At 35.7% G+C, this 72,089-nt stretch overlaps 1 protein-coding gene across 1 annotated transcript; it reads right to left on the reverse strand.

Moving 5' to 3' along the window:
• Positions 1–26,404: 26,404 nt before the first annotated feature.
• LOC128641874 (hemoglobin subunit beta-2-like) lies at positions 26,405–27,706 on the reverse strand. The gene is made up of 3 exons (XM_053694439.1): positions 27,551–27,706; positions 27,150–27,372; positions 26,405–26,595 (listed from the first exon to the last, which is right to left on the reverse strand). Exons 1-3 carry the CDS (start codon positions 27,640–27,642, stop codon positions 26,467–26,469), a joined length of 444 nt encoding a protein of 147 aa, XP_053550414.1. The 5' UTR covers positions 27,643–27,706; the 3' UTR covers positions 26,405–26,466.
• Positions 27,707–72,089: the final 44,383 nt, after the last annotated feature.

A 72,089-nucleotide genomic window follows, 5' to 3' on the forward strand; every position in this document is an offset into this window, starting at 1 on the left:
CTATGAACATGTTGATACTTAAATATTTGTAATAATTAGAATATGAGTCAATATTATATGCGTTAAAACAAAAACTATTTAAAATATGCTATGCAAAGCTCATGCAAATTTACTTTAAGAACCAGCCTTTCATTCAGAGCTGCATTTAAAATATTTCAATGAGACCTAAAATAGCAGCTACAAACATTCAGCAATATGACTTACAGTTTAATTTTACCCTGTTAATATAATGAGGTTCCAAAATCTTTAACAGCTCAATACCCCAGCAACACAATTCTAACAGTGTTAATTTAAACAATAGAACAATCTATACTTCTATTAAAACATCAGAAATTGTATATATTATTTATGTAAAAACCCAATTCTGAGTTATCACTCTATAGTTGTATAGATAAAACAATTTAGCATCAAGGATATGTATTCAACAATATACAGACTGAATATCAACTACAATATGAAACTGCTCCCTTTAAGTTTTTCCACTATACTTTAAACTACAGCTATTATGCATATATCTGTGTTAAAATAATAATTGCAAATCTCTTTCTTTTTATATATATACGTTACCGCAATTACCAAAATTGATAGTTCAGTCACCAAGGATTCCTGGTTTCATCTCAGAAAATATATAAGTACATTTTTGCAATCACTGAGAAAAAGGTAGATCAGCTTGCTCAGAATTAATGTATTTTAGACGCCCAGCAGTATATCATTCAAGTCAGCAAAATCTCTCCTTTCCTCTTTCCTGCATTCACTTAAATACGTTTTTCACTCATTTATGAAACCATGGGAGTGACCCTACAAGATCTGACCATCCCATTGGTTAAGTGGGATGTCTATTTGGATTCACCCTCGGTCACCACGGAAACATATCCCTTTTTTTTTTTTGAACAGCTAAATCCTTTAACTGCTATACCGGTATCGGCCCTTCGGTGGCAGCAGACATACAACATAGCAATGCATTTAAACACATCTCTGAACATTTTAAAAAAAAAATGTAAAATGTGTAATAACTGCCATAATTCCCTCATATTAATAAGTTCGCAATACCAATCACAGACTGGTAAGATCACATTACCTCTCTGGTCATTTTGATATGAAACATGTGTCTAACATTATTTATATTGAATAATTTATATTGCTAACTATTCAATTTTTCGTATTAAACATATTATATTTTACTGCATTAGTAAATTTCTTTTGTTAACATATATATTTTATTTAGCCTAACAGAAAATTTATATTTCAATACCAGATGTCAATATTTCATAGTCATATCACATCAAAGTAACTTCCATATATCCATCTCATCCATGACTTATTTCATCCCATGTATCGTCCTGCATGTGTCATCTTTTAGTTCCATCTGGAAAACAGGAAAGCATGTTATATATATGCACTTCAAATATGGGATTATTAAAATGGTTATTTAATCTATACTAATTCTGAATTTATTTCCTATATAAATATCCCATGCAGCAATTATCTATTTAATATAATGTGTTTAATTTCAACATATATATACATATATGGGTTATTTGAATAATTTTAAACATACATGGAAAACTGGCATTGTTCCCTTTGCAAAATGTATTTAATTTTATTTGAGTCACCTTCCCCCCAGCCGTATGTCTGCAATACGTCTTCCTTTGAAATCACAAAGATTTAGGTGACAAATTCCAGAGGGCCCTTGAACACATTCCTTTCTCTCATCACCAAATGTCTTTGAGTTATAGTTCCTTTAGGAAAAAAGTGTTTGTGTGCTTTACACAGCAGGAGGGTGTGCTTCAAAGCTTTGCTAACTTTCAATCATAATAAATGTGCATCCAGCTAACATTATTTGGCAAAGGTTTTTTTTTAATAGTAAATAGAATTGTTGTTATCCAAAACTTATGAGACACAAAATACAGATGGTTTTAGGGTAGGTATAGGGGTCAGGGATCATCTGATAGAGATTTTAAGTTCACACCTCAGTGGGACATCTCTAGGGAACAGTCTTTGTTCTCAGATGTGGAATACGTAGAGTGTAATGAATGAGAAAGTTCAGACTCACTATTTGATAGATTTCATAATTATTATCTTATAATATATATATATATATATATATATATATGTATATTTTTTTTTTTCCACTGACATTTACAGATGCCCAGACAGGAGCAAACCTAAAAGTGCCCTCTTTTTTTCCCTCAAAGACATCTGAGGCCACTTTTGGACCCCAATAGATTCAATTTGCTAATCAGAGGATTTTTGAGTAATACAGCCCCAGTCAAGGCCTACACATTCGGGCTCCTTCATATGTCTGCTAGGACCATGAGTAGGTCCGGAAAACTAGTAGTAAAATTGAAGGAGATAGTAAACTTAAACATAGCAACATTAAATATGCACATACTAAACATTATATCAGAGAAATAGAGCTGCAAAAACTGCTTCATCAATAAATCTGAATGATAATAGGTAGAGGAATACAACCAATCACAGACAAGTTCAGTTACGTTAACCCCTTTAACTCTTAAGCATCCTACCAGTAAATCCATTGCATACATTAAATATATACATGAGCTAATATCTATACAGAGATTGTAGGGATAGACAGTTTGCAGTCTTTGGAACACAGAAAATATGCTAAGCACATCTGCTTCAAGTTTACAAAGAGGGAAATGTAATGAATGGCAGGGTCCATTAGCTACAAGGTAAAGAATATATAATGCTTAAGTTAGAGCAGAGACTATCTAACTCTGCTTTGAGTTGCGGAGGATTTTAGTTATCCCTAACCGCAATATTTCCAAGTATGGGGGGGGGGAGTACCAAGCAGGCAAACCCTATAATTTCTGCTGGTTAACTTACCCAACAATTGAATATACACTAGTATTGATGAGAGAATAATAAAGAGGTTGCAGATATAACCAGCTCCCCAGGGCTCACATGATGAATGATATTCTATACGCGCTGCATATTGATAGGTGTAGATTTTGAACATAACTTTATAAAAAGAAAAACTAAATGAAAATATTAACTTATTATCTGGGATAGGGCACCATAGTGAGGGTAATGTCTTCTGTTTTTACTACTAGGGACACAAGAATAAAACAATAACAATACTTGGCATGAGTACATCTGCAATCCTGAGGAGCAGCCTACTATTTGAATCAGAGTAAACAATATCAGCTTAAATTCTTGCCCATCCACCTTTAAGCACCAGCAGTTGTATTTACAGTTTTGAAAAGGAATGACACAGACTAATACACCCATACATGGAGAGAGCTGGCCACACTCTCTATAGGATATATGACAAGAGAGCTGAGTGCAGAAAGCTTACTATACATTCACGTGAAAAGGGTAGCGTTGCACTTATAAAGTAGAGATCCAGTCAACCCTAGAAAAACATCATGCAAACCAATATGTACATCATAATGGCGTTTGTACAATTATGTATTGCCAAGGACTAGCTTAAAAGAATAAAACATCCATTCACATCCCAGCCAGTGAAAATACACTCAAACTTCAACAAATACAAGTGAGAAGCAGCATATGAATGAAAAGTAAATAACTTCCTACAGCAAGTGACATAATAAAGGGTAGGAACAATCAGCAGTATGGTAGAGGATATTGTAGAGCATTAATAAAGGCAGCCAATATGTTTAGATAACTTAACATTTACAGCTATTGCTAAAAAAAATCCCCATTAGGTCTACAGCAGAAGGGTTCAGATACAAATCTACATGTTCTCAGACAGTGGTCTTCATGAATGCAGGTTCCTCAGTTACAACTATAATGAGATTATTTAAAGAATCCAGTAAAGTATCTTAGCTGCGGGAGCCTCTGCTAATGCAGGTCTGTCCCTATGAGATCATGCGACCATCTCTGTTGCTGGGCAGCTCCGCCCCCCTACTCTTGTTATTTTGTTTTATATATATATATATATATATATATATATATATATATATATATATATATATATATACACACACACACACATAAATACATACACACTCATATCTACTACTGCCTTTCTGAGCAGCCGCAGTGTACATTAAAAAGTATTTATTACTTATCTGAGAGCCTATATATATATATATATATATATATATATATATATATATATATATATATATATATATACACACACACACCATGAGGCCTATGTATCAAAGGTCTTGTGGACCTGATCCGACAGGGCGGATCAGGTCTGCAAGACCTCGCTGAATGCAGAGAGCAATACGCTCTCCGTATTCAGCATTCGATTGGGTTGAATTGTGGCGATCACTGCCGCCGTTGCCTTGACCCCACACACTCACTCATACAACATGTGAAAACGATGCAAAACCCCGGCCAGGCTTTGCGCATTCTGCCCTCGCCTTCCCTAGACCCCTGCCCTCACTCAGTCAGACCCCTGCCCACCCTGCGGCCCTCCTACCTCTTCACTAGACTTCAGTATGACTTCAGGGTGTGAATCTTACGTGGCTGAGCTCATTTCAGTGACAGTCAGTCGCGCAGTACCAGTCATTCACAGACCACACAATTTCCCTCTCAGACTCCCCACTGCACTGTGCACAGTCTCAGATAGGCGGCTTAACCTCACAGCACGCCCACATAGCAATGTAGGAGGAAGTTGCACCTGCTCTAGGCGCCCCCTGCTGCTTGCACACAAGCGCCTGCCCTGAACAGGCTAACATATTTTTTTAAAGCCTGGATAGTGGTCACATATTCAGTGCAGCGGCAAAGTGTCGCCTCCCAAAATCTGTCGCTCTAGGCACCGGACATGTTGGCCTATGCATTAATATGCCCCTGCCTGAGTATATCGAGCTCCTTCTATCTATACGTGAACTGCAAACAGTACCAACTAGGCTCATGACTGTGCCAGTAAAAGTCTAAAAGGAAATTACATCTCAGAAAAAAAAGAATTTCATGGGACATTAATATAATGTAACTAAGATCATTTATAAGTTACTCTAAGGTCTTTCTTTCAAGGCAGCCCCTCTGTCTGTGCCCCCCCCCCTCCAGCTGTATATGTGCACATCTGTTACACTAAAGGTTAGCAGTGTGTAGTAAGGTAAGGGGAAGCCATGAAATGTGATATATAATACCAGGGAGGGTAGAATCTGTATTAGTGCTAGCAGGTATGTGTGCTCATCTGTTACACTGAGGGTTAGCAGTGTGTAGTCAGGTGTCAGGTAAGGTGAAGCCATGAGATGTGATATATAATACCAGGGAGGGTATAATCTGTATTAGTGCTAGCAGGTATGTGTGCTCATCTGTTACACTGAGGGTTAGCAGTGTGTAGTCAGGTGTCAGGTAAGGTGAAGCCATGAGATGTGATATATAATACCAGGGAGGGTAGAATCTGTATTAGTGCTAGCAGGTATGTGTGCTTATCTGTTACACTGAGGGTTAGCAGTGTGTAGTCAGGTGTCAGGTAAGGTGAAGCCATGAGATGTGATATATAATACCAGGGAGGGTAGAATCTGTATAAGTGCTAGCAGGTATGTGTGCTCATCTGTTACACTGAAGGTTAGCAGTGTGTAGTCAGGTGTCAGGTATAGGGAAGTCATGGAATGTGATATATAATACCAGGGAAGGTAGAATCTGTATAAGTGCTAGCAGGTATGTGTGCTCATCTGTTACACTGAAGGTTAGCAGTGTGTAGTCAAGTAAGGGGCAGCCATGAGATGTGATATATAATACCAGGGAGGGTTGAATCTGTATAAGTGCTAGCAGGTATGTGTGCTCATCTGTTACACTGAAGGTTAGCAGTGTGTAGTCAGGTGTCAGGTATAGGGAAGTCATGAGATGTGATATATAATACCAGGGAAGGTAGAATCTGTATAAGTGCTAGCAGGTATATGTGCTCATCCGTTACACTGAAGGTTAGCAGTGTGTAGTCAGGTGTCAGGTATAGGGAAGTCATGAGATGTGATATATAATACCAGGGAAGGTAGAATCTGTATAAGTGCTAGCAGGTATATGTGCTCATCTGTTACACTGAAGGTTAGCAGTTTGTAGTAAGGTAAGGGGAAGCCATGAGATGTGATATATAATACCAGGGAGGGTTGAATCTGTATAAGTGCTAGCAGGTATGTGTGCTCATCTGTTACACTGAAGGTTAGCAGTGTGTAGTCAGGTAAGGGGCAGCCATGAGATGTGATATATAATACCAGGGAGGGTTGAATCTGTATAAGTGCTAGCAGGTATGTGTGCTCATCTGTTACACTGAAGGTTAGCAGTGTGTAGTCAGGTGTCAGGTATAGGGAAGTCATGAGATGTGATATATAATACCAGGGAAGGTAGAATCTGTATAAGTGCTAGCAGGTATATGTGCGCATCTGTTACACTGAAGGTTAGCAGTGTGTAGTCAGGTGTCAGGTATAGGGAAGTCATGAGATGTGATATATAATACCAGGGAAGGTAGAATCTGTATAAGTGCTAGCAGGTATATGTGCTCATCTGTTACACTGAAGGTTAGCAGTGTGTAGTAAGGTAAGGGGAAGCCATGAGATGTGATATATAATACCAGGGAAGGTAGAATCTGTATACGTGCTAGCAGGTATGTGTGCTCATCTGTTACACTGAAGGTTAGCAGTGTGTAGTCAGGTGTCAGGTATAGAGAAGTCATGAGATGTGATATATAATACCAGGGAAGGTAGAATCAGTATAAGTGCTAGCAGGTATGGTTGCTCATCTGTTACACTGAAGGTTAGCAGTGTGTAGTCAGGTGTCAGGTAAGGGGAAGCCATGGGATGTGATATATAATACCAGGGAGGGTAGAATCTGTATAAGTGCTAGCAGGTATGTGTGCTCATCTGTTACACTGAAGGTTAGCAGTGTGTAGCCAGGTGTCAGGTATAGGGAAGTCATGAGATGTGATATATAATACCAAGGAAGGTAGAATCTGTATAAGTGCTAGCAGGTATGTGTGCTCATCTGTTACACTGAAGGTTAGAAGTGTGTAGTCAGGTGTCAGGCAAGGGGAAGCCATGAGATGTGATATATTATACCAGGGAGGGTAGAATCTGTATAAGTGCTAGCAGGTATGTGTGCGCATCTGTTACACTGAAGGTTAGCAGTGTGTAGTAAGGTAAGGGGAAGCCATGAGATGTGATATATTATACCAGGGAGGGTAGAATCTGTATAAGTGCTAGCAGGTATGTGTGCTCATCTGTTACACTGAAGGTTAGCAGTGTGTAGTCAGGTGTCAGGTATAGGGAAGTCATGAGATGTGATATATAATACCAGGGAAGGTAGAATCTGTATAAGTGCTAGCTGGTATGTGTGCTCATCTGTTACACTGAAGGTTAGCAGTGTGTAGTAAGGTAAGGGGAAGCCATGAGATGTGATATATAATACCAGGGGAGGTAGAATCTGTATAAGTGCTAGCAGGTATGTGTGCTCATCTGTTACACTGAAGGTTAGCAGTGTGTAGTCAGGTGTCAGGTATAGGGAAGTCATGAGATGTGATATATAATACCAGGGAAGGAAGAATCTATATAAGTGCTAGCAGGTATGTGTGCTCATCTGTTACACTGAAGGTTAGCAGTGTGTAGTCAGGTGTCAGGTAAGGGGAAGTCATGAGATGTGATATATAATACCAGGGAAGGTAGAATCTGTATAAGTGCTAGCAGGTATGTGTGCTCATCTGTTACACTGAAGGTTAGCAGTGTGTAGTCAGGTGTCAGGTAAGGGGAAGTCATGAGATGTGATATATAATACCAGGGAGGGTAGAATCTGTATTAGTGCTAGCAGGTATGTGTGCTCATCTGTTACACTGAAGGTTAGCAGTGTGTAGTCAGGTAAGGGGAAGCCATGAGATGTGATATATAATACCAGGGAGGGTAGAATCTGTATTAGTGCTAGCAGGTATGTGTGCTCATCTGTTACACTGAAGGTTAGCAGTGTGTAGTCAGGTAAGGGGAAGCCATGAGATGTCATATATAATACCAGGGAGGGTATAATCTGTATTAGTGCTAGCAGGTATGTGTGCTCATCTGTTACACTGAAGGTTAGCAGTGTGTAGTCAGGTAAGGGGAAGCCATGAGATGTGATATATAATACCAGGGAGGGTAGAATCTGTATCAGTGCTAGCAGGTATGTGTGCTTATCGGTTACACTGAAGGTTAGCAGTGTATAGTCAGGTGTCAGGTAAGGGGAAGCCATGAGATGTGATATATAATACCAGGGAGGGTAGAATCTGTATTAGTGCTAGCAGGTATATGTGCTCATCTGTTACACTGAGGGTTAGCAGTGTGTAGTCAGGTGTCAGGTAAGGGGAAGCCATGAGATGTGATATATAATACCAGGGAGGGTAGAATCTGTATTAGTGCTAGCAGGTATGTGTGCTTATCTGTTACACTGAAGGTTATCAGTGTGTAGTCAGGTGTCAGGTAAGGGGAAGCCATGAGATGTGATATATAATACCAGGGAGGGTATAATCTAAATTAGTGCTAGCAGGTATGTGTGCTCATCTGTTACACTGAAGGATAGCAGTGTGTAGTCAGGTGTCAGGTAAGGGGCAGTCATGAGATGTGATATATAATACCAGGGAAGGAAGAATCTATATAAGTGCTAGCAGGTATGTGTGCTTATCTGTTACACTAAAGGTTAGCAGTGTGTAGTCAGGTAAGGAGAAGCCATGAGATGTGATATATAATACCAGGGAGGGTAGAATCTGTATTAGTGCTAGCTGGTATGTGTGCTCATCTGTTACACTGAAGGTTAGCAGTGTGTAGTCAGGTGTCAGGTAAGAGGAAGCCATGAGATGTGATATATAATACCAGGGAAGGTATAATCTGTATTAGTACTAGCAGGTATGTGTGCTCATCTGTTACACTGAAGGTTAGCAGTGTGTAGTCAGGTAAGGGGAAGCCATGAGATGTGATATATAATACCAGGGAGGGTATAATCTGTATTAGTGCTAGCAGGTATGTGTGCTCATCTGTTACACTGAAGGTTAGCAGTGTGTAGTCAGGTAAGGGGAAGCCATGAGATGTGATATATAATACCAGGGAGGGTATAATCTGTATTAGTGCTAGCAGGTATGTGTGCTCATCTGTTACACTGAAGGTTAGCAGTGTGTAGTCAGGTAAGGGGAAGCCATGAGATGTGATATATAATACCAGGGAGGGTATAATATGTGTTAGTGCTAACAGGTATGTGTGCTCATCTGTTACACTGTAGGTTAGCAGTGTGTAGTCAGGTGTCAGGTAAGGGGAAGCCATGAGATGTGATATATAATACCAGGGAGGGTAGAATCTGTATTAGTGCTAGCAGGTATGTGTGCTCATCTGTTACACTGAAGGTTAGCAGTGTGTAGTAAGGTAAGAGGAAGACATGAGATGTGATATATAATACCAGGGAGGGTAGAATCTGTATTAGTGCTAGCAGGTATGTGTGCTCATCTGTTACACTGAAGGTTAGCAGTGTGTAGTCAGGTGTCAGGTATAGGGAAGTCATGAGATGTGATATATAATACCAGGGAGGGTAGAATCTGTATTAGTACTATAAGGTATGTGTGCTCATCTGTTACACTGAATGTTAGCAGTGTGTAGTCAGGTGTCAGCTAAGGGGAAGCCATGAGATGTGATATATAATACCAGGGAGGGTAGAATATGCATTAGTGCTAGCAGGTATGTGTGCTCATCTGTTACACTGAAGGTTAGCAGTGTATAGTCAGGTGTCAGGTAAGGGGAAGCCATGAGATGTGATATATAATACCAGGGAGGGTAGAATCTGTAATAGTGCTAGCAGGTATGTGTGCTCATCTGTTACACTGAAGGTTAGCAGTGTGTAGTCAGGTGTCAGGTAAGGGGAAGCCATGAGATGTGATATATAATACCAGGGAGGGTATAATCTGTATTAGTACTAGCAGATATTGTGTGCTAATCTGTTACACTGAAGGTTAGCAGTGTGTAGTCAGGTAAGGGGAAGCCATGAGATGTGATATATAATACCAGGGAGGGTAGAATCTGTATTAGTGCTAGCAGGTATGTGTGCTCATCTGTTACACTGAAGGTTAGCAGTGTGTAGTCAGGTAAGGGGAAGCAATGAGATGTGATATATAATACCAGGGAGGGTAGAATCTGTATTAGTGCTAGCAGGTATGTGTGCTCATCTGTTACACTGAAGGTTAGCAGTGTGTAGTAAGGTAAGAGGAAGACATGAGATATGATATATAATACCAGGGAGGGTATAATCTGTATTAGTGCTAGCAGGTATGTGTGCTTATCTGTTACACTAAAGGTTAGCAGTGTGTAGTCAGGTAAGGGGAAGCCATGAGATGTGATATATAATACCAGGGAGGGTAGAATCTGTATTAGTACTAGCAGGTATTGTGTGCTCATCTGTTACACTGAAGGTTAGCAGTGTGTAGTCAGGTGTCAGGTAAGGGGAAGCCATGAGATGTGATATATAATACCAGGGAGGGTATAATCTGTATTAGTGCTAGCAGGTATGTGTGCTTATCTGTTACACTGAAGGTTAGCAGTGTGTAGTCAGGTAAGGGGAAGCCATGAGATGTGATATATAATACCAGGGAGCGTAGAATCTGTATTAGTGCTAGCAGGTATGTGTGCTCATCTGTTACACTGAAGGTTAGCAGTGTGTAGTCAGGTAAGGGGAAGTCATGAGATATGATATATAATACCAGGGAGGGTATAATCTGTATTAGTGCTAGCAGGTATGTGTGCTTATCTGTTACACTAAAGGTTAGCAGTGTGTAGTCAGGTGTCAGGTAAGGGGAAGCCATGAGATGTGATATATAATACCAGGGAGGGTATAATCTGTATTAGTACTAGCAGGTATGTGTGCTCATCTGTTACACTGAAGGTTAGCAGTGTGTAGTCAGGTAAGGGGAAGCCATGAGATGTGATATATAATACCAGGGAGCGTAGAATCTGTATTAGTGCTAGCAGGTATGTGTGCTCATCTTTTACACTGAAGGTTAGCAGGGTGTAGTCATGTAAGGGGAAGTCATGAGATATGATATATAATACAAGGGAGGGTATAATCTGTATTAGTGCTAGCAGGTATGTGTGCTTATCTGTTACACTAAAGGTTAGCAGTGTGTAGTCAGGTAAGGGGAAGCCATGAGATGTGATATATAATACCAGGGAGGGTAGAATCTGTATTAGTACTAGCAGGTATGTATGCTCATCTGTTACACTGAAGGTTAGCAGTGTGTAGTCAGGTGTCAGGTAAGTGGAAGCCATGAGATGTGATATATAATACCAGGGAGGGTAGAATCTGTATTAGTGCTAGCAGGTATTGTGTGCTCATCTGTTACACTGAAGGTTAGCAGTGTGTAGTCAGGTGTCAGGTAAGTGGAAGCCATGAGATGTGATATATAATACCAGGGAGGGTATAATCTGTATTAGTACTAGCAGGTATGTGTGCTCATCTGTTACACTGAAGGTTAGCAGTGTGTAGTCAGGTAAGGGGAAGCCATGAGATGTGATATATAATACCAGGGAGCGTAGAATCTGTATTAGTGCTAGCAGGTATGTGTGCTCATCTGTTACACTGAAGGTTAGCAGTGTGTAGTCAGGTAAGGGGAAGCCATGAGATGTGATATATAATACCAGGGAGGGTATAATATGTGTTAGTGCTAACAGGTATGTGTGCTCATCTGTTACACTGAAGGTTAGCAGTGTGTAGTCAGGTGTCAGGTAAGGGGCAGCCATGAGATGTGATATATAATACCAGGGAGGCTAGGATCTGTATAAGTGCTAGCAGGTATGTGTGCTCATCTGTTACACTGAAGGTTAGCAGTGTGTAGTCAGGTGTCAGGTAAGGGGAAGCCATGAGATGTGATATATAATACCAGGGAGGCTAGGATCTGTATAAGTGCTAGCAGGTATGTGTGCTCATCTGTTACACTGAAGGTTAGCAGTGTGTAGTCAGGTGTCAGGTAAGGGGAAGCCATGAGATGTGATATATAATACCAGGGAGGGTAGAATCTCTATAAGTGCTAGCAGGTATGTGTGCTCATCTGTTACACTGAAGGTTAGCAGTGTGTAGTAAGGTAAGAGGAAGACATGAGATGTGATATATAATACCAGGGAGGGTAGAATCTGTATTAGTGCTAGCAGGTATGTGTGCTCATCTGTTACACTGAAGGTTAGCAGTGTGTAGTCAGGTAAGAGGAAGCCATGAGATGTGATATATAATACCAGGGAGGGTATAATCTGTATTAGTACTAGCAGATATTGTGTGCTAATCTGTTACACTGAAGGTTAGCAGTGTGTAGTCAGGTAAGAGGAAGCCATGAGATATGATATATAATACCAGGGAGGGTATAATCTGTATTAGTGCTAGCAGGTATGTGTGCTTATCTGTTACACTGAAGGTTAGCAGTGTGTAGTCAGGTAAGGGGAAGCCATGAGATGTGATATATAATACCAGGGAGGGTAGAATCTGTATTAGTAATAGCAAGTATGTGTGCTCATCTGTTACACTGAAGGTTAGCAGTGTGTAGTCAGGTGTCAGGTAAGGGGAAGTCATGAGATGTGATATATAATACCAGGGAGGGTATAATCTGTATTAGTGCTAGCAGGTATTGTGTGCTAATCTGTTACACTGAAGGTTAGCAGTGTGTATTAAGGTAAGAGGAAGACATGAGATGTGATATATAAATAATACCAGGGAGGGTATAATCTGTATTAGTGCTAGCAGGTATGTGTGCTCATCTGTTACACTGAAGGTTAGCAGTGTGTAGTCAGGTAAGGAGAAGCCATGAGATGTGATATATAATACCAGGGAGAGTATAATCTGTATTAGTGCTAGCAGGTATGTGTGCTCATCTGTTACACTGAAGGTTAGCAGTGTGTAGTAAGGTAAGAGGAAGACATGAGATGTGATATATAATACCAGGGAGGGTAGAATCTGTATTAGTGCTAGCAGGTATGTGTGCTCATCTGTTACACTGAAGGTTAGCAGTGTGTAGTCAGGTGTCAGGTAAGGGGAATCCATAAAATGTGATATATAATACCAGGGAGGGTATAATCTGTATTAGTACTAGCAGGTATTGTGTGCTAATCTATTACACTGAAGGTTAGCAGTGTGTAGTCAGTTCTCAGGTAAGGGGAAGCCAGGGGATATGCTATATAATACCAGTGAGGGTGGAATCTGTATTAGTGATAGCAGGTATGTGTGCTTATCTGTTACACTGAATGATAGCTAAGTTTAGTCAGGTGTGACATATTATTAGATTATATGTTAATATCAGGCTGTGTAACATCTATATAAACTAGTGTGCATTGTAGTGTCCTGCTGTACAGATGCTAAAGGGTTAATAATATAACATTATTAGATTATATATTAATATCAGGCTGTGTAACATCTATATAAACTAGTGTGCATTGTAGTGTCCTGCTGTACAGATGCTAAAGGGTTAATAATATAACATTATTAGATTATATATTAATATCAGGCTGTGTAACATCTATATAAACTAGTGTGCATTGTAGTGTCCTGCTGTACAGATGCTAAAGGGTTAATAATATAACATTATTAGATTATATATTAATATCCGGCTGTGTAACATCTATATAAACTAGTGTGCATTGTAGTGTCCTGCTGTACAGATGCTAAAGGGTTAATAATATAACATTATTAGATTATATATTAATATCAGGCTGTGTAACATCTATATAAACTAGTGTGCATTGTAGTGTCCTGCTGTACAGATGCTAAAGGGTTAATAATATAACATTGTTAGATTATATATTAATATCAGGCTGTCTGTTTAAGTATTATAGTTAGCTAACCAAGGTAGTTAGGCAAACAAGGTTTTGGGGTAACCAAGGGGAAATATATTTTATACTTTTAAGTTAAACCTTTTATTAAGAATGTGTGAGAATCTCATTCAGTGTACAGCTTGCCACATGTTTGCATCACTGGAGCAGCCGCTTCTGGGATTATATGTTTGTGGCAAGTGCGAGCATATTGTCTCTTTAGAAACTCGTATTGGGGATCTGGAGGAACGAATTGCAACACTACATGAAATTCAGACACTTGAAAGGGAAATGGATAGGACTGAGCTGGTTGTTAATGGTTCCAGCAGTGGGAATGGGGAGGATTCAGATGAGGAGACTCCAGGATGTAGCTGGGTCACAGTAAGAGGGCGAAGTAAGCGGAAGAGACAGGCCAGTTCTGAGCTGGTACACCCCAATAGATTTGCAAGATTAAGTGAAGATGTTGGGGATATCAGTTCAGGGGTGGCAGTGTCAGAGAGGGCTGTGTTGCCTAGTATAGTGAACAGTCCTTTAGCTGTGGAAGAGGAGCATACTATGGTGGGCAGTCCTTCAGTCATGGAAGAGGGGCATACAAGTCAGGGCCAGAGGCAGATGTTGGTGGTAGGAGACTCTATTATTAGGAAGGTTGATAGGGTAATTTGTCATCCAGACCCTTTACATAGAACAGTTTGCTGTCTTCCAGGGGCTCGTGTTAGGCATATTGTGGAGCGTATTGATAGATTGTTAGAGGGATGTGGGTCTGATCCTGCAGTCATGGTGCATATTGGTACTAATGAAGGAATCGGTGGGAGATGGAGAGTCCTAAAAAATGACTTCAGGGAGTTAGGTAGCAAGCTTAAAGCAAGGACCTCCAAAGTAATATTTTCTGAGATATTACCAGTGCCGTGTGCTAATTCAGTAAAGCAGAAGGAGCTAAGGTCTGTTAATTCATGGCTAAAGACATGGTGTAAAAATGAGGGGTTTGACTTTTTAGAACAATGGGCTGATTTTTCACTAGGGTACAAATTGTACAGTAAGGATGGATTGCACCTGAATGACATGGGTGCAGGTGTGTTGGGGGAAAGGATGGTAGCACGTTTAGAGAACTTTTTAAACTAGGCAAAGGGGGGGAGGGTCAATTTGAACAAAATAGAACAGAGAGATCAGTGTCTGAATATGTCACTCCATTAATATCTCAAGGAAGGGATGACTTAAGAAATGTCACATTAGAAAGTATAGAGGAAAGTACACCAAGTAGCAGCAGAAAGCACATGAAAATTAAATGTATGACAACAAATGCAAGAAGCATGACAGGTAAAATGGGGGAGCTGACGCTCTTAGTTGCAGAAGAGGACTATGATGTTATCAGTATAACTGAAACTTGGTGGGATGATTCACATGACTGGGCAGTTAACTTAGAGGGGTATACATTATTTAGGAGGGACAGGAATAATAAAAGGGGTGGAGGAATCTGCATGTATATTAAACCTGACCTTAAACCTACAATAAGGGAAGATATTTATGATACAAGTGACAATGTAGAGACCCTGTGGGTTGAAATAAAGAGTGGGGGGAAAAATCCTAAAAAAATATTACTAGGAACATGCTACAAGCCTCCCAACATTAGTGACCCGGAGGAAACTCAACTACTTATCCAAATAGGTAAGGCTGCTAATAACAGTGCTGTAATTATGGGAGATTTTAACTACCCTGATATAAACTGGGCCAATGAAACTAGTAATTCAGCTAAGGGGGATAGATTTTTAAATGTTCTCAGGGATAACTTCTTGTCACAATTAATAGAGGAGCCAACTAGGAGTAAAGCTATATTGGATTTAGTGCTATCAAACAATACAGATATAATATCAAACATAGAAGTTAAAGAACATTTGGGTAACAGTGATCATAACATGGTCACATTTGAAATCTATTTTCAAATGCAGTGTTTTAAAGGCTTAACTAAGACTTTTAATTTCAAGAAAGCAAAATTCAACGATTTAAGGAAATCGTTAAATAATATAAATTGGGACAATGTATTTTCTAATAAAAATACAGAGAATAAATGGATAATATTTAAAAATGTGTTAAATAAATATACATATCAACACATACCATATGGTTATAAAAGTAAAAATAAAAAAACAAAGCCATTATGGCTAAATAAAAATGTGTTAAGAGAAATTAGGAAAAAACGTAGGGCATTTAAATTATTAAAAGAAAATAGTACAGACTCAGCATACAATATTTATAAGGAATGTAACAAAGCATGCAAAAAAGCAATCAAATTAGCCAAAATTGAAAATGAAAAATTAATTGCTAAGGATTCTAAGTCTAACCCTAAAAGGTTCTTTAAGTACATAAATAGCAAAAAATCTAAGAAGGATAATATAGGTACATTAAAATGTGTGGAGGGTAGCATGATAAATAATGACAGGGAGAAGGCTGAGGTACTAAACCAGTTTTTTTCTTCAGTATACACAAGAGAAGAACCATTGAATGATACTTTTGAACATAATAGAACATGCCAGTCCATACCACTAACTGGGTTTTGTTTAGAGGATATCAGGAAAAAACTGGAAAATATTAAGGTAAATAAAACTCCAGGCCCAGATGGAATACACCCAAGGGTGTTGAGGGAACTTAGCACTGTTATAGACAAACCTTTACTCTTAATTTTTCAAGACTCATTATCCTCAGGCATGGTACCCCAGGATTGGCGTAAAGCTGATGTGGTGCCACTCTTCAAAAAGGGAAGCAGGGATGATCCAGGAAGCTATAGACCAGTTAGTCTGACATCAATAGTGGGGAAGATATTTGAAGGGATTATAAGGGATTATATTGATGAGCATATTCGTGTAAACAAGATTATGAGTTCTAATCAGCATGGCTTTAGGAGAAATAGATCATGTCAAACTAATCTGATTAGATTCTACGAGGAAGTAAGTCAAAATATAGATAAAGGGGAATCAGTGGATGTGATATACTTAGATTTTGCAAAGGCATTTGATACAGTGCCACATGAGAGATTAATGCACAAAATTAAGGGACTGGGAATAGCTGAAAATGTTAGCTCATGGATAAATAACTGGATAAAAGATAGGGAGCAACGAGTAGTAGTAAATGGATCATACTCAGATTGGACAAAGGTAATCAGTGGCGTCCCCCAGGGATCAGTACTGGGCCCTGTTCTTTTTAATATTTTTATAAATGACTTGGAGCAAGGATTAAATAGCGACATCTCTATTTTTGCAGATGATACTAAGTTAAGTAAGGTCATAAGGTCAGAGCAGGACGAACTGTCTTTACAAAGGGATTTGCTAAAATTAGAACTATGGGCAAGTGAATGGAAAATGAGATTTAATACGGAAAAATGCAAGGTTCTACATTTTGGAAGTAAAAATAAGCAGGCTACGTATTTTTTAAATGGGACAAGACTTAGCCAAACACAGGAGGAAAGGGATTTGGGAGTAGTAATAGATAACAAGCTAAAGATGGGTGCACAATGCAGGGCAGCGGCTTCAAAGGCTAATAAGATACTAGCATGTATTAAAAGAGGTATTGATTCAAGGGAGGAAAGCATAATTCTGTCATTATATAAAGCCCTGGTAAGACCTCACCTTGAGTTTGGAGTGCAGTTCTGGGGACCAATTGCTAAAAAAGATATTGCAGAACTAGAAAAAGTTCAGAGAAGGGCCACAAAGCTAATAAGGGGATTGGAGAAATTAACCTATGAGGAGAGGCTAGCCAAACTGGGTCTGTTTTCTTTAGAAAAAAGGCGCTTGAGAGGTGACATGATTACTTTATATAAATATATTCAAGGCCCATATACAGAGATGGCAGAAGCTCTGTTTATTCCAAGAAAATTGTTTCTGACAAGAGGTCATAATTTAAGGTTGGAGGAAAGGAGATTTAATCTCCTGCAACGGAAACGTTTTTTCACTGTGAGAGCAATAAAATTGTGGAACTCATTACCAAAGGAGGTAGTGAATGCCAATACCATAGATACATTTAAAAATAGTCTGGATAAGTTTCTGTATACTAACAAAATTCATGGATATGATTGCTAGTATTAAATGGGTCACATTTTAATGGGGTTATTTAAGCTTAACTGGAGCTTTTTGTAAGTATTTTAGATTTGTATAGGTTGAACTCGATGGACTTCAGTCTTTTTTTCAACCTTATCTACTATGTTACTATGTGTAACATCTATATAAACTAGTGTGCATTGTAGTGTCCTGCTATACAGATGCTGAAGGGTTAATAATATAACATAATTAGATTATATATTAATATCAGACTGTGTAACATCTATATAAACTAGTGTGCATTGTAGTGTCCTGCTATACAGATGCTGAGGGGTTAATAATATAACATTATTAGATTATATATTAATATCAGACTGTGTAACATCTATATAAACTAGTGTGCATTGTAGTGTCCTGCTGTACAGATGCTAAAGGGTTAATAATATAACATTATTAGATTATATATTAATATCAGGCTGTGTAACATCTATATAAACTAGTGTGCATTGTAGTGTCCTGCTGTACAGATGCTAAAGGGTTAATAATATAACATTATTAGATTATATATTAATATCAGGCTGTGTAACATCTATATAAACTAGTGTGCATTGTAGTGTCCTGCTGTACAGATGCTAAAGGGTTAATAATATAACATTATTAGATTATATATTAATATCCGGCTGTGTAACATCTATATAAACTAGTGTGCATTGTAGTGTCCTGCTGTACAGATGCTAAAGGGTTAATAATATAACATTATTAGATTATATATTAATATCAGGCTGTGTAACATCTATATAAACTAGTGTGCATTGTAGTGTCCTGCTATACAGATGCTGAAGGGTTAATAATATAACATTATTAGATTATATATTAATATCAGACTGTGTAACATCTATATAAACTAGTGTGCATTGTAGTGTCCTGCTATACAGATGCTGAAGGGTTAATACTATAATATTATTAGATTATACATTAATATCATGCTGTGTAACATCTATATAAACTAGTGTGCATTGTAGTGTCCTGCTATACAGATGCTGAAGGGTTAATAATATAACATTATTAGATTATATATTAATATCAGGCAGTGTAACATCTATATATAAACTAGTGTGCATTGTAGTGTCCTGCTATACAGATGCTAAAGGGTTAATAATATAACATTATTAGATTATATATTAATATCAGGCAGTGTAACATCTATATATAAACTAGTGTGCATTGTAGTGTCCTGCTATACAGATGCTAAAGGGTTAATAATATAACATTATTAGATTATATATTAATATCAGACTGTGTAACATCTATATAAACTAGTGTGCATTGTAGTGTCCTGCTGTACAGATGCTAAAGGGTTAATAATATAACATTATTAGATTATATATTAATATCAGACTGTGTAACATCTATATAAACCAGCAGTTTAGTTTAGTTTAGGTTAGCAGTATGTAGTAAGGTAAGGGGAAGCCATGAGATGTGATATATAATACCAGGGGAGGTAGAATCTCTATAAGTGCTAGCAGGTATATGTGCTCATCTGTTACACTGAAGGTTAGCAGTGTGTAGTAAGGTAAGGGGAAGCTATGAGATGTGATATATAATACCAGGGAGGGTAGAATCTGTATTAGTGCTAGCAGGTATATGTGCTCATCTGTTACACTGAAGGTTAGCAGTGTGTAGTCAGGTAAGGGGAAGCCATGAGATGTGATATATAATACCAGGGAGGGTAGAATCTGTATTAGTGCTAGCAGGTATGTGTGCTCATCTGTTACACTGAAGGTTAGCAGTGTGTAGTCAAGTGTCAGGTAAGGTGAAGCCATGAGATGTGATATATAATACCAGGGAGGGTAGAATCTGTATAAGTGCTAGCAGGTATGTGTGCTCATCTGTTACACTGAAGGTTAGCAGTGTGTAGTCAGGTGTCAGGTAAGGGGAAGGAATGAGATGTGATATATAATACCAGGGAAGGTAGAATCTGTATTAGTACTAGCAGGTATGTGTGCTCATGTGTTACACTGAAGGTTAGCAGTGTGTAGTCAAGTGTCAGGTAAGGGGAAGCCATGAGATGTGATATATAATACCAGGGAGGGTAGAATCTGTATTAGTGCTAGCTGGTATGTGTGCTCATCTGTTACACTGAAGGTTAGCAGTGTGTAGTCAGGTGTCAGGTAAGGGGAAGTCATGAGATGTGAAATATAATACCAGGGAGGGTAGAATCTGTATTAGTGCTAGCAGGTATGTGTGCTCATCTGTTACGCTGAAGGTTAGCAGTGTGTAGTCAGGTAAGGGGAAGCCATGAGATGTGATATATAATACCAGGGAGGGTAGAATCTGTATTAGTGCTAGCAGGTATTGTGTGCTAATCTGTTACACTGAAGGTTAGCAGTGTGTAGTCAGGTGTCAGGTAAGGGGAAGCCATGAGATGTGATATATAATACCAGGGAGGGTATAATCTGTATTAGTACTAGCAGGTATTGTGTGCTAATCTGTTACACTGAAGGTTAGCAGTGTGTAGTAAGGTAAGAGGAAGACATGAGATGTGATATATAAATAATACCAGGGAGGGTATAATCTGTATTAGTGCTAGCAGGTATGTGTGCTCATCTGTTACACTGAAGGTTAGCAGTGTGTAGTAAGGTAAGAGGAAGACATGAGATGTGATATATAATACCAGGGAGGGTAGAATCTGTATTAGTGCTAGCTGGTATGTGCGCTCATCTGTTACACTGAAGGTTAGCAGTGTGTAGTAAGGTAAGGGGAAGCCATGAGATGTGATATATAAAACCAGGGAGGGTAGAATCTGTATTAGTGCTAGCAGGTATGTGTGCTCATCTGTTACACTGAAGGTTAGCAGTGTGTAGTAAGGTAAGAGGAAGACATGAGATGTGATATATAATACCAGGGAGGGTAGAATCTGTATTAATACTGGCAGGTATGTGTGCTCATCTGTTACACTGAAGGTTAGCAGTGTGTAGTCAGGTAAGGGGAAGCCATGAGATGTGATATATAAAACCAGGGAGGGTTGAATATGTATTAGTGCTAGCAGGTATGTGTGCTCATCTGTTACACTGAAGGTTAGCAGTGTGTAGTCCGGTAAGGGGAAGCCATGAGATGTGATATATAAAACCAGGGAGGGTAGAATCTGTATTAGTGCTAGCAGGTATGTGTGCTCATCTGTTACACTGAAGGTTAGCAGTGTGTAGTAAGGTAAGAGGAAGACATGAGATATGATATATAATACCAGGGAGGGTAGAATCTGTATTAGTGCTAGCAGGTATGTGTGCTCATCTGTTACACTGAAGGTTAGCAGTGTGTAGTCAGGTGTCAGGTATAGGGAAGTCATGCAATGTGATATATAATACCAGGGAGGGTAGAATCTGTATTAGTGCTAGTAGGTATTGTGTGCTAATCTGTTACACTGAAGGTTAGCAGTGTGTAGTCAGTTCTCAGGTAAGGTGAAGCCATGAGATGTGATATATAAATATTACCAGGGAGGGTATAATCTATATTAGTGCTAGCAGGTATGTGTGCTCATCTGTTACACTGAGGGTTAGCAGTGTGTAGTCAGGTGTCGGGTAAGGAGAAGCCATGAGATGTGATATATAATACCAGGGAGGGTAGAATCTGTATAAGTGCTAGCAGGTATGTGTGCTTATCTGTTACACTAAAGGTTAGCAGTGTGTAGTCAGGTGTCAGGTATAGGGAAGTCATGAGATGTGATATATAATACCAGGGAGGGTAGAATCTGTATAAGTGCTAGCTGGTATGTGTGCTCATCTGTTACACTGAAGGTTAGCAGTGTGTAGTCAGGTAAGGGGAAGCCATGAGATGTGATATATAATACCAGGGGAGGTAGAATCTGTATAAGTGCTAGCAGGTATGTGTGCTCATCTGTTACACTGAAGGTTAGCAGTGTGTAGTAAGGTAAGAGGAAGACATGAGATGTGATATATAATACCAGGGAGGGTAGAATCTGTATTAGTGCTAGCAGGTATGTGTGCTCATCTGTTACACTGAAGGTTAGCAGTGTGTAGTCAGGTGTCAGGTAAGGGGAAGCCATAAGATGTGATATATAATACCAGGGAGGGTATAATCTGTATTAGTACTAGCAAGTATTGTGTGCTAATCTGTTACACTGAAGGTTAGCAGTGTGTAGTAAGGTAAGAGGAAGACATGAGATGTGATATATAATACCAGGGAGGGTAGAATCTGTATTAGTGCTAGCTGGTATGTGCGCTCATCTGTTACACTGAAGGTTAGCAGTGTGTAGTCAGGTGTCAGGTAAGGGGAAGCCATAAAATGTGATATATAATACCAGGGAGGGTATAATCTATATTAGTACTAGCAAGTATTGTGTGCTAATCTGTTACACTGAAGGTTAGCAGTGTGTAGTCAGGTGTCAGGTAAGGGGAAGCCATAAGATGTGATATATAATACCAGGGAGGGTATAATCTGTATTAGTACTAGCAGGTATTGTGTGCTAATCTGTTACACTGAAGGTTAGCAGTGTGTAGTCAGGTGTCAGGTAAGGGGAAGCCATAAAATGTGATATATAATACCAGGGAGGGTATAATCTGTATTAGTACTAGCAGGTATGTGTGCTAATCTATTACACTGAAGGTTAGCAGTGTGTAGTCAGTTCTCAGGTAAGGGGAAGCCAGGGGATATGCTATATAATACCAGTGAGGGTAGAATCTGTATTAGTGATAGCAGGTATGTGTGCTTATCTGTTACACTGAATGATAGCTAAGTTTAGTCAGGTGTGACATATTATTAGATTATATGTTAATATCAGGCTGTGTAACATCTATATAAACTAGTGTGCACTGTAGTGTCCTGCTATACAGATGCTGAAGGGTTAATACTATAACATTATTAGATTATATATTAATATCAGGCTGTGTAACATCTATATAAACTAGTGTGTATTGTAGTGTCTTGCTATACAGATGCTGACGGGTTAATAATATAACATTATTAGATTATATATTAATATCAGGCTGTGTAACATCTATATAAACTAGTGTGCATTGTAGTGTCCTGCTGTACAGATGCTAAAGGGTTAATAATATAACATTATTAGATTATATATTAATATCCGGCTGTGTAACATCTATATAAACTAGTGTGCATTGTAGTGTCCTGCTGTACAGATGCTAAAGGGTTAATAATATAACATTATTAGATTATATATTAATATCAGGCTGTGTAACATCTATATAAACTAGTGTGCATTGTGGTGTCCTGCTGTACAGATGCTAAAGGGTTAATAATATAACATTATTAGATTATATATTAATATCAGACTGTGTAACATCTATATAAACTAGTGTGCATTGTAGTGTCCTGCTATACAGATGCTAAAGGGTTAATAATATAACATTATTAGATTATATATTAATATCAAGATGTGTAACATCTATATAAACTAGTGTGCACTGCAGTGTCCTGCTGTACAGATGCTAAAGGGTTAATAATATAACATTATTAGATTATATATTAATATCCGGCTGTGTAACATCTATATAAACTAGTGTGCATTGTAGTGTCCTGCTATACAGATGCTGAAGGGTTAATAATATAACATTATTAGATTATATATTATTATCAGGCTGTGTAACATCTATATAAACTAGTGTGCATTGCAGTGCCCTGCTATACAGATGCTGAAGGGTTAATACTATAATATTATTAGATTATATATTAATATCAGGCTGTGTAACATCTATATAAACTAGTGTGCATTGTAGTGTCCTGCTATACAGATGCTGAAGGGTTAATAATATAACATTATTAGATTATATAATAATATCAGGCTGTGTAACATCTATATAAACTAGTGTGCACTGTAGTGTCCTGCTATACAGATGCTGAAGGGTTAATACTATAATATTATTAGATTATATATTAATATCAGGCTGTGTAACGTCTATATAATCTAGTGTGCATTGTAGTGTCCTGCTATACAGATGCTGAAGGGTTAATAATATAACATTATTAGATTATATATTAATATCAGGCTGTGTAACATCTATATAAACTAGTGTGCATTGTAGTGTCCTGCTGTACAGATGCTAAAGGGTTAATAATATAACATTATTAGATTATATATTAATATCAGGCTGTGTAACATCTATATAAACTAGTGTGCATTGTAGTGTCCTGCTGTACAGATGCTAAAGGGTTAATAATATAACATTATTAGATTATATATTAATATCCGGCTGTGTAACATCTATATAAACTAGTGTGCATTGTAGTGTCCAGCTGTACAGATGCTAAAGGGTTAATAATATAACATTATTAGATTATATATTAATATCCGGCTGTGTAACATCTATATAAACTAGTGTGCATTGTAGTGTCCTGCTGTACAGATGCTAAAGGGTTAATAATATAACATTATTAGATTATATATTAATATCAGACTGTGTAACATCTATATAAACTAGTGTGCATTGTAGTGCCCTGCTATACAGATGCTGAAGGGTTAATAATATAACATTATTAGATTATATATTAATATCAGGCTGTGTAACATCTATATAAACTAGTGTGCATTGTAGTGTCCTGCTATACAGATGCTGAGGGGTTAATAATATAACATTATTAGATTATATATTAATATCAGACTGTGTAACATCTATATAAACTAGTGTGCATTGTAGTGTCCTGCTATACAGATGCTGAAGGGTTAATAGTATAATATTATTAGATTATACATTAATATCAGGCTGTGTAACATCTATATAAACTAGTGTGCACTGTGGTGTCCTGCTATACAGATGCTGAAGGGTTAATAATATAACATTATTAGATTATATATTAATATCAGGCTGTGTAACATCTATATAAACTAGTGTGCACTGTGGTGTCCTGCTATACAGATGCTGAAGGGTTAATAATATAGCATTATTTGATTATATATTAATATCAGGCTGTGTAACATCTATATAAACTAGTGTGCATTGTAGTGTCCTGCTGTACAGATGCTAAAGGGTTAATAATATAACATTATTAGATTATATATTAATATCAGGCTGTGTAACATCTATATAAACTAGTGACATTGTAGTGACCTGCTATACAGATGCTGAAGGGTTAATACTATAACATTATTAGATTATACATTAATATCAGGCTGTGTAACATCTATATAAACTAGTGTACATTGTAGTGTCCTGCTATACAGATGCTGAAGGGTTAATAATATAACATTATTAGATTATATATTAATATCAGGCTGTGTAACATCTATATAAACTATTGTGCATTGTAGTGTCCTGCTGTACAGATGCTAAAGGGTTAATAATATAACATTATTAGATTATATATTAATATCCGGCTGTGTAACATCTATATAAACTAGTGTACACTGTAGTGTCCTGCTATACAGATGCTGAAGGGTTAATAATATAACATTATTAGATTATATATTAATATCAGGCTGTGTAACATCTATATAAACTAGTGTGCACTGTGGTGTCCTGCTATACAGATGCTGAAGGGTTAATAATATAACATTATTAGATTATATATTAATATCCGGCTGTGTAACATCTATATAAACTAGTGTGCATTGTAGTGTCCTGCTGTACAGATGCTGAAGGGTTAATAATATAACATTATTAGATTATATATTAATATCCGGCTGTGTAACATCTATATAAACTAGTGTGCATTGTAGTGCCCTGCTATACAGATGCTGACGGGTTAATAATATAACATTATTAGATTATATATTAATATCAGGCTGTGTAACATCTATATAAACTAGTGTGCATTGTAATGTCCTGCTATACAGATGCTGATTTAACCCTTGCTTGCTTATTTTGATACTTGCTGTAAATGTATTCTTCTTATGTCAGTTATGTGCTGGAGAGTGAGGCGATGATTTAACCTGTATTCTAGGCTATAACAGTGTGTAAAGCTACTACAGCATTATTAACCATGTGTTTAATCTCTGGGAATAATCAGATAACTTAAAGGGACACTGAACCCAATTTTTTTCCTTTCGTGCTTCAGATAGAGCAGCAATTTTATAATTATTATAATTTTTCTTCATTCTCTTGGTATCTTTATTTGAAAAGCAAGAATGTAATTTTAGATGAGGGCCCATTTTCGGTGAACAACCTGGGTTGTTCTTGCTGATTGATGGATTTATTTAACCGACCAATAAACAAGTGCTGTCCGGGGTCTAAACCAAAAATAACTTAAATGTCTTCTTTTTCAAATAAAGATAGCAAGAGAACGAAGAAAATTTGATAATAGGAGTACATTAGAAAGTTACTTAAAATTTCATGCTCTATCTGAATCACGAAAGAAAAAAATTGGGTTCAGTGTCCCTTTAAGTCCATTCTAGAGCAGGGACGCACTACTAGTTAGCCAGAGAGAAGACACAAATATGTGTATCCCCCAATCAACAGCTAAATCCAGAAGTGTAGTGCTGCTGATGATATGCACATCATATTCCTTTCAACAAAGATTCCCAAGAGAACAAACTATATTTGATAATAAAAAGTGAATTTAAAAATTACATGCTGTACCTGAATGATTAAAGTTTAATTTTATTTTTTTGGGGAGCACACAGTGGCATCCCCCCACTCCCCCCAATTTCACATTGAAGAATCTTGTGAGACAAAAACAATATAATAGTTTTCAAATAATTTTATTATCTATTTTATGCAATAAAAGTTTGATCAGGTGACATCAGTTTAGAAATAGCTGTGGCTAAGTGCGGCCACCAGGACGGCGACAAATTTCTCCCAGGTGGCCTGGACTTGAGGGGTGAAGTCTGATCCCAGTTTGGAGGCCAAGACGATGATCAGAACCTCTCCGAGACGCTGCAATTAGACAATAATGAGGGTCAGGGAATCCGACAGCTCAGGGTAATATAGACAGATAATGTTCTTTATCTCTATATACACATTACAATACAGCATGACATTACTGACCCATATCTTATCACTTTCAGGGGACAGAAATATATTCTGTGTCACTGCCCATTAGCCCACTGGGAACAAAGCTCTCTGTATTACAGAACATGATAAATAGGGTGTAATTTGTAACCCACTGGTTTCTCTTACGCAATTGATTGCCATGTCTCTACTACAATATATATGATAATATTTAGCTATATACAGACAAGGGGAGACATTACAGTGAGGAACAGTTACTCTAATTACTGTTGTTCCATAGGACATCTATACAGAAGTACAGAGAAATCTCACTCACTTCAGTGAACAGTTTCTATACATAACCAAAAGAGGTGCCTGACCCAACAAAGAGATTGTTACAGTTTTCCCTGTAAAGCTTCACATGAGGTTAACCACCCAAAGCATTTCCTCATCTGCTGAGAGTCCCCTAATAAGACTTTCTTCCCATTTACTGGTCTTACCTTGAAGTTCTCAGGGTCCACATGCAGTTCTTCTGCGTGAGACTTGCTGAGCTTGGCCAGGAAGTGCTTCACATCATCCAGATGCTGGATAGCTTGGCCAACAGCTGTCAGGACCTTCTTGCCATGAGCTTGAACCTTGGAGTTTCCATTGATGGCTGTGGGGTTGGACAGGTTTCCAAAGCTGCTGAAATACCTCTGAGTCCAGGGGTACACAATGAGCAGCCTGTGAGGGGTACACAACAAAGAATTATCACTTGGGAACTATCTACACATCACCAGCTTGGACCTTCCATAAGTAACAGAAATACAATATATCTGTGTCTGAGAGCGTCTGTATCCAGCTCTTGCCAGCTCCATAATATAATTATATTGCAATGTAAGGAAAGGACATGAGTACTTACCTGCTCAGGGTGTTGTGACCTTCCTGCTCAACATTCACCTTGCTCCACACAGAGGTGATAGTGGCCTTCTCTTCAGCTGTCCAGTGAACCATGGTGCTGCTTTGGTAGAGTTGGTGTTGCACAAGCTGCTTGCTGTGTCACGGTGTGAGTGACGGTCACTAGTCATGTCCCACCTATTTATATGGAAGCTTCTCAGCATCCACCCAGGGGTCAGTTTTGCAGTGTCAGCCCAGAGGACTCTTACAATTTCAGGAAAAAGCTGTCAATACAAAAGCAAATTTCCTCTGTTCTTAATCCCTGCAATATAAAATACAACAATGTTTATAGAGGTGGTTTCCTAGTAAATAATACATTTACAACATTTAAGACAGAAATGAAATTCTATTATTGTCTTTGCAGATCTGTCTCACAAGTAGACATAGTGTAGATATAAGGTAATATTAATAGTCTACAGTGTCTCTGCACCTAATAAATATTATAGTAATGTGACTGTGCTGCTATAACTAATAAATATTATACTAATGTGACTGCGCTGTTATACCTAATAAATATTACACTAATGTGACTGTACTGCTATAACTAATAAATATTATACTAATATGACTGTGCTGCTATAACTAATAAATATTACACTAATGTGACTGTACTGCTATACCTAATAAATATTATACTAATGTGACTGTACTGCTATACCTAATAAATATTATACTAATGTGACTGTGCTGCTATAACTAATAAATAAAATACTAATGTGACTGTGCTGCTATAGCTAATAAATATTATACTAATGTGACTGTGCTGCTATACCTAATAAATATTAAACTAATGTGACTGTGCTGCTATAACTAATAAATATTATACTAATGTGACTGTGCTGCTATAACTAATAAGTATTATACTAATGTGACTGTGCTGTTATATCTAATAAATATTATACTAATGTGACTGTGCTGCTGTAACTAATAAATATTATACTAATGTGACTGTGCTGCTATAACTAATAAGTATTATACTAATGTGACTGTGCTGTTATATCTAATAAATATTATACTAATGTGACTGTGCTGTTATATCTAATAAATATTATACTAATGTGACTGTGCTGCTACAACTAATAAATATTATACTAATGTGACTGTGCTGCTATAACTAATAAATATTATACTAATGTGACTGTACTGCTATACCTAATAAATATTATACTAATGTGACTGTACTGCTATACCTAATAAATATTATACTAATGTGACTGTGCTGCTATAACTAATAAATATTATACTAATGTGACTGTACTGCTATAGCTAATAAATATTATACTAATGTGACTGTGCTGTTATAACTAATAAATATTACACTAATGTGACTGTGTTACTATAACTAATAAATATTATACTAATGTGACTGTGCTGCTATAACTAATGAATAAAATACTAATGTGACTGTGCTGCTATAGCTAATAAATATTATACTAATGTGACTGTGCTGCTATAGCTAATAAATATTAAACTAATGTGACTGTGCTGCTATAACTAATAAATATTATACTAATGTGATTGTGCTGCTATAGCTAATAAATATTATACTAATTTGACTGTACTGCTATAACTAATAAATATTATACTAATGTGACTGTGCTGCTATAGCTAATAAATATTATACTAATGTGACTGTGCTGCTATAACTAATAAATATTAATCTAATGTGACTGTGCTGCTATAACTAATAAATATTATACTAATGTGACTGTGTTACTATAACTAATAAATATTATACTAATGTGACTGTGTTGCTATAACTAATAAATATTATACTAATGTGACTGTTACTATAACTAATAATTATTATACTAATGTGACTGTGTTACTATAACTAATAAATATTATACTAATGTGATTGTGTTACTATAACTAATAAATATTATACTAATGTGACTGTGTTACTATAACTAATAAATATTATACTAATGTGACTGTGCTGCTATAACTAATAAATATTAATCTAATGTGACTGTGCTGCTATAACTAATAAATATTATACTAATGTGACTGTGCTGCTATAACTAATAAATATTATACTAATGTGACTGTGCTGCTGTAACTAATAAATATTATACTAATGTGATTGTGCTGTTATGACTAATAAATATTATACTAATGTGACTGTGCTGCTATAACTAATAAATATTATACTAATGTGACTGTTCTTCTATAACTAATAAATATTATACTAATGTGACTGTGCTGTTATAACTAATAAATATTATACTAATGTGACTGTGCTGCTATACCTAATAAATATTATACTAATGTGACTGTGCTACTATAACTAATAAATATTATACTAATGTGACTGTGCTACTATAACTAATAAATATTATACTAATGTGACTGTTCTTCTATAACTAATAAATATTATACTAATGTGACTGTGCTGTTATAACTAATAAATATTATACTAATGTGACTGTGCTGCTATACCTAATAAATATTATACTAATGTGACTGTGCTACTATAACTAATAAATATTATACTAATATGACTGTGCTACTATAACTAATAAATATTATACTAATGTGACTGTGCTGCTATAACTAATAAATATTATACTAATGTGACTGTGCCGCTATAACTAATAAATATTATACTAATGTGACTGTGCTGCTATACCTAATAAATATTATACTAATGTGACTGTGCTGCTATAGCTAATAAATATTATACTAATGTGACTGTGCTGCTATAACTAATAAATATTAATCTAATGTGACTGTGCTGCTATAACTAATAAATATTATACTAATGTGACTGTGCTGCTGTAACTAATAAATATTATACTAATGTGATTGTGCTGTTATGACTAATAAATATTATACTAATGTGACTGTGCTGCTATACCTAATAAATATTATACTAATGTGACAGTTCTGCTATAACTAATAAATATTATACTAATGTGATTGTGCTGTTATAACTAATAAATATTATACTAATGTGATTGTGCTACTGTAACTAAAAAATATTATACTAATGTGACTGTACTGCTATAACTAATAAATATTATACTAATGTGACTGTGCCGCTATAACTAATAAATATTATACTAATGTGATTGTGCTGTTATAACTAATAAATATTATACTAATATGACTGTGCTGCTATAACTAATACATATTATACTAATGTGACTGTGCTGCTATACCTAATAAATATTATACTAATGTGACTGTGCTGCTATACCTAATAAATATTATACTAATGTGACTGTGCTGCTATACCTAATAAATATTATACTAATGTGACTGTGCTGCTATACCTAATACATATTATACTAATGTGACTGTGCTGCTATACCTAATAAATATTATACTAATGTGACTGTGCTGCTATACCTAATAAATATTATACTAATGTGACTGTGCGGCTGTAACTAATAAATATTATACTAATGTGACTGTGCGGCTGTAACTAATAAATATTATACTAATGTGACTGTGCTGCTATAACTAATAAATATTATACTAATGTGACTGTGCTGCTATAACTAATAAATATTATACTAATGTGACTGTGCTGCTATACCTAATAAATATTATACTAATGTGACTGTGCTGCTATAACTAATAAATATTATACTAATGTGACTGTGCTGCTATAGCTAATAAATATTATACTAATGTGACTGTGCTGCTATAGCTAATAAATATTATACTAATGTGACTGTGCTGCTACAACTAATAAATATTATACTAATGTGATTGTGCTGCTATAACTAATAAATATTATACAATGTGATTGTGCTGCTATAACTAATAAATATTATACTAATGTGACTGTGCTGCTATAGCTAATAAATATTATACTAATGTGACTGTACTGCTATAACTAATAAATATTATACTAATGTAACTGTGCTGCTATAACTAATAAATATTATACTAATGTGACTGTGCTGCTATAAATAATAAATATTATAGTAATGTGACTGTGCTACTATAACTAATAAATATTATACTAATGTGACTGTACTGCTATAACTAATAAATATTATACTAATGTGACTGTGCTGCTGTAACTAATAAATATTATACTAATGTGACTGTGCTGCTATAACTAATAAATATTATACTAATGTGACTGTGCTACTATAACTAATAAATATTATACTAATGTGACTGTACTGCTATAACTAATAATTATTATACTAATGTGACTGTGCTGCAATAACTAATAAATATTATACTAATGTGATTGTGCTGCTATAACTAATACATATTATACTAATGTGACTGTGCTGCTATAGCTAATAAATATTATACTAATGTGACTGTGTTACTATAACTAATAAATATTATACTAATGTGACTGTGCTGCTATAGCTAATAAATATTATACTAATGTGACTATGCTGCTATAAATAATAAATATTATAGTAATGTGACTGTGCTGCTATAACTAATAAATATTATACTAATGTGACTGTGCTGCTATAACTAATAAATATTATACTAATGTGACTGTGTTACTATAACTAATAAATATTATACTAATGTGACTGCTGCTATAGCTAATAAATATTATACTAATGTGACTGTGCGGCTGTAACTAATAAATATTATACTAATGTGACTGTGCGGCTGTAACTAATAAATATTATACTAATGTGACTGTGCTGCTATAACTAATAAATATTATACTAATGTGATTGTGCTGTTATAACTAATAAATATTATACTAATGTGACTGTGCGGCTGTAACTAATAAATATTATAGTAATGTGACTGTGCTGCTATAACTAATAAATATTATACTAATGTGATTGTGCTGTTATAACTAATAAATATTATACTAATGTGACTGTGCGGCTGTAACTAATAAATATTATACTAATGTGACTGTGCTGCTATAACTAATAAATATTATACTAATGTGACTGTGCTGCTATAGCTAATAAATATTATACTAATGTGACTTTACTGCTATAACTTATCAAATCAAAAGTTTTACGCATACTTTCAACTTAGACATTTTATAAATGGAATAAAAAATATCAAACAAGATTATAGAAAATTAGGTAAGCTTAAAGACTACATTACTTTACATAAGAATGGTATTCATACTATCTCGCTAATTTATAACTTCCTAATGTCGAAACAAGGACAATTGGGATTGGAAACTTTAGCTGGTCTCTGGAGGCCCCACTTCAAAGAAATAACATTAGAAAAAAATCAAAATTAGTATTAAACGGGTAAGAGAGGCCAAAACTCCCACCTCTTGGAAAGAATCACATATTAAACTAATTAATAACTCATATATTACACCGAAAATATTAGCTAAGTGGGTAGGTAATAAATCAGGTGATTGTTTTAAATGTAAGAAAATGGAAGCTGACCTTCTACACTGTTTTTGGTTCTGCCCTAAAATTAGACAGTTTTGGCTTAAAGTATTTTATTGGTCCTCCAAATTTTTTATGAGAATGTGTCACTAGATATATATCAAGTTTTCTTTTTAACTAACGAGACTACTACTAAATCTTATAAAACTATTGACACTTTAATTTTGTTAGGGCGCAATTTAATTCTCAGGTATTGGAAGAAGAAGACTGCCCCTCTGTTTAGCTTATTTAAACAAGCAGTGTTCTCACAAATAATGTTTGAGCAATTAAATACTAACTCTCTCTTACAGAACCAAATAAAAGGCTTCTTTGATAAATGGCTTATTCTAATTTTAGATCAACCTAATAACCTACAATATTCACTAACAAAATGTTTCCACAAATCAGATTTTTTTGGAAACCTGATTCTGAATAATATTTTCCCCTTTGGATAAGATTGAAATGTGAAGTCGGAGACAATGGATTTTCCCCTCCTCCCCTTCCTCCTTTTTTTTTTTGTTTTGTTTTGTTAATTTAATTTTATTTTATTAATATTTTTTCTTCTTAGGTAAATAGGAAAAGTAGCACAATTGTACAACAACAAAAGAGTAAGATTCTGGAAAGGAATATCTTTATTATATGATTGTATAGACATTCTGAACCCAAGAATAACTCAACCACTGACTGTTTTTTAATTTTGCCCTTTTTTGTTGTATAGACAGGTTTGTCTAAGGCTGATCTTATACTGTATGTGGTTGATATTTATCCTTTTTTTCTGTTAAATAAGAAACTTGTCTATGTGATAAATATTTGTCTGTTGTATTGTACTTTGTGCTTGGAGATAAATAAATGTTGGAAAAAAAAATTATTATACTAATGTAATTGTGTTGCTATAACTAATAAATATTATACTAATGTAATTGTGTTGCTATAACTAATAAATATTATACTAATGTGATTGTGCTGCTATAACTAATAAATATTATACTAATGTGATTGTGCTGCTATAACTAATAAATATTATACTAATGTGACTGCTGCTATAACTAATAAATATTATACTAATGTGATTGTACTGTTATACCTAATAAATATTATACTAATGTGACTGTGCTGTTATAACTAATAAATATTATACTAATGTGACTGTACTGTTATACCTAATAAATATTATACTAATGTGACTGTGCTGCTATAGCTAATAAATATTATACTAATGTGACTGTGCTGCTATAACTAATAAATATTATACTAATGTGACTGTGCTGCTATAACTAATAAATATTATACTAATGTGACTGTGCTGTTATAACTAATAAATATTATACTAATGTGACTGTGCTGCTATAACTAATAAATATTATACTAATGTGACTGTGCTGCTATAACTAATAAATATTATACTAATGTGACTGTACTGCTATAACTAATAAATATTATACTAATGTGACTGTACTGTTATACCTAATAAATATTATACTAATGTGACTGTGCTGTTATAACTAATAAATATTATACTAATGTGACTGTACTGTTATACCTAATAAATATTATACTAATGTGACTGTGCTGCTATACCTAATAAATATTATACTAATGTGACTGTGCTGCTATAGCTAATAAATATTATACTAATGTGACTGTGCTGCTACAACTAATAAATATTATACTAATGTGACTGTGCTGCTATAACTAATAAATATTATACTAATGTAACTGTGCTGCTATAACTAATAAATATTATACTAATGTGACTGTGCTGCTATAACTAATAAATATTATACTAATGTGACTGTGCTGCTATAACTAATAAATATTATACCAATGTGATTGTGCTGTTATAACTAATAAATATTATACTAATGTGACTGTGCTGTTATAACTAATAAATATTATACTAATGTGACTGTGCTGTTATAACTAATAAATATTACACTAATGTGACTGTGCTGCTGTAACTAATAAATATTATACTAATGTGACTGTGCTGCTATAGCTAATAAATATTATACTAATGTGACTGTACTGCTATAACTAATAAATATTATACTAATGTGACTGTGCTGCTATAACTAATAAATATTATACTAATGTGACTGTGCTGTTATAACTAATAAATATTATACTAATGTGACTGTGCTGTTATAACTAATAAATATTACACTAATGTGACTGTGCTGCTGTAACTAATAAATATTATACTAATGTGACTGTGCTGCTGTAACTAATAAATATTATACTAATGTGACTGTGCTGCTACAGCTAATAAATATTATACTAATGTGACTGTGCTGCTGTAACTAATAAATATTATACTAATGTGACTGTGCTGCTATAGCTAATAAATATTATACTAATGTGACTGTGCTGCTATAACTAATAAATATTATACTAATGTGACTGTGCTGCTATAACTAATAAATATTATACTAATGTGACTGTGCTGCTATAACTAATAAATATTATACTAATGTGACTGTGCTGTTATAGCTAATAAATATTATACTAATGTGACTGTGCTGTTATAACTAATAAATATTATACTAATGTGACTGTGCTGCTATAAATAATAAATATTATAGTAATGTGACTGTGCTGCTATAACTAATAAATATTATACTAATGTGACTGTACTGCTATAACTAATATTATACTAATGTGACTGTGCTGCTGTAACTAATAAATATTATACTAATGTGACTGTGCTGCTATAACTAATAAATATTATACTAATGTGACTGTACTGCTATAACTAATAAATATTATACTAATGTGACTGTGCTACTATAACTAATAAATATTATACTAATGTGACTGTACTGCTATAACTAATAATTATTATACTAATGTGACTGTGCTGCAATAACTAATAAATATTATACTAATGTGATTGTGCTGCTATAACTAATACATATTATACTAATGTGACTGTGCTGCTATAGCTAATAAATATTATACTAATGTGACTGTGTTACTATAACTAATAAATATTATACTAATGTGACTGTGTTACTATAGCTAATAAATATTATACTAATGTGACTGTGCGGCTGTAACTAATAAATATTATACTAATGTGACTGTGCGGCTGTAACTAATAAATATTATACTAATGTGACTGTGCTGCTATAACTAATAAATATTATACTAATGTGACTGTGCTGCTATAACTAATAAATATTATACTAATGTGACTGTGTTACTATAACTAATAAATATTATACTAATGTGACTGCTGCTATAGCTAATAAATATTATACTAATGTGACTGTGCGGCTGTAACTAATAAATATTATACTAATGTGACTGTGCGGCTGTAACTAATAAATATTATACTAATGTGACTGTGCTGCTATAACTAATAAATATTATACTAATGTGATTGTGCTCTTATAACTAATAAATATTATACTAATGTGACTGTGCGGCTGTAACTAATAAATATTATAGTAATGTGACTGTGCTGCTATAACTAATAAATATTATACTAATGTGATTGTACTGTTATAACTAATAAATATTATACTAATATGACTGTGCGGCTGTAACTAATAAATATTATACTAATGTGACTGTGCTGCTATAACTAATAAATATTATACTAATGTGATTGTGCTGTTATAACTAATAAATATTATACTAATGTGACTGTGCGGCTGTAACTAATAAATATTATAGTAATGTGACTGTGCTGCTATAACTAATAAATATTATACTAATGTGACTGTGCTGCTATAGCTAATAAATATTATACTAATGTGACTTTACTGCTATAACTAATAAATATTATACTAATGTGACTGTGCCGCTATAACTAATAAATATTATACTAATGTGACTGTGCTGCTATACCTAATAAATATTATACTAATGTGATTGTGCTGTTATAACTAATAAATATTATACTAATGTGACTGTGCGGCTGTAACTAATAAATATTATACTAATGTGACTGTGCTGCTATAACTAATAAATATTATACTAATGTGACTGTGCTGCTATAGCTAATAAATATTATACTAATGTGACTTTACTGCTATAACTTATCAAATCAAAAGTTTTACGCATACTTTCAACTTAGACATTTTATAAATGGAATAAAAAATATCAAACAAGATTATAGAAAATTAGGTAAGCTTAAAGACTACATTACTTTACTTAAGAATGGTATTCATACTATCTTGCTAATTTATAACTTCCTAATGTCGAAACAAGGACAATTGGGATTGGAAACTTTAGCTGGTCTCTGGAGGCCCCACTTCAAAGAAATAACATTAGAAAAAATCAAAATTAGTATTAAACGGGTAAGAGAGGCCAAAACTCCCACCTCTTGGAAAGAATCACATATTAAACTAATTAATAACTCATATATTACACCGAAAATATTAGCTAAGTGGGTAGGTAATAAATCAGGTGATTGTTTTAAATGTAAGAAAATGGAAGCTGACCTTCTACACTGTTTTTGGTTCTGCCCTAAAATTAGACAGTTTTGGCTTAAAGTATTTTATTGGTCCTCCAAATTTTTTATGAGAATGTGTCACTAGATATATATCAAGTTTTCTTTTTAACTAACGAGACTACTACTAAATCTTATAAAACTATTGACACTTTAATTTTGTTAGGGCGCAATTTAATTCTCAGGTATTGGAAGAAGAAGACTGCCCCTCCGTTTAGCTTATTTAAACAAGCAGTGTTCTCACAAATAATGTTTGAGCAATTAAATACTAACTCTCTCTTACAGAACCAAATAAAAGGCTTCTTTGATAAATGGCTTATTCTAATTTTAGATCAACCTAATAACCTACAATATTCACTAACAAAATGTTTCCACAAATCAGATTATTTTGGAACCCTGATTCTGAATAATATTTTCCCCTTTGGATAAGATTGAAATGTGAAGTCGGAGACAATGGATTTTCCCCTCCTCCCCTTCCTCCTTTTTTTTTTTTGTTTTGTTTTGTTAATTTAATTTTATTTTATTAATATTTTTTCTTCTTAGGTAAATAGGAAAAGTAGCACAATTGTACAACAACAAAAGAGTAAGATTCTGGAAAGGAATATCTTTATTATATGATTGTATAGATATTCTGAACCCAAGAATAACTCAACCACTGACTGTTTTTTACTTTTGCCCTTTTTTGTTGTATAGACAGGTTTGTCTAAGGCTGATCTTATACTGTATGTGGTTGATATTTATCCTTTTTTTCTGTTAAATAAGAAACTTGTCTATGTGATAAATATTTGTCTGTTGTATTGTACTTTGTGCTTGGAGATAAATAAATGTTGGAAAAAAAATTATTATACTAATGTAATTGTGTTGCTATAACTAATAAATATTATACTAATGTGACTGTGCTGCTATACCTAATAAATATTATACTAATGTGATTGTGCTGCTATAACTAATAAATATTATACTAATGTGATTGTGCTGCTATAACTAATACATATTATACTAATGTGACTGTGCTGCTATAGCTAATAATTATTATACTAATGTGACTGCTGCTATAACTAATAAATATTATACTAATGTGACTGTGCTGTTGTAACTAATAAATATTATACTAATGTGACTGTGCTGTTGTAACTAATAAATATTATACTAATGTGACTGTGTTACTATAACTAATAAATATTATACTAATGTGACTGTGCTGCTATAACTAATAAATATTATACTAATGTAATTGTGTTGCTATAACTAATAGATATTATACTAATGTGACTGTGTTACTATAACTAATAAATATTATACTAATGTGACTGTGCTGTTATATGTAATAAATATTATACTAATGTGACTGTGCTGCTATAACTAATAAATATTATACTAATGTGACTGTGCTGCTATAGCTAATAAATATTATACTAATGTGACTGTGCGGCTGTAACTAATAAATATTATACTAATGTGACTGTACTGCTATAACTAATAAATATTATACTAATGTGACTGTGCTGCTATAACTAATAAATATTATACTAATGTGACTGTGCTGCTATAGCTAATAAATATTATACTAATGTGACTGTGCTGCTATAACTAATAAATATTATACTAATGTGACTGTGCTGCTATAACTAATAAATGTTATACTAATGTGACTGTGCTGATATAACTAATAAATATTATACTAATGTGACTGTGCTGTTATAACTAATAAATATTATACTAATGTGACTGTGCTGCTATAGCTAATAAATATTATACTAATGTGACTGTAGTGCTATAACTAATAAATATTATACTAATGTGACTGCTGCTATAGCTAATAAATATTATACTAATGTGACTGTGCTGCTATAACTAATAAATATTATACTAATGTGACTGTGCTGCTATAGCTAATAAATATTATACTAATGTGACTGTGCTGCTATAACTAATAAATATTATACTAATGTGACTGTGCTGCTATAACTCATAAATATTATACTAATGTGACTGTGCTGCTATAACTAATAAATATTATACTAATGTGACTGTGCTGCTATAACTAATAAATTTTATACTAATGTGACTGTGCTGCTATAGCTAATAAATATTATACTAATGTGACTGTACTGCTATAACTAATATATATTATACTAATGTGACTGTACTGCTATAACTAATAAATATTATACTAATGTGACTGCTGCTAGAACTAATAAATATTATACTAATGTGACTGTGCCGCTATAACTAATAAATATTATACTAATGTGATTGTGCTGTTATAACTAATAAATATTATACTAATGTGACTTTGCTGCTATAACTAATACATATTATACTAATGTGACTGTGCTGCTATAACTAATAAATATTATACTAATATGACTGTGCTGCTATAACTAATAAATATTATACTAATGTGACTGTGCTGCTATAACTAATAAATATTATACTAATGTGATTGTGCTGCTATAACTAATAAATATTATACTAATGTGACTGTGCTGCTATACCTAATAAATATTATACTAATGTGACTGTGCTGTTATATCTAATAAATATTATACTAATGTGACTGTGCTGCTATAACTAATAAATATTATACTAATGTGACTGTGCTGCTATAACTAATAAATATTATACTAATGTGACTGTGCTGTTGTAACTAATAAATATTATACTAATGTGACTGTGCTACTGTAACTAATAAATATTATACTAAAGTGATTGTGCTGTTATGACTAATAAATATTATACTAATGTGACTGTGCTGCTATAACTAATAAATATTATACTAATGTGACTGTTCTTCTATAACTAATAAATATTATACTAATGTGACTGTGCTGCTATAACTAATAAATATTATACTAATGTGACTGTGCTGCTATAACTAATAAATATTATACTAATGTGATTGTGCTGCTATAACTAATAAATATTATACAATGTGATTGTGCTGCTATAACTAATAAATATTATACTAATGTGACTGTGCTGCTGTAACTAATAAATATTATACTAATGTGACTGTGCGGCTGTAACTAATATTATACTAATGTGACTGTACTGCTATAGCTAATAAATATTATACTAATGTGATTGTGCTGCTATAACTAATAAATATTATACTAATGTGACTGTACTGCTATAGCTAATAAATATTATACTAATGTGACTGTGCTGCTATAACTAATAAATATTATACTAATGTGACTGTGCTGCTATAACTAATAAATATTATACTAATGTGACTGCTGCTATAACTAATAAATATTATACTAATGTGACTGCTGCTATAACTAATAAATATTATACTAATGTGACTGCTGCTATAACTAACACACTGGGATGTAGGTTCCTCAGGAGATTGCTGGCTAAGCTCACACTTATCTCGCATTATTTACTTGTGGTCACCAGATAAAGACACCATCCTCCCCAGCCTCTGGGTATCAGCTCAGCACTAAATGATGCTCTCTGCAAACCACAGAGCAGTTATCTGCCCCAACCTGGTGCTGTATTAGTGCTGGTCACAGCAGGGCAGGTTTACTACATGGTGGGGTCCCACATAAAGCTAAGACTGAGAGCCATCCATAGAGAACAAGTAACCAGATATTACAGCACTTGATATGACACATTAAATGCTGATTAATAACTTCTTGTTGTGACAAGGAAAATAAAGGTCTGTGCAGTTTATGTAGTCAGCAGTCACAGCTCTAACTCACACTGAAATGCTTTTCCCTATAGCTGACAATCTACTGTGCACCTTGTGCGGGTCAGACTCACTGGGGAACCATAATATACCCATATGCATATGGCGCCCATTCTAACCCATCAAAGTGGGAAACTTTTGTATTCAGTTCGGGGGAATTCTGGATTAATTTTCTATTATATTTCAATTAGATGCACATGTTTGAATTAGTGGTGAAATTACAAATACCACACAACAAACTGTACACATTAGGCTTCCAGCCATTCTGTAGGGTTCATGAAGCTTGTTGAATACCTGCCAGATGCAAACTATACCCGGTCAGTACAATAGTAACTCCAGCTGCAGTATGCATGACTGGCTGTACGAGTTTTTGTCACTTAGCCAGTAATGACCCTAATACAATATATACTGTATATGGCATTTAGCAGGGTTCTCACATTTAGAGGCCTTCTAATACAAAACCAGCCCTCATGGGTGGTTTCATGGAATATATACCTAGCGCCTGTGTAATTCTATATGCTCCAGCTGTCTTGACCTCTAGCTGTCAATAAGGAACTCTAAGAATATATGGATGTAGCCTGAGCGCCTCAACTAGAAGTGGGCTAGGATGTGAATAGGTAGTGCACGTGTATTTATTAATGGCAATAAATGTTGACAGTTAAAACAAATAAAACAATAATTAAAACAAAAGTTTAAACCAACAAATAATATGCAATATGCAAAGGTACCTATGTGGAATATTCAAATAGTACATTAACATGGATTCTTGTTTATCGACATACAAAAAGACTGGTAACATGTGACAGTAGACAATCTTGATAATAATATGCGAATAAAAGCTATATATACTCTATATACTGTATATATACAGTATATATGGAAAAAATACAACTAAATAAAGTACCACTATAGAAAGTACCACTAAAGCAGTACTACACCACCTTGGTACACAAATGGGGCACTACGCCCAGCGGGGTCTTGGCCGTGGTGTAGTGAGAAGTCACAAATTGTTCCTATCAGTTGAGTGTAATTTGTAATCCCAGGTTCAGTGAAAATATGATGTAGAATTTCCAAGCGTATACTTAGGTAGAGTCCAATATAGTTATGTTATAGATGATCCCTCATAAGTGATGGTGTAGGAGAAAAAGGGGATGTGACTGAAAGCTCAAAAAATAGTGCAAAATAGTGGTGGGGGGAAGGATAATCTTTCAACAAAGGATACAAATACAAAAATTTAAAAATGTGAAAAAATTTGAATTTTTTTTAGCAGAAATTGCCAAAAGATGCCATTGATGAAAAAAAGATGAAAAAATGTGTTGAAGTTAGGAAAAAAACATTTGTAGGTGCAATATAAGTCTAAGTGATGAAAGTTAGTGAATGAAAAATGATTCTCATGGTTCAGTTGGGTGTTGCGAGATTAGTGCAGCTGGGTGCTGCAGGGTTAGTGCTGGAACCACAGGTGGAAATCCAGAGATTTTAGTGGATGTTCTGCTCCCAGCTGGATTTATCAGTGAAAGACCTGCTCCTAGCTGGATTTATCTGTGAAAGATCTTCTCCTAGCTGGATTTATCTGTGAAAGATCTGCTCCTAGCTGGATTTATCAGTGAAAGATCTGCTCCTAGCTGGATTTATCAGTGAAAGATCTGCTCCCAGCTGGATTTATCTGTGAAAGATCTGCTCCCAGCTGGATTTATCTGTGAAAGATCTGCTCCTAGCTGGATTTATCAGTGAAAGATCTGCTCCCAGCGGGATTTATCTGTGAAAGATCTGCTCCTAGCTGGATTTATCAGTGAAAGATCTGCTCCTAGCTGGATTTATCAGTGAAAGATCTGCTCCTAGCTGGATTTATCTGTGAAAGATCTGCTCCTAGTTGGATTTATCTGTGAAAGATTTGCTCCTAGCTGGATTTATCTGTGAAAGATCTGCTCCTAGCTGGATTTATCTGTGAAAGATCTGCTCCTAGCTGGATTTATCTGTGAAAGATTTGCTCCTAGCTGGATTTATCTGTGAAAGATCTTCTCCTAGCTGGATTTATCTGTGAAAGATCTGCTCCTAGCTGGATTTATCAGTGAAAGATCTGCTCCCAGCGGGATTTATCTGTGAAAGATCTGCTCCCAGCTGGATTTATCTGTGAAAGATCTGCTCCCAGCTGGATTTATCTGTGAAAGATCTGCTCCTAGCTGGATTTATCTGTGAAAGATCTGCTCCTAGCTGGATTTATCTGTGATAGATCTGCTCCTAGCTGGATTTATATGTGAAAGATTTGCTCCTAGCTGGATTTATCTGTGAAAGATTTGGTCCTAGCTGGATTTATCTGTGAAAGATTTGCTCCTAGCTGGATTTATCTGTGAAAGATTTGCTCCTAGCTGGATTTATCTGTGAAAGATCTGCTCCTAGCTGGATTTATCTGTGAAAGATCTGCTCCCAGCTGGATTTATCTGTGAAAGATTTGCTCCTAGCTGGATTTATCTGTGAAAGATAATCAATATAGTGTATGTTACAGAAGCATTAGTTATTTTGTTGTGAAGAGCTTATTTCCCAGCAGCAATGCCTGAACCAGCAAGCCAGCGCCTAAGAAGGGCTCCAAGAAAACCGTAACAAGTATCATTTCATAAAGAGTTAACTCTTTTTTTTCAGCTTTTAGAAACTATTGTCTAATCACCTCTGGAGCCAGACTGCTAATTGATAAGATGAACTTGTAAACTTGTTATCTTAAGTACTGTAATCCTATTGTGGCCTGTCAAAGGACAGTGCTCTCTATCTAAATGTGTGATGGGGGATTTTGTGCTTCCCCGCCTCTCCCCCTGGGAGTGCCCTGTGTGCATGTAACCTTAATAAAAAGCAGGCTGGGCATCCCAGTCCTGAGTTATTGTTTGACCCTCAATCGCAGCGTTGACTCGTTTTTGTGGGCAGAAGGGTATCCTAGCGGTACTGCAGCTAAGGGAGATTATTCTATATTTGCGAGACTCATATAGAATACTATGGAAAGCAGCTTCTCCCCTCTTTAGCAATAGGGATCCAGGCTACTAAGCGGTCCATCTCTCAGCGAGACTAAGGGTAACCGTAACATTTGGCGGCAGCGGCGGGATTTTCCTGGATTTCCTAGGAGAGGTACAGAACGGATGGAGAGCGCTTACGAAAAATTGAAGCGTACAACCCAAAAGGATTTACTTGAAAGCAGAGGGGGGTACGCCAGCAACCGGCCGAGGAGAGAGCTGATCGCAGAATTGACCGAACTGGATCAGAGCTTCACAATGGCGGAAACACCGACCACGATTAGTGACGAAAAAACCAGGATTGTTCGGGAAAGGCTCTCATTATACGGGCCGAACCCCTCCATGGAATTGGTACAGCAGTTGATGGCAGAGGCGGACGAGGATATACGAGAGACTCGAGCCCACAAACTCAACCTAGCGAATGCACACCGCAATGCTGAAGCCCCGCAGGTAATCATCCCTGTTGAAAATGCTGGGAGGCCCAAGATACCCTATGCGGCATTTCGACCCTTCCTAGAGAGCGAGACAGGGATTGATGAATATTTGGCGGACTTCGAAAGGCAATGTGCCCTGCACCAGATTCCCAACAGAGAGTGGCCCACGATATTGTCTGGGAAACTATCCGGGCGAGCCCTGGAAGCCTTTCGTACTCTGGGTGCTGAGGAAGTGACACAGTATGAGCTAGTTAAGGAGACACTGTTGCGACGGTACGCTGTAACTCCGGACACGTATCGCCGACAGTTTCGGGGCACGGAAAAGAAGCCTAACGATACCCATATGGAATGGGCGCACCGAATGCGGAGAGCGGCAAATCACTGGCTGAGCGGAAGTAAAGCGGTGACTGGGGAGGAAATTTTACAATTGTTTCTCTTAGAACATTTTTATAATGGCATGGAACAGCAAGGGAAGGAATGGCTGCGAGACAGGCGGCCTTCTACCTTAGAAGAAGCAGCCAAATTGGCCGATGAACATTATGACTCCCGTCTTCACGAACCCATGAACTACCGAGCTCCAGCACGGGTCGAACCCAGAGAGGTTTACCGTGCACCCCCTCGTACTGAATTCCGAGCCCCGGTGCCCACAAGGCCCGTCCGACACTCAGGACCACCCAATAACAGCTCTGAGCGTCCCAGACCGACTTGCCACCGATGCAAGCAACCAGGGCATTTCATGGCTAGCTGCCCCCTTAATACGCACCAGACACCCAGGAATTACAATTACCCCTCTGGGTCCTATCGTCCGGCCCGGGCCCTCTGTGTTAACCAAGAGGCCCCTATGGAGGGATATGTGGGGCCGCTTCACGAGGCAGACCCTGTATATGCTGCCTCAGATAACCGCCAGCACCATCGGCAGAGGGTATGGCTCGAGGGGCGATCTACCGAGGGATTGCGAGACACAGGGGCTACTATCACGCTGGTACAGAGTCATTTGGTGCCAGAGCACAAGCGATCCGGACAGACTGTGGCCGTTAGAGTGGCGGGGGGGGATGTGTACAAAATTCAAACAGCTAAAGTGCATCTTGATTGGGGAGCGGGAAAGGGGGCTGTGAACGTGGGCCTAATGGATAATTTACCTGCCGAAGTACTACTGGGCAACGATTTGGGCCCCATGACTTCTGCCTATGCTCCAGTATGCAACAACGAGGCGGACCCAGTGACTACACGGGCCCAAGCCCGGACGGAGCGAGAGCTCTCACCAGTGCGGGAGACACAGGTAAGACCTACCCCGACCTTGCCTGACAGGTTAGGCCCCATACCCTGGGACACCCCAGATGCTTTCGAGGCAGAGTCTAAGACTGACCCGACCTTACAAAAGTACCGGGAACGAGCAGAGACCGGAGGGGGCGGGGCAGATAACGAAACATTCTTATGGGAAAAAGGGAAACTATACCGCTGGACAGAGAAAAGGGGACAGCGTAGGCGACAGCTGGTAGTGCCCCACAAATACCGTCAAGAAATCCTCAAAATAGGCCACGACATCCCCTTAGCAGGCCACCTAGCCGTTACCCGTACCCTACACCGCATTACTCACACGTTCTTTTGGCCAGGGGTGCACGCTGACGTTAGAACTTACTGTAACACCTGCGATGTGTGTCAACGAGTAGGAAGGCGAGGCGATCACCCTAAAGCCCAGCTAGTAAATATGCCCATTGTAGAGGAACCCTTCAGCCGGGTTGCTATTGACCTAATGGGACCACCCGGTTCTGCGTAGACTATCGGAGGCTCAATGAAAATACCGTGACGGACGCTTACCCTATGCCCAGGGTAGACGAGCTACTCGATCGTATAGCCAGGGGAAATTACCTGACCACTATTGACCTCTGCAAAGGTTACTGGCAGATTCCCCTGGCCCCGGAGGCTATCCCCAAGTCGGCATTCGTCACCCCATTCGGCTTATATCAGTTTAGGGTAATGCCGTTTGGGATGAAGAATGCCCCAGCTACATTCCAGCGCTTGGTGGATAGGCTCCTGGATGGCTTCCAGAGTTTTGCTTGCGCCTACCTGGACGACATAGCGATCCACAGTGAGTCCTGGGAGGACCACTTAGCTCATGTGGGAATGGTTCTGGATCAGATCCGGGCTGCTGGCCTGACTCTGAAGCCAGAAAAATGCCACTTTGGGATGGCCGAGGTACAGTACCTGGGTCACCGGGTGGGGTGTGGAAAGCAGCGACCAGAGCCGGCCAAAATAGAAGCTGTCGCCAATTGGCCCACCCCCATCACTAAGACTCAGGTCCTAGCCTTCCTGGGCACGGCAGGGTACTATAGACGGTTCGTACCAGACTACAGCACACTTGCCAAACCCCTGACTGACTTGACCAAGAAGAACTTACCTCGACAGGTCCTGTGGTCTCCCCACTGTGAAACGGCTTTCCAGGCTCTCAAAAATGCTCTAATTAACGCTCCTGTCTTGGCGGCCCCAGCCCTTAACAAACGTTTTATCGTCCATACAGATGCTTCCATGTTCGGGCTGGGAGCCGTCCTCAGCCAAGTAGGCGAAGATGGAGGGGAGCATCCAGTTGCCTACATCAGCCGGAAGCTCCTGCCCCGCGAAGTCAGCTATGCAGCGGTCGAAAAGGAGTGTTTGGCTTTGGTGTGGGCATTAAAGAAATTGACTCCCTATTTATATGGTCAGGAGTTCACTCTGGTCACCGACCATAACCCGTTGGTGTGGCTGAACCGGGTCTCTGGAGATAACGGCAGGCTATTACGTTGGAGCTTATCGTTGCAACCCTTCAATTTCACCATTACTTACAGACCTGGGAAACAGAATGGCAACGCCGACGGGTTGTCCAGACAAACCGACCTCAGCCCCGCATAATCAGCGGTCTGGACAGCCTTAGTCTGCCCCGAAAAGGGGTCAGACCGTGTCTGCCAGAGTGTTCCACAGAAAGGGAGCACTGTTACAGAAGCATTAGTTATTTTGTTGTGAAGAGCTTATTTCCCAGCAGCAATGCCTGAACCAGCAAGCCAGCGCCTAAGAAGGGCTCCAAGAAAACCGTAACAAGTATCATTTCATAAAGAGTTAACTCTTTTTTTTCAGCTTTTAGAAACTATTGTCTAATCACCTCTGGAGCCAGACTGCTAATTGATAAGATGAACTTGTAAACTTGTTATCTTAAGTACTGTAATCCTATTGTGGCCTGTCAAAGGACAGTGCTCTCTATCTAAATGTGTGATGGGGGATTTTGTGCTTCCCCCCCTCTCCCCCTGGGAGTGCCCTGTGTGCATGTAACCTTAATAAAAAGCAGGCTGGGCATCCCAGTCCTGAGTTATTGTTTGACCCTCAATCGCAGCGTTGACTCGTTTTTGTGGGCAGAAGGGTATCCTAGCGGTACTGCAGCTAAGGGAGATTATTCTATATTTGCGAGACTCATATAGAATACTATGGAAAGCAGCTTCTCCCCTCTTTAGCAATAGGGATCCAGGCTACTAAGCGGTCCATCTCTCAGCGAGACTAAGGGTAACCGTAACAGTGTAGTATGCTCACAGTAGATATAGATGTAGAAATAAGGCTTACCAGATGCTTGGTCAACGCGTTTCGGCCTCACAGGCCTTTTTCAAGACTGGTTTGTTGTATGTGCTGGTGGCCTTTTATACCTGTTTCATAATTGTTTGCTTTGTGGTCACAAGTTGCTAAAAACGTGACCATTTTTTTTTTAAGTGAATCTTTATTAACATATTATTGTACACAGAGTAATAATGTTATATCAAAAAGTATATACTCAAATCGTTTTTATATATTTATGATCTTTTGGTCTCTTTGTTTATTTATGATCACCATTTAAGTGCTGATGTCTCATCCAGTATTTGTCTTTAAATCTTCTTTCTCAAATCGTTTTTTATATATACACACACATATTAATTTTTATTTGTTCTATTTTCTATGTGTTATAGACTTTTATGTCTTGTTTACTGCTGCCGAAATTCAGCTCTTTTCATTGGCTGTGTCATCATCACCATGTTATTCTAGTGGTGGGTAGTCCTAGCCAGTTTTCTATTGGGTATTGTGTTTCCATACTTGTGATTGGGGATAGATAGCTTTTCCTCTCCTACCCTCCTGTACTTATCGATAATATTTTAAAGATATAAAAATACACTTTTAAAGGCACTAGATATGCCATATAATGCAGGACAGCAGTGTTTTTTGCAGCAATAGATTTCGCCATTGCGATAATCCTATTTGGTCTTATTTAGTGATGCCGATATTTGGCTATTCCTATTGGGTATGACGTCAACACCACATTGTGTTGATGATAGGTGTGTACATGCTGCCTAGTTCCAATTGGATATTAGGTTTTAACTCACATATTCCTTAGAAAATAGAACAGTTAGTAATACGAAAAGTGATAGAGAAAAATACCCTCTATCTCTATATAAATATTGACATGTTAGGGGGGCTGTGAGGATTTGTGATGTGGGGTTGTTCTATATTTTTAGTGATCTTATTATGAGAGACTATTAGTATATTCACTAATTCCTGACAATTTTGTTTACTGTTGTGATTGGCTATGATGTCACCGCTCTGTTTCTATTAGCGGTGAACGTATATTAATAGCCTACATCATATGTTAGTGCTGTGTATAATTATATACAGGAATCCTCTTTCAGGGTAGTAACAATGCTTAGCTTATACTAGTAGTATTCCTATCAAGCAATTTGCTTGTGATGTTCGTGGCAAGCCCTGTTTACATTATTGCTTTATACAGTAATATCTGGTTTGGATACTTATGGTGGTGTATAGTATGGAGAGATAATTGTGTGCTTTTTATAAAAACTTCCTAAGATATTTAGACTAGAAAGCTTATCTGATAACCCTACAAATAGAGGATATAGGATATTCTAGCCTGAGTCGGCTCTTAAGTCTCGAGAAGCTGGTAGTGTGACTTGCTAGTCCTATGAGAAGCAGTATTTGCTCTATTATGCTCTTTACCTTAGCTATTTGTCTGACTAGATGCTATTTGGGTTAAGCTGGATTTAAGACTTTACAGTATGAAATACATGAATTGTAGCATGGTATATGATATATACCTTATCGGGCAAACAGATAGGTATAATGATACATGTGGTCACTTGACAAACTGGGTAGACCATAGTTTACCTAACATTATGGGTAAACCCCAGTATTGCTTAGTCATATAGTTGGTCTGAACCTATAGGGGAGGAGGTCAGGACCATTAAACTGTGTTAAGCTAAGTGTCCTTAACCATATAGTGTCTGAGTTTTTAGGAGTGTATATATAGCTTTTATTCGCATATTATTATCAAGATTGTCTACTGTCACATCTTACCAGTCTTTTTGTATGTCGATAAATATGGATCCATGTTAATGTACTATCTGAATATTCCACATAGGTACCTTTGCATATTGCATATTATTTGTTGGTTTAAACTTTTGTTTTAATTATTGTTTTAATTGTTTTAACTGTCAACATTTATTGTCATTAATAAATACACGTGCACTACCTATTCACATCCTAGCTCACTTCTAGTTGAGGCGCTCAGGCTACATCCATATATTCTCATGGTTGGTTTCATCAGGCCTATAAATGTACAATTACAAGACTACACTTTCTATCTGCAAGATTATATATAAAAGACAAAACAAAGGGGCGCCTCATGTGTAGTATCATCAAATAAGCATAAAGCCACAGAAAAAAGCCAAATGGGTACTCACAAGGCTCTGAAGCACACCTATGTGCTTGTAGGGACAGGCTGCAGATTTGATCAGGTGTGACAGCTCACCCACAGAGGATATCAGTCATTAAATATTAGATGAGCACACTTATGTGCTAGTAGGAGCAAGCTGGCATATTATGGTAAGGTGTGTCAGCTGACCACCAAGGGACTTTTCCTTAGGATGCAATATCCAAAAGTGGCAGACTTCTGTGTGTTAGGTTCCACTCCAAGCAGGTGCAGGCAGGTAAAATCACTCACAAGAGTATTTTTTAAAAATTAAGTTCTATTTATTAAAAACAAATTAAAATACATATACAAAGGAGTGAACTAGGGGCATACAGTCAAGCCCCCTGTAAATGCAACACGTTTCTCGGCTCATACGCCGTTTCCTCAGGCATATTTTTTACCCTGCTACTGTCCTGCTTTATATACCTACTATCTAGTGTTAACTAACATTTTTCCTCTCTATCCTAAGGGCGTGTACCCTTAATTGCTAACCTTCAACACCTGACTGTTTCAGTGTTTATTTGCAAAGGTATCAGTCTAGTGTGTTAAAATAAAACAAAGGTATAAAGTGAAACTCTATTCAGCAATTCATATCCACCTAATAATTCTAAACAATAATCTCTAAACATGTGGAAACAATGTAATCATGAATATAAAACATTCTTTCACATTCATATTATACAATGTATGATATATTCACAGCATTTTTCCTACCATATACAGTTCATCATCAACAACATATTCCAAATTATTTTATATTTCAACATTTGTAATTCATAATGTATATCCCCAAAATGTTATATGATGTTAGTTTATTTGCTTGTATGTTAGTTTATTTCAACTGTCATTTGTTTGCACATTATGCATCATTTAACAGACCTGGGACACACCCCTTGAAAAGTCTGTTGAATATCTAGGCTCCTTAAGTATTATTCTACAAATTGGTTATTAGGTCAGAACATAAGTTTGATATAAAAGTGTTGGTTGTGCAGGACTGGGGCATGGGTAATGTAGTGATTGTCTGTCTTTTAAAACAATAAACAAATTCAGGTAGACTGTCCCTTTAAATCTGAGCCTAATTGGTCAGAGCAAAGGAAACCAGGAATATTGATTCCACCAGGATTTTCAATGTGTGTATCTCTGAACTGCTCTCTATTTAAAGACCTTTAGAATTTAATAGCATTTTGCAATATACCTTCCTTAGCAAAAAAGCTTCTAGTAAAAGATATGACTGATTTCCAGTAGCACATTTTCAGTGAGAAGCTCAATCTGAATCATGAAATAAATATTTGGGGCTTCATGTCCCTTTAATATGGATTATGAGGAAAGTAAAACTAAAGGGACATGAAAGCCAAAATAAAATGTTAGGGTCAGACAGAGCATGCAGTTTTGAACTAATGATTAATTTTTTTTTTTTTTAAATCTAGTTTACTTTGTTCACTTGACATCTTTGGTTGAAGGGCACACCTAGGTAGGTTCAGCAGCGGCTATGCACTACTGGGAGCTAGCTGCTGATTGGTGGTTGCACATAGATGCCTCTTGCCATTGGCTCACTTTATGCTAGCTCCCAGTCATGCATCACTGCGCTGGAGATTACTATTTGTTGAACTCCTATGCAGGGGTTACACATATAGATATATATATAAGCAACAGCGCACTAACACTTTAGAGCATTTTCCTGGGTGCAAGAACCATAGGGAAAATTACAAAACAAATAAATACAACACACAGAGAAAACCCAGCACTCACTTACAAGCTCTCAGCTAAGATTTAAAAGCAAAAATGTAAAGGTTAGTTACCGCATCTGGCCAAATGGGACAAGCCCAGGTACCTCGTCAAGGTCCTTTCCAATACCTGGGACCCTAAAACAGCCACACAATGCAAGCTTTCAAATCCAAACAAACTGGGAACAAGGGAAGGGTGCACAGTAATATGTAATCACCCTAGACATATACAAAACACGGAAGGGAACTGCACTCTCATACTGGACCGGGTACACATCCCGTGACCCTGCAACATGCTCAGCCCTGGGTGCCACTGGCACTCACAGGAAGCTGTGCTGCTCCCAGAGTCACAGGCAGTTAACCCCAGTCAGGTCTGGGTGCAAGAACCATAGGGAAAATTACAAAACAAATTAATACAACACACAGAGAAAACCCAGCACTCACTTACAAGCTCTCAGCTAAGATTTAAAAGCAAAAATGGAAAGGTTAGTTACTGCATCTGGCCAAATGGGACAAGCCCAGGTACCTCGCCATTTGGCCAGATGCGTTAACTAACCTTTCCATTTTTGTTTTAAATCTTAGCTGAGAACTTGTAAGTGAGTGCTGGGTTTTCTCTGTGTGTTGTATTAATTTGTTTTGTAATTTTCCCTATGGTTCTTGCACCCAGACGTGACTGGGGTTAACTGCCTGTGACTCTGGGAACAGCACAGCTTCCTGTGAGTGCCAGTGGCACCCAGGGCTGAGCATGTTGCAGGGTCATGGGATGCGTACCTGGTCTAGTATGACAGTGCAGTTCCCTTCCGTGTTTTGTATATATATATATATATATATATATATATATATATATATATATATATATATATATATATATGTGTGTGTGTGTGTGTGTGTGTGTGTGTGTGTGTGTGTATGTACAGTATGCGGAATCTGTTGGCGCTCTACAAATAACCGATAATAATAATAATAATAAATACACAGACATATACATATATACACATATATACACATATATACACATACTTACATATATATACACACATATACACATTCATACACATATATGCACATATACACACATACAGTATATACACATATATGCAGTGCATAATATATATATATACATGTGTTTATATTTGTTTATATGTGTATACATATAATATACACATATAAATACATAAATACACATGTATATATCTCTCAGTGTGGCAGATATATCCACACAACCACCGGTCTAGATATTGAAGAATAAATTCCAGATGATACTAGGAATAAAAACTCCACTGTTGAGTATATACTGAGCCAAGTTATATAAGTGCAGTATATATGTATTTTTTTTATATGTAATATCACTATTTTGTTTTTCACTGGGACAAGTTGTATACTTTGTTTTTTCACCACATAGATATCGAATTACACTTGTCAAGTCAATGACTACTATTAAAGGGACACTGTAACCAAAATTTTTCTTTCATGATTCACATTGAGCATGAAATTTTAAGCAACTTTCTAATTTACTCCTATTATCAAATTTTCTTCATTCTCTTGGTATCTTTATTTGAAATGCAAGAATGTAAGTTTAGATGCCGGCCCATTTTTGGTGAAAAACCTGGGTTGTCATTGCTGATTGGTGGATAAATTCATCAACCAATAAAAAAAGTGCTGTCCAGAGTACTGAAACCAAAAAAAAGCTTAGATGCCTTCTTTTTCAAATAATGATAGCAAGAGAACAAAGAAAAATTGATAATAGGAGTAAATTAGAAAGTTGCTTAAAATTGCATGCTCTTTCTGAATTACACAAGAAAAAATTGGGTACAGTGTCCCTTTAAGTCATTTATTTATTTATGTATTTATTTATTTTCTTTCCCCCTCTTGGTCTATTGTCATTAATGTTAATTTTCCTCATTTGTGGACTCTCTACAATCTACTACACATTAAAGAACATTTATAAATTTGTTGATTTTAAAATGGTCCAGAACATCATAGGTTTTAATTGACTTCTTATTTTCGTTGAAGTGAGGTCTATGGAAGACCGTGGCCATATGCATAGTTCATTTATACTAATTTTTCCTATTCAATATCATCTTTGTGTACTTCATTGGGACAAGTTTTGTATATTTTGTTCTTCACTATATAGACAATAAATCATATTTATTAAGTTGATTACTATCAAGTCACTGCTTAAAAAAATATTGTTTCTTTTGTTACACCTGTTTCCTCAAGTTTGAACACAATTCCACTGGGACAAGCTCTGTATAGTATTGTTCCTCATTATATAGACACCAAATTATATTTATTATTTGGATGATTATTATTAATTTACTGATTAAGAAAGATTATGCTTCTTTTGATGTATTTGATTTTTTGTGGGACACTTAGACCTTTGGGAGGGTATAAACTATGCGCTTTTTATATAATTGGTGTAGGGTTCTCTGCTTTACGATGAAGTGTCATTATTGGGTCATAGATTTGGGAAGTCTGATTTTTTTTTCTCCCCTTCTTCCTATGGTATATGGTTCTTAAAATTGAGTGTTAGACAATAAAGATTTTGACTTGGAATGTGGGAGGGATCCACTCCCCAGTTAAAAGGAAAGCCGTTATTAATTATTTCAATAAAAAAATCTTGATATAATCTGCTTGCAGGAGACGCATCTCTCTGATCTTGAACATAGTAAATTCAAAGCCAGGTGGCTTGGGGACTCATTCTTTTCCTCATATAAAAAGGCAGCGAGAGGGGTAATGATTTTGCTCCATAAGAATCTTGGGTATAAGATTATTAAAGTTATAAAAGGTGAAGAGGGCAGATTTTTACTTGTGAGATTGTCGATCCATAATCAAAACTACTTATTAATAAATGTGTATGGCCCAAATGTCCCCAATGAAAATTTTGGAATCATTTGCTGAAGAGAATACTTAAATTCTCAAAAGATGAAATAATACTAACTGGAGATTACAACATCACCCCTAATTCTTATTTGGATAGGGTGAAAATTAGGGGCTCAGAGAACAAAACCTAGCTATTCAAGATTCCATTTAAATGATGAAAAAAGAATCTTCAAGCTATTTTCACAGTCAGTGAATCTGGTGGACATATGGAGAATGTTAAATCCTAACAATCTCGATTTTACATGCTTTCTCAAGATTGGATTTATTTTTAGTATCTTAATCTTTAGTACCTAAGGTGTCAAAATGTGACATTCTTCATTTCACCCTATCTGATCACGCTCCAGTAGTGTTACTAGTATTCCAAACCAAAAAAATATTTATATTTAACTGATTTTTTTTCACAACGTACCTTTTAAATTCAGCTAAATTTAAATCTTTCTTGAGTAGAACATGGGAGGAGTTCAGCAGCTTTAATAATCACTGTAGAAACGAAGTTCCGATTTTCTGGGAAACGGCCAAACTCTATCTAAAGGCAGAGATAAACACTTACATGGCTAGATTGAAAAAGGAGCAAATGCTTAAACTTAAAGATCTGTCAAGCAAGTCAAAAGATGCTTATGTCCTTTATTTGCACGTAAGAAGGAAAGAGATCTATTCCTTCTAGAAGAAGCAGAATAATCATTACATAAGAATGCAGCCAGATTTATAAGACCCGGTAACAAGGCAGGCAAATATCTGCTTCAATCTTTAAAAGACAAATTCAAAGGAAGCCCATAGCGGCTATTAAAAATAATGATATAATAGTTACGGAACAAGACCAGATAGCTTTGTTATTTCAGAATTACTTTACTAATTTGTACACCTCTCAGACTCCCCTTTCCGGAAGCTATCAATAAGTTTCTAGCAAATATTGATCTTCCTCCAGTTTCACAATTGGATCTTGAAATTTTGAATAAACCAATACTCGAAGAGGAAATTTATGACTATTACTTCAATGGCTAGAGGGGAAACCCCAGGCCCAGATAATCTGCCTCTGGAGTTTTACTTGATGCTTTCTTCAGAGATTATTCTGATCTTTAAGATCTGCACACAACTTACTTTGAGGATAACTTTAAGATATCTGAACACTTTAAAAGGGCTAACATTATCCTGAATACCAAAAATAATAAAGACCGCTCAGAAGTAACCTTGTATAGACCAATCTTCCTGCTAAATCTTGATTATAAGATTCTGATGAAAATCTTAGCAGAGAAGATGAAGAGAATACTACCTAAAATTATTCATCCCAACCAAGTGGGTTTTGTGAGTGGGAGAGTGTCAGAAGCCAACATAAGGAAAATTCTGTATACAATCTGCATATACAGTGGTGATCAGTCCGCTCTGCCGGAGGCCTTCCTGCTATCCCTGGATGCAGAGAAGGCCTTCAACAGTGGAATGGCCATTTATGGCTGAGGTTTTGAGAAAGTTTGGTTTCAAAGGCAATTTTGTTGAATTAGTTATTAATATATATTTGGATACCAAGGCATCCCTATTAATTAATAATGGCATCTCGTCTCTAACTCTTTTACACTATCAAGGGGCACCCGTCAAGGCTGCCCCTTATCTCCGCTCCTATTTGATTTAATACTAGAGCCATTAGCTAATAAACTGAGAGAGATTTTACCAGGAATCACTATAGGTAATATGGCATTAAAAACGTTGTTGTTTGTAGACGATCTCCTTTTATTTGTAGCTAATCCCAAGGATTTCACCAACCCTATTTTGAATCTTTTGGATGAGTACGACGCAGTTTCTGGATATAAAACCAATCTATCAAAATCCAAGATATTATGGCTGAAAAAAATGAATCACTCTCAGTCATACCAATTTATACAAACAAAAGCTCTGGAATATTTAGGTTTAAGAATTTCAGCCAATCCTGCAGATTGGTATGAAGATAATATCTCAGCAATTCTACAGGATAGCAAAGATAAGATGAAGAGCTGGACAGCTCTCCCTATCTCAATATCGGGTAAAATTAATCTTTTCAAAATGTTCATAATTCCTAAAATTCTATATATACTTAGGATGCTTCTCCTATTGATTAAGAAACTTGACTTATGGCGTTTTCAATCAATCTTTGAGATACTTCTTATGGAGTGGGAGGAAAGCAAGAATAAAACTTGAAAACTTGTATCAAACTTACCCCAGAGAGGGATTGGCCTTACCGAATCTGGAGTGGTATAATTTTGCAACCATCTTGCGTATACCAATTGTTTGGATATTACAGTCATTTAAATTCTTGAATAAGTATTTAGAAGAGCAGGTTTGCTTTCCACACTCCTTAAGTTTTGTTGTACATACCTCAAATAAAGTCCTAGGAAGGACAATTTCCACCCATCCCTTATTTAGAGATATTCTAGTAGTGTGGAGAAAATCTATGAGGCTGTTTGGACACCCATCTACCATCTCTAAGTGGCTGCCAGTACAAGGGAACTGTTATTTTCCTCTGGGAAATACAGTTAACATATTTAATAAATGGTCAAAGATTAAACCTTTAATTATCAAAGATTTTTATGATCTAGATTCTAAGAAACTGTATAATTTCGCTAAGTTTCAAGGAAAATTTGCGACAATCCAAATAAAACACAAATTCTATTTCCTTCAACTAAAGAATTATATTTGTAAACTCGTAAGGAATTTTCCCCAATTATGGTTAGATCACCCTTTATTGGATACTATTAACCCTGAAAAAGGGTCCTTATCATTTATTTATCAATAGAGTTGATGTCTCACTGGGCGAATACCTTGGACCTAGGTGAAAGAGTTTTAGCCAAAAGAACTCTAAAATAGCTAATACCCAATGGAGATAAGAAGATAATTGTCTATAAGAAATAAGGTTCTTAATAAAACAGTAAGTTTTATTAGTTGTATAAACTCTTAGTAGTAGTGATGTGTTTCTGTCTTTTGCAGACTATTATTATTATCATTTATTTGTATAGCACCACCAAATTCCGTAGCGCTGGGTACAATGATAGGGGTATACAATGACAAAGATTTGTGATAAAATACAAAACATAACAAAACTAAACAAATCTAGCACAGGAAGAAGAGGGCCCTGCTCCGGAGAGCTCACAGTCTATAGGTTTAGGGTGTAGAGACATAAGGTTGGGGTAGCTGTTACATCGGTTGTATTTGCAGCAGTGAGTCAGGCAGTTCATGTGCATGTATTAGTTTGCTTCGGAATGTGTTAAAAGAGTTTTGATGTAAAAAGAGTTATGATGTTACACAAATATGTGTGTGATGTAAACCATATAACATAAAACATTAAAAAAAATAATTAAATTTTAAATTTAAAAAATACAGTAGGTTGGCCAACCTATCACCTAGATTACGAGTTTTGCGTTAGAGGCTGTGCGGTGCTAATGAGCAGTTTATGCTCACCACTCACTTACAGACAGCGCTGGTATTACAGGTTTTTACAAACCAGACAAGAAGTGAGCGTTGAGCAAAATTTTGCTCCTTACCGCACTCCAATACCAGTGCTGCTTAAGTCAGCGGTGAGCTGGTCGTACGTGCTTGTGCACGATTTCCCCATAAGAATCAACGGGGAGAGCCAGCTGAAAAAAAGTCTAACACCTGCAAAAAAGCAGCGTAAAACCCCTTAGCGCAGCCCCATTGATTCCTATGGGGAAATACATTTTATGTCTACACCTAACACCCTAACATGAACCCTGAGTCTAAACACCCCTAATCTTACACTTATTAAACCCTAATCTGCCGCCCCGACATCGCCGCCACCTACATTATACTTATTAACCCCTAATTTGCTGCTCTGGACACCGCCACCACCTACATTATACTTATGAACCCCTAATCTGACGCCCCCAACATCGCCGACACCTACATTATATTTATTAACCCCTAATCTGCTGCCCCCAACGTCGCCAACACTATAATAAACATATTAACCCCTAAACTGCCGCACTCCCGCCTCGCAAACATTAAAGTTAACCCCTTAATGACCACAATATACCCTGTATGTCACTGGTCTTTAAGGGTTTTTTCAGGACATAATAGCACAAATCTAGCAAGAACACTATATTAATGCCCTCCCTCCAGCAGGCTTTGTGGAATAGAGCAGTCTCAACGCTGGTGGCAAGACCGCGCTATAAAACAATCAAGTCCCAAAAAAAGGCCAGTGACATACAGGGTACGTCGCTGGTCCTTAAGGGGTTAAATATTATTTTTATATAGTTAAATATTATTAACCCCTAATCTGCCGGCCCTAACATCACCGACACCTACCTACATTTATTAACCCCTAATCTGCTGCCCCCCAACATCGCCGCCACTATATTAAAGTTATTAACCCCTAAACCTAAGTCTAACCCTAAACCTAACACCCCCTAACTTAAATATAATTAAAAGAAATTGAAATAAAAATTCCTATCATTAACTAACTTATTCCTATTTAAAACTAAATACTTACCTATAAAATAAACCCTAAGCTAGCTACAATATAACTAATAGTTACATTGTATATAGCTTAGGGTTTATTTTTATTTTACAGGCAAGTTTGTATTTATTTTAACTAGGTACAATAGTTATTAAATAGTTATTAACTATTTAATAACTTCCTAGTTAAAATAAATACAAATATACATGTAAAATAAAACCTAACCTAAGTTACAATTACACCTAACACTACATTATAATTAAATTATTTCCATAAATTAAATACAATTAAATACAATTAAATTAAATTATCTAAAGTACAAACCCCCCCCACTAAATTACAGAAAATAATAAACAAAATACAAGATTTTTAAACTAATTACACCTAATCTAATCCCCCTAACAAAATAAAAAAAAAAAAAAAAAAAAAAAAAGCCCTACCCTACACTAAATTACAAATAGCCCTTAAAAGGGCCTTTTGCGAGGCATTGCCCCAAAGTAATCAGCTCTTTTACCTGTAAAAAAAATTACAAATCCCCCCCAACATTAAAACCCACCACCCACACAACCAACCCTACTCTAAAACCCACTCAATACCCCCTTAAAAAAACCTAACACTAACCCCTTGAAGATCACCTTACCGGGAGAAGTCTTCATCCAACCGGGCCGAAGTCCTCAACGAAGCCGGGAGAAGTCTTCATCCAAGCCGGGCGAAGTGGTCCTCCAGACAGGCAGAAGTCTTCATCCAGACGGCATCTTCTATCTTCATCCATCCAGCGCAGAGTGGGTCCATCTTCAAGACATCCGATGCGGAGCATCCTCTTCATCTGACGGCTCTTCTGAAATGAAGGTTCCTTTAAATGACGTAATCCAAGATGGCGTCCCTTCAATTCTGATTGGCTGATAGAATTCTATCGACCAATCGGAATTAAGGTAGAAAAAATACTATTGGCTGATGCAATCAGCCAATAGGATTGAGCTGGCATTCTATTGGCTGTTCCAATCAGCCAATAGAATGCAAGCTCAATCCTATTGGCTGATTGCATCAGCCAATAGGATTTTTTCTACCTTAATTCCGATTGGCTGATAGAATTCTATCAGAAAATCGGAATTGAAGGGACGCCATCTTGGATGACGTCATTTAAAGGAACCTTCATTCCAGAAGAGCCGTCGGATGAAAAGGATGCCCCGCAAAAGGCCCTTTTAAGGGTTATTTGTAATTTAGTGTAGGGCTTTTTTATTTTGGGGGTGCTTTTTTATTTTGTTAGGGGGATTAGATTAGGTGTAATTAGTTTAAAAATCTTGCAATTTGTTTATTATTTTCTGTAATTTAGTGGTTTTTTTTTTGTACTTTCGCTAATTTTATTTAATTGTATTTAATTTAGGTAAGTCATTTAATTATAGTGTAGTGTTAGGTGTTATTGTAATTTAGGTTAGGTTTTATTTTACAGGTACTGTTGTATTTATTTTAGCTAGGTAGTTATTAAATAGTTACTAACTATTTAATAACTATTCTACCTAGTTAAAATAAATACAAACTGGGGAACTTCCGGGTGGCGGCCATGATAGGCTGCTTTTTCCACACTGCTCCTGCATCCTATCTTTCTCTATTTGACATTACCCTCTATACAGCTCGAATAATAGCTAACTATACAGATCTTTAAACAGCTTGAGAACCTGCTTCTGATGAGCCTAACATCGTTAAGATAACTGCAGTTTTGAGTGCCCGGAGCAGCTTGGAAGGTTAAGGCCTTTTTTATTATACCCCCCGGCGAGGCACACCAGGGCCTTGTCGTTAAGTGGCACGGAGTGCCAAATATACTTTGAGCAGACAGCGCTTCTATCTACCGTAAACATGCTCTCTACATCTGCCTAACGTCTAACATCTAACTCGAATGATGAAGATCCCAGTGCATTTTTTTGAAGATATATGCCGCTTGCTTGTCACGCACCATGAAGCTTTGGAGAAAACACTGGTCACGGCATTTCAAAGCGGTGGTGCCGGTTCCTTCCAGCAGCCCAGCTCAATCAAACTACACGGAGCAATACCGGAGAGTGGTGACGTCATGGGGCCCCGACGTTCACTACCCGGCACTGGCACCACTGAAAAAAATCTGACCCACCGAGCTACGGAGGCTGTGCTTCACGGAGATGAGGTACCGAGACAGGACACACAATTGGAGGAGGTGAGCCACACAGCTTTTCTCCACTCTACTGACTATGCCCCTACAACAAGCAAGCAGGGCTCATTTGGGAAACCGAAGTCTATAATTTATTCTATGCGAGCTCTCCCAGAAGTAAAAGCTAACCGCAGAGATAAATACATAGAAGCCGTGAGCTCTCAGAAAGCGGTATCGGGGCTCTTGGAGGCCATACATCCAGCCTGGCAGTTCCTTAAGTGGGACCCGGGCGGTCCCCCACCCTTGGACACATCAACAGTGACAGTCGGCATTTGAGCCGGAGAGGTTGCTTGACGGCAAGTATTATGTTATCGGCCTTTTTTTTTCACTGCCCCCCAGAGACATAGAGAGGTCAGCTGTTGGGGTACAACAGGGACTGGGCTGTGTAATTTTCTTGTTAGCGGACTGCTTGCTTGGCCACTTCCCTTTATGGACGCACTGTTCCGCTCTATGGACATCAGCAGCTGAGCGCAAGCAAACGGACATTTACCTTACAATGTGCACTGCTTATTATGCTTCTCTTCTAAGCGTTACAGTCATGCCGATAAGCTTGAGGCATGCAACCTAATGCTAAGAACAGCCACTTCTACCTTGTAATGTATTGCTGTAATTTACTGTGTATTGTGGTTATTTATGTACCTGTGCTGTGACAATGAATCTCTGTTTAGGATGCCCCATTTTTCATGCAGGCTGGTCCTGCTCCTGAGTAGGTTAGTATAGAGGTAGAACACAGAAACTGACTAGCTTTACCTGCTAAACTACTAGTGAATGCTACCTATTCCAACAGGGCTAAACAACCTTACAGAGGGTTTTACACTTATGGGCTACATCAATAGCATGCTTAGTTTAACCTGCCTACTAGCAGTACACCTAGCTCGATTGATTAGCACACAGTGGGACTTTAAATGCACTATTAAGTGAATATAGTTAACCTCCCATTATCAGAATGGCCTATGTTCCCCTATAGGGCACTGCTTTGTATAATAAACTTCTGGCTCCTTAAATAAAATATAATGAGCATAACGTATTCTAACTTCAAATATTCCAAATGAGCCCTATCCCATGCACTACTATACACTTAAACTGGCCTTTAGATGTCCTCTGAGCAAGTGCAGTATTCTGAGTTGACGCTAGACTACCTTTCTCCCTTCTTTCTTCTGGTTAGAGTGATCTCCTAGTTTGGTTGGTGTTTTCTTTTTTCACAATTTTTTTTACTACAGTTACACCTCGTTTTAAGGGCAGATGTTCGAGCCTAATATTTGTATGTCTTAGCATCTCATACTCATAGTTCTGACATAATCAATATATACACTCCCAACTACTACATCACAGTTATACATTTTACACCTTTTATCAATATTTACACTTCCAACTACTATATCACAGCATTAAATTTTAAAACTTGAGGTTATAATCAGACCCATAAGTGGTCTTATTTGTAGTGTTAGCCTCCCATTGCAACACATTCCTAAGCAGGGACCCAAGAGTGGCCCTTTGAATCAGAGGGGAGGCTTCGACTTTCAAAGGCATGTTCATATTAGTTTCTTTTTTTTTTGTGGCATTATGTATATTGGTTACTCTAATGTTTTATTAACTGGATTTGATTACATTCCCTGTGCCTATGCTATATTCTCTTTTTTCCTTGCATGAAGAGCTCTGTAACGTGTTTTTTTTTTAAAAAAAAACGGCAATTGTGGAATGCCTTAATACTCTGTATGCCTAATTTTACCTCAATAAAAAAAAAAAAAAAAAAAAAAAAAAAAAATAAATACAAACTTGCCTGTAAAATAAAAATAAACCCTAAGCTAGCTACAACGTAACTATTAGTTATATTGTAGCTAGCTTAGGATTTATTTTATAGGTAAGTAATTAGTTTTAAATAGGAATAATTTAGTTAATTATAGTAATTTTTATTTAGATTTATTTAAATTATATTTAAGTTAGGGGGTGTTAGGGTTAGGGTTAGACTTAGATTTAGGGGTCAATAACTTTAGTATAGTGGCGGCAACGTTGGGGGACAGCAGATTATGGGTTAATAAATGTAGGTAGGTGTCGCGAGGTTAGGGACGGCAGATTAGGGGTTTATAATATTTAACTAATGTTTGCGAGGTGGGAGTGCGGCGGTTTAGGCGATGTCTGGTTCGGCAGATTAGGGGTTAAAAATGTTCTTTTAGTGTTTGCGTTGCGGGAGGGCCTCGGGTTTAGGGGTTAATAGGTAGTTTATGGGTGTTAGTGTACTTTTTAGCACTTTAGTTATGAGTTTTATGCTACGGCGTTGTAGTGTACAACTCTTAACTACTGACTTTAAAATGCGGTACCAGTCTTGACAGGAGAGGATCTACCGCTCACTTTTTGGCAGACTCGTAATACCGGCACTATGCAAGTCCCATTGAAAAAAGAGGATACGCAATTTACGTAAGTGGATTTGCAGTATTTCCAAGTCTGGCCAAAAAAGTGAGCGGTGAGCCTGTACCTTCAAGACTCGTAATACCAGCGAACGTTAAAAAGCAGTGTTAGGACCTCTTAACGCTGCTTTTTTAACCTAACGCACAACTCGCAATCTAACCGTATATGCGCTAATAACAAATACAGTTACAATATAAAATCGGATTTGGGCTTAAGGATCAAAAGATCAACAGCAGTCATAAAGTAAGTGTCCTTTCCCAAATAAAAAGTCATAAATAGTTCATATAAAATTTATATGAAGAGCAAAAAACGAAATATATCTGAGGCAATAGTTGTCTTAAGTTATGTCAATTGAGATACAGCTATAGGGAGTCTGTATTAACAGCAAAACGTTAGTATGATATACCTATCTGACCTTTTTACCCCCTTTGGTGGGTCGGTGGTAGTGGAGAAACATCCTGGGATCCTTTAAGTAATCTTGCGAGTTTACAAGTTTCAAATCCACCCTTACCCCCGATGTTGTCCTTCCATAGGTTGTATCCGTTTGAGGGATCTGTGCTTAAGGTAGAAATCTTTATCATCCTAATGGTATTTGTGGCTTGCAGGTTTCAAATTCAACCTTGTGCCCAGATGTTTGCCTATGCCGTATCCGTGGCAGATGATCTGTACTCCAGATGGAGAGTTTCAAAGGATGGATGTTTTTTTCTTCTTCTTTTGGGGGAATTATCAATGCGTCCGCAATCAATTTTATCCGTAGTTTGCGGGGTTCCTTGTGGGGCTTTATCACTACATTTTGATCAGTAAAGATAAAGATCTGCTACGCATTTTTATAACGCTAATTAAAGTTATTATTTTTTAAGTTCTGAATAGAAATGTAACAAAACCTTTATATTATATACACCTTGTGTGTATATAATATAGTCTGCAAAAGACAGAAACACGTCACTACTACTAAGAGTTTATACAACTAATACAATTTACTGTTTTATTAAGAAACTTATTTGTTACAGACAATTCTCTTCTTATCTCCATTGGGTATTAGCTATTTTAGCGCTCCTTTGTCTAAAACTCTTTCACCCAATACGTCTGAGGGAAGCATAAAGGAAGCGTCCATTAGATCTAAGAGCGTATACCTCATCAGCGCAGGGAATATAGATCTACCAGTGTATGAAAACCTTGGACCTGCCTGATCTTCATAGCCACCTTCTTAGAAGTCTTAAAAAAACTCAATCACTATACCTTTCAGCATATTTAAAGGAATCTCAATTTAGGTTACTGAACAGGGATTACCTTATACCGCGAAGAGTAGCTAAGTGGAATAAGAAGGTCAAAAATCAATGTCTTAAATGTTCTCAAGGCGACACGGATTTAGGCCACCTTCTATGGGACTGTCGAAGAGTGAAAACATTTTGTTTAAAAGTTGCTTAATTAATGTAATTTTATCGATTGAATCTATTATTCTATTGATCACTCGAGACTCATGGGGGGAAAAAAAGCAACTTTATCATAACAGCTATATTAATTTTCAGAAAATGACTGTTTAGAAACTGGATCAGTACTAGAGTTCCTTCAGTCAATGAAGCAAAGAAACTATTGACAAACTCCGCAATAATAGCGACCTATGATTATAGTGAGGAAAAAAAGGTAACTCCTTTGTGAATGTCTGGAAGGAATTTATAAACTTTACAAATCGAATAGAACAAATGATCAACACTCAATTGAAATAGTGGAGAGGGGGGAGGAAGAGCGAGGGGAGAGAAACAGGAATCTCCCCCCTTTGTTTGTTTTGCTTTCTTTCTTTCTTTCTTTTTTTTCTCCTCACTATTCTGTGTGGAATATTCCTAATTTAGAAATTAGGGGGAGGTTTTTGGGACTTAAGGCTTGACTATTGTAGTATTGTCTATTATTTCTTTTTGCTATATTTCTATTGCTTTTTGGAAGACTATTGATTTCTAGGCCTATATATTGGCTTTGTAAACAATGACTGTTATTTTTAATGTCACTACTAATTATTTGTTACTTTTTCTTGTGTATTTATATGATATATATATATATATATATATATAAAAAAAGTGCAGTATACTCATTCTGATAAATTTCAGATGCTGGCAGGGAAAGGTTGTTGAAATCCCAAAACCTTAATCTCATCAATGAGTGGTAAAATCTCAATGTCACTGGGAATGGAAAAACTCTGATATTGGATATGAATAAAACTTGAGTATAAAAATATCATATACTCACTTCAAGTATCAGTGATGTCACAAAAGGCAGCAAAGTCCTTTAAATAAAAAGAAAAACATTTATTTGTGTAGCTCAACGTGTTTCAAGAGCAAGTTTAAAAAACTAAAAGGTTGCAACCTTTTGCTGCCTTTTGTAACATCGCTGATACTTGAATTTCAAGAAGTGAGTATATGATATTTTTATACTCAAGTTTTATTCATATCCAATATCTTAATTTTTTCATTCCCAGTGACAGTGGGATTTTACCACTCATTGATGAGATTGAGGTTTTGGGATTTCAATAACCTTTCCCTGCCGGCATCTGAAATGTATCAGAGTGAGTATACCGCACTTATATAACTTGGCTCAGTATATACACAACAGTGGAGTTTTTATTCCTAGTATCATCTGGAATTCATCCTTCAATATCAAGACCGGTGGTTGTGTGGATATATCTGCCACACTGAGAGATATATACATAGGACCTGGGCCATCTATATTCGAAAGCTTCTATATATTAACAGTCCTTTGGGAGAGACTGTGTGAAGGCTGCGGTCCATACCAGAGGGGAGTATTTCTTTCTTTCCATCCTTACAGCTTTTTGTATTAACATCTCAAATAGTCTGTATTTGTATTTTGCTAAATATTATGGTTCCCCAGTGAGTCTGACCCGCACAAGGTGCACAGTAGATTGTCAGCTATAGGGAAAAGCATTTCAGTGTGAGTTAGAGCTGTGACTGCTGACTACATAAACTGCACAGACCTTTATTTTCCTTGTCACAACAAGAAGTTATTAATCAGCATTTAATGTGTCATATCAAGTGCTGTAATATCTGGTTGCTTGTTCTCTATGGATGGCTCTCAGTCTTAGCTTTATGTGGGACCCCACCATGTAGTAAACCTGCCCTGCTGTGACCAGCACTAATACAGCACCAGGTTGGGGCAGATAACTGCTGTGTGGTTTGCAGAGAGCATCATTTAGTGCTGAGCTGATACCCAGAGGCTGGGGAGGATGGTGTCTTTATCTGGTGACCACAAGTAAATAATGCGAGATAAGTGTGAGCTTAGCCAGCAATCTCCTGAGGAACCTACATCCCAGTGTGTTAGTTATAGCAGCAGTCACATTAGTATAATATTTATTAGTTATAGCAGCAGTCACATTAGTATAATATTTATTAGTTATAGCAGCAGTCACATTAGTATAATATTTATTAGTTATAGCAGCAGTCACATTAGTATAATATTTATTAGTTATAGCAGCAGTCACATTAGTATAATATTTATTAGTTATAGCAGCACAGTCACATTAGTATAATATTTATTAGTTATAGCAGCACAGTCACATTAGTATAATATTTATTAGTTATAGCAGCAGTCACATTAGTATAATATTTATTAGTTATAGCAGCAGTCACATTAGTATAATATTTATTAGTTATAGCAGCACAGTCACATTAGTATAATATTTATTAGTTATAGCAGTACAGTCACATTAGTATAATATTTATTAGTTATAGCAGCAGTCACATTAGTATAATATTTATTAGTTATAGCAGTACAGTCACATTAGTATAATATTTATTAGTTATAGCAGTACAGTCACATTAGTATAATATTTATTAGTTATAGCAGTACAGTCACATTAGTATAATATTTATTAGTTATAGCAGTACAGTCACATTAGTATAATATTTATTAGTTATAGCAGCAGTCACATTAGTATAATATTTATTAGTTATAGCAGTACAGTCACATTAGTATAATATTTATTAGTTATAGCAGTACAGTCACATTAGTATAATATTTATTAGTTATAGCAGTACAGTCACATTAATATAATATTTATTAGTTATAGCAGTACAGTCACATTAGTATAATATTTATTAGTTATAGCAGCAGTCACATTAGTATAATATTTATTAGTTATAGCAGCAGTCACATTAGTATAATATTTATTAGTTATAGCAGCACAGTCACATTAGTATAATATTTATTAGTTATAGCAGCAGTCACATTAGTATAATATTTATTAGTTATAGCAGCACAGTCACATTAGTATAATATTTATTAGTTATACCAGCACAGTCACATTAGTATAATATTTATTAGTTATAGCAGCACAGTCACATTAGTATAATATTTATTAGTTATAGCAGTACAGTCACATTAGTATAATATTTATTAGTTATAGCAGCAGTCACATTAGTATAATATGTATTAGTTATAGCAGCACAGTCACATTAGTATAATATTTATTAGTTATAGCAGCAGTCACATTAGTATAATATTTATTAGTTATAGCAGCAGTCACATTAGTATAATATTTATTAGTTATAGTAACACAGTCACATTAGTATAATATTTATTAGTTATAGCAGCAGTCACATTAGTATAATATTTATTAGTTATAGCAGCAGTCACATTAGTATAATATTTATTAGTTATAGCAGCAGTCACATTAGTATAATATTTATTAGTTATAGCAGCAGTCACATTAGTATAATATTTATTAGTTATAGCAGCACAGTCACATTAGTATAATATTTATTAGTTATAGCAGCAGTCACATTAGTATAATATTTATTAGTTATAGCAGCAGTCACATTAGTATAATATTTATTAGTTATAGCAGCAGTCACATTAGTATAATATTTATTAGCTATAGCAGCACAGTCACATTAGTATAATATTTATTAGTTATAGCAGCACAATCACATTAGTATAATATTTATTAGCTATAGCAGCACAGTCACATTAGTATAATATTTATTAGCTATAGCAGCACAATCACATTAGTATAATATTTATTAGTTACAGCCGCACAGTCACATTAGTATAATATTTATTAGCTATAGCAGTACAGTCACATTAGTATAATATTTATTAGCTATAGCAGTACAGTCACATTAGTATAATATTTATTAGCTATAGCAGTACAGTCACATTAGTATAATATTTATTAGTTACAACAGCACAGTCACATTAGTATAATATTTATTAGTTATAGCAGCAGTCACATTAGTATAATATTTATTAGTTATAGCAGTACAGTCACATTAGTATAATATTTATTAGCTATAGCAGTACAGTCACATTAGTATAATATTTATTAGCTATAGCAGTACAGTCACATTAGTATAATATTTATTAGCTATAGCAGTACAGTCACATTAGTATAATATTTATTAGCTATAGCAGCACAATCACATTAGTATAATATTTATTAGCTATAGCAGCACAGTCACATTAGTATAATATTTATTAGCTATAGCAGTACAGTCACATTAGTATAATATTTATTAGCTATAGCAGTACAGTCACATTAGTATAATATTTATTAGTTACAACAGCACAGTCACATTAGTATAATATTTATTAGTTACAACAGCACAGTCACATTAGTATAATATTTATTAGTTATAGCAGCAGTCACATTAGTATAATATTTATTAGTTATAGCAGTACAGTCACATTAGTATAATATTTATTAGCTATAGCAGTACAGTCACATTAGTATAATATTTATTAGCTATAGCAGTACAGTCACATTAGTATAATATTTATTAGTTATAGCAGTACAGTCACATTAGTATAATATTTATTAGCTATAGCAGCACAGTCACATTAGTATAATATTTATTAGCTATAGCAGTACAGTCACATTAGTATAATATTTATTAGTTATAGCAGTACAGTCACATTAGTATAATATTTATTAGCTATAGCAGTACAGTCACATTAGTATAATATGTATTAGCTATAGCAGCACAGTCACATTAGTATAATATTTATTAGCTATAGCAGCACAGTCACATTAGTATAATATTTATTAGTTATAGCAGCAGTCACATTAGTATAATATTTATTAGCTATAGCAGCACAGTCACATTAGTATAATATTTATTAGTTATAGCAGCACAATCACATTAGTATAATATTTATTAGTTATAGCAGCACAGTCACATTAGTATAATATTTATTAGTTATAACAGCACAGTCACATTAGTATAATATTTATTAGTTATAGCAGCACAGTCACATTAGTATAATATTTATTAGTTATAGCAGCACAGTCACATTAGTATAATATTTATTAGTTATAGCAGCACAGTCACATTAGTATAATATTTATTAGTTATACCAGCACAGTCACATTAGTATAATATTTATTAGTTATAGCAGCACAGTCACATTAGTATAATATTTATTAGTTATAGCAGCACAGTCACATTAGTATAATATTTATTAGTTATAGCAGCACAGTCACATTAGTATAATATTTATTAGTTATAGCAGCAGTCACATTAGTATAATATTTATTAGTTATAGCAGCACAGTCACATTAGTATAATATTTATTAGTTATAGCAGCACAGTCACATTAGTATAATATTTATTAGTTATAGCAGCACAGTCACATTAGTATAATATTTATTAGTTATAGCAGCAGTCACATTAGTATAATATTTATTAGTTATAACAGCACAATCACATTAGTATAATATTTATTAGTTATAGCAGCACAGTCACATTAGTATAATATTTATTAGTTACAGCCGCACAGTCACATTAGTATAATATTTATTAGTTATAACAGTACAATCACATTAGTATAATATTTATTAGTTATAGCAGCACAGTCACATTACTATAATATTTATTAGTTATATCAGCACAGTCACATTAGTATAACATTTATTAGTTATAGCAGTACAGTCACATTAGTATAATATTTATTAGTTATAGCAGTACAGTCACATTAGTATAATATTTATTAGTTATAGCAGCACAGTCACATTAGTATAATATTTATTAGTTATAGCAGCACAGTCACATTAGTATAATATTTATTAGTTATAGCAGCACAGTCACATTAGTATAATATTTATTAGTTATAGTAACACAGTCACATTAGTATAATATTTATTAGTTATAGCAGCACAGTCACATTAGTATAATATTTATTAGCTATAGCAGCAGTCACATTAGTATAATATTTATTAGTTATAACAGTACAATCACATTAGTATAATATTTATTAGTTATAGCAGCACAGTCACATTAGTATAATATTTATTAGTTATAACAGCACAATCACATTAGTATAATATTTATTAGTTATAGCAGCACAGTCACATTAGTATAATATTTATTAGTTATAGTAACACAGTCACATTAGTATAATATTTATTAGTTATAGCAGCACAGTCACATTACTATAATATTTATTAGTTATATCAGCACAGTCACATTAGTATAACATTTATTAGTTATAGCAGTACAGTCACATTAGTATAATATTTATTAGGTATAGCAGTACAGTCACATTAGTATAATATTTATTAGTTATAGCAGCACAGTCACATTAGTATAATATTTATTAGTTATAGCAGCACAGTCACATTAGTATAATATTTATTAGTTATAGCAGCACAGTCACATTAGTATAATATTTATTAGTTATAGTAACACAGTCACATTAGTATAATATTTATTAGTTATAGCAGCACAGTCACATTAGTATAATATTTATTAGCTATAGCAGCAGTCACATTAGTATAATATTTATTAGTTATAACAGTACAATCACATTAGTATAATATTTATTAGTTATAGCAGCACAGTCACATTAGTATAATATTTATTAGTTATAACAGCAGTCACATTAGTATAATATTTATCAGTTATAGCAGCACAGTCACATTAGTATAATATTTATTAGTTACAGCCGCACAGTCACATTAGTTTAATATTTATTAGTTATAACAGTACAATCACATTAGTATAATATTTATTAGCTATAGCAGCACAGTCACATTAGTATAATATTTATTAGCTATAGCAGTACAGTCACATTAGTATAATATTTATTAGTTATAGCAGTACAGTCACATTAGTATAATATTTATTAGCTATAGCAGTACAGTCACATTAGTATAATATGTATTAGCTATAGCAGCACAGTCACATTAGTATAATATTTATTA

This window comes from Bombina bombina, chromosome 11 (assembly GCF_027579735.1).
Source record: "Bombina bombina isolate aBomBom1 chromosome 11, aBomBom1.pri, whole genome shotgun sequence".
In the NCBI taxonomy this organism is placed as follows: Eukaryota; Metazoa; Chordata; class Amphibia; order Anura; family Bombinatoridae; genus Bombina; species Bombina bombina.

Bases quoted from the DNA above. Each gene is read 5' to 3' on its own strand.
- LOC128641874 (XM_053694439.1), bottom strand. From the start codon at position 27,642: ATGGTTCACTGGACAGCTGAAGAGAAGGCCACTATCACCTCTGTGTGG. The intron at 27,373-27,550 runs GTAAGTACTCAT...TACCCCTCACAG, and splicing joins GGTCACAACACCCTGAGCAG to GCTGCTCATTGTGTACCCCT. The intron at 26,596-27,149 runs GTAAGACCAGTA...GTCTAATTGCAG, and splicing joins TGGACCCTGAGAACTTCAAG to CGTCTCGGAGAGGTTCTGAT.